Source organism: Sinohyriopsis cumingii, chromosome 13 (genome assembly GCF_028554795.1).
Source record: "Sinohyriopsis cumingii isolate HCF-2022 chromosome 13, ASM2855479v2, whole genome shotgun sequence".
NCBI classification, from domain to species: Eukaryota; Metazoa; Mollusca; class Bivalvia; order Unionida; family Unionidae; genus Sinohyriopsis; species Sinohyriopsis cumingii.
The window spans coordinates 45,631,271-45,703,359 of record NC_142973.1 but is presented as its reverse complement, the minus strand read 5'-3'; positions in this window follow the sequence as shown (position 1 = coordinate 45,703,359).

The window sequence follows — 72,089 nt, the reverse complement described above, 5'->3', positions numbered from 1 at the left end:
ACTCTCTGACCGTTGAGGGCTTCAGGAATTTTGTCTTAGTTGTCCTACCCTATCCGAGGCTCTATAATTATGTAATATCCTACAGTTTTGAGGTGGTTTGATCCGTTTCAAGATGTCCATGGAAGACGACCCACGTTCCGGAAGACCGCTGTCTTCAATAGGTGAGTGTGAAATGGCTGCTGTGAAGGAGTCAATTGATGAAGATGTTCAATACACTGTGGAAGATATTTCTGATATCGCGTGCATTAAGTCGTCACTTGTTTATAGTATACTGAAGAATCATTTGAAGTTCCTAAAGGTCTCTTCAAGGTGGGCTGACAGCAGATTAAGAAAGAGACTCTGGTCGAAATCACCAAACAGCTACTACTCCCGAAATAAGAATAAGAGCGTCCAACGTGATTATATTTTGATTTACTTTTTTGAACCCCACACAAGAGAAAACAAATCAAGTTTTGATTTGTGAAAACGAGCAGAGACCATAAATCGTTCGACATTATCGGACTGTCCGGCTAGTTTTATACGTAATATTTTTTGTACCTGGTTGTCCAGCTACCTGTGTCAGACTCTGCTAATGTCACTGTATATTTTCATGTGTTCATAGTGCCGTAGAAATCTATCCAACCACCTGTCCGCCCACCAGTTTCCATCTACTCCATGACAACGCACCGGTATATAATTCCGCAGACGTCACAGACTTCTTGAAAAAAGCACGCCATCCAGACTTTGCCACGTCCTCCATATAGCATTGATGTGACGCCAAGGTATTTTTGACTGAATCAAAGATGTTTCGAAGGGCAGACAATTTGAACGTAGCCATGTCGTTGGAAGTGCAGTTTTCCAGCGTATGAGGAACATACCAAAAGGTGAATATGCCTTGTGATGTGTGATGTGATTGGATTTTTAACGTAACTTTAAAAAAAAATTCAGTCATATCGCGACGATGTCTGCAATGTGGCAGTTTACAGTGATCTCTAGCAATGAGGCATCATGCCGCAGACATGTAGCATGATGTCCCACCCAGTCACATTATCCTGACACCAAGCCGACCAGTCCTAACACTAACCTCTTAATGCTGAGCGCCAAGCGAGGTTGCTGTTAGTACCATTTTTGTAAGTCTTTGGTATGACTCGGCCGGGGATCGAACCCACGACCCCCACATCCGAGGCGGACGCTCTAACCACTAAGCCACCAGAGCGGTTCAAAAGGTGAATATACAATGGCATTTAATAATTGGATAATCAGGTTGATAAAGTGTGTTGACGTGCATGGGAAATACTTTGAGGAAATGCACTGACGTCCTGTTCATTAATAAGGAACTTTGTTATACAAGACACTAACATTCAGAACATTTTAAATAAACTTTATACGTACACAGTCTTGTTAATCAAAATTCAAAAACTACCCATGCATTTTTTTTCTCCACCTATATATAAGCGGTATCGAAGCTGTTTTTGGTTATCACAAGAATGGAATGTTTAATCTGAACCCTTCTTCTTAGGCGTCCTCATGAACAGTTTTGCAAACGAAAATGTTGGGGCGATCATTCATTCGGTTAGGAAAAGAAATCTGCTTTTATCATTAATATTATATTGGAAAGCAAGACGCTTTGCGTGTTTGAATATTCTTTCTAAAAAAAATACAAATTTTCAAGACTAATGCGAAATAAATAAATTAGCCTAGGTTGTGTTCTTCCACAAATGTTGTGTATGCTGAGACAAAACCCCAACTGTGACAGTGCTCTCTATTTGCTTTCTCCTTTAAAGGAGACATTTATGGTGAACTGGATCTCTTGTGTATGTTGTGAAAATCTTTAACAGAGAAACAATTAAGGGATATATTTGTGAAGAATTTCATGTGACGTGGATCTCTTAATGAGACGGCATGACAAAGCCTCAATCGATAATTTTTATTTTTTTTATTTTGAGAAAAAAAACATAGAGCGTCTATACTCTTGGTCAAATATATCAAAAGAGAACTCGAAACAAATCCAAAATGCGGCAGCAAGAAATGTGACTGCAACAAAATTATTATCTGCTGAAAACCTACACCGAGAATTAAGATTTGAAAGTCTTCAATCAAGACGACCAAAAAAAAAAAATTCTGCTCGTGTATAAAACGACAACTGGTTCGAGCCCCCCTTATCTCGTATCTCTGATTTAACCAGCTATTACTGTAATGACTTAATTACTGTACACAATTTCCACTTTGTACACCTAGAGCAAGTCTTTATTACAACTCGTTTCTTCCTTCGAACATTCGAGAATGGAATACATTATCTATTGAGACTCGTCGAATTGGCTCCATTTACGGCTTAAAAAGCACATGAAATACTCCCTTCACTTACGTTCACAGACACTTTCATTGGGGTAGAAACATGCCTTAAATTGACAAATTGCAGTTCACTTCAATTTTTATTTACCAAGAATATTATTGGATCACCAGTTTGTTGATGTGGATAAGTAGAAAGTAAACAACATAAACTTATCTTGCCTTTATTACCAAGAAGAATGCCTGGAATTCTTCCTTAAAATCACTGTGTGGTAATGTAAGTTTTAATAATTGTACTCGTGGCAATACAATGCTTCCGTTCATAAATCTGTTGAAGATTCAAAAAGATTTACTTAAGAGTACATGTTATTATCATGCACGCACTTTTCCACAGGCCATGAGCAGATGCAAGTTGCATTTTCCTCTATTTTTCGGAATGATTCGCCATTGATTCGCAACGACTCGCTATAGAAAGAAGCATTGTTCACTTTTTATCATGCTTATTTTTTGTTCCTTTTCATTTGTGTATTAGTTCATTTCTGTCCCTTTACATTATCTCTATTTTCTCAGTTTTTTACACAACGTTTGACACATTTTAATTGACAATTTCTCATTTTAACTTCTTTCTCTGTCCTCGTCTTTGACCTACTTCCTTGCTGTTCATCCTCGCGCTTTATATACCCTGGATACATGATAATGTTTAACGGCGAGTCTCTTCACGTTGACTATTAAAAAATGTTGTTTTTTTGTGTCATCTAAACTTAATGTCATCCGCTCTATATACATATTCTTATATATTTACAAGTTTTTGTGTCGTAAAAAGAGAAGAACATTATAAGCCATTGACTTTCGTTCTAATCCTTTACCTTCTGTATTGTACCTCTTGCAATCTCCAATTACAAATTTATGAAACAAATTTTGTTTAAACAAAACTAAATGTGTCAATGCATAAGGTCTTTTGGATTAGGTTTGCGCAAATAATGTTAACTTCACAAAGGCATGCATGCAAAAAAAATCACCATATTTATCTAGTTGTTAAAGTTTTCGAACTTTATCTTTGTTTGACAGTACTTAGCCACATTATTGCTGAGGTGCTGTAAACACTACTATATACGTGCATCTGGTTGATGTAAATCAGTTTACTTGGTTTATAGCTAATTATTAAATATAGCGTGTAGCTAGTTATCAAATATAGCTTGTTGCTAATTATCAGTGATAGTTTGTCGCTAATTATCAAAGGTAGCTTATTGCTAGTTATCAACGATAGCTTGCTGCTAATTATCAACACTAGCTTGTTGCTAATTATCACGATAGCTTGTTGCTAATTATCAACGATAGCTTGTTGTTAAATATCAACGATAGCTTGTCGCTAATTATCAATGTTAGCTTACTGCTAATAATCAACGATAACTTGTTGCTAAATATCAACGATAGCTTGCTGCTAATTATCAACACTAGCTTACTGCTAATTATCAACGATAGCTTGTTGATAAATATCAACGATAGCTTGTCGCTAATTATCAATGATAGCTTATTGCTAATTATCAACGATAGCTTGTTGCTAAGTATCAACGATAGCTTGTTGCTAAATATCAACGATGGCTTGTAGCTAATTATCAAAGATAGCTTGTCGCTAATTATCAACGATAGCTTGTCGCTAACTATCAACGATAGCTTATTGATGTCAAAGACCTTTCTGAATTTTTCGCATTTCACGCTAGTTTCTTTTGAGACAGAAATATATAAGCGAGTATTCTTTCTCAATAAAGCGGGGTTCTATTTTTTTTACATTTTATTTTGATATAAACCAAATTCGTGTTACGGTATATAAATATTACGTAATAATCAATGCAGAAACGGTACACATATCTAATCCTTTGGAGATTTGACGTGCACATCGAGAGTCAATTATTATGGTTCAATTTAACCCTTGCGTTTTGTTTTTTTGTTTACTTTGGATGCACTTTAGAGTAGACCATTACCACTTGAAGTTGTATTTACCATTTTGCGTTGAGTCAACCGCCTATGTCAAAAAGTTATGGGTCTATAGTGTTGTCTACATGAACTGATCAAATATACAGGCTATTGACATTTAGTTTTTACTTATCTTTTTTTCACAGTGCACACTGATCGTCGCTTTCATATAGTGAATTTTGGACTGATCCTTCCTTTAAAATAAGGGTCCCAAAATTGCTGGCCCCCCCCCCCAAGGCATTTTAATATCCAACTATTTGATTATATGTGCGTGTCTATAAAATTGTACTATTCATTTATTAACAATCTGTGAAACCTAATATCAGTTATCATATTTGACTAATCATAATTTTCCAAACTGATGATCTGATCATTTTAAAACAAAATCGACGATGTTTGCACTGGCGCAGAGATCGACAGCTACGTTCTTCAGTTGGGGAATTGAGTTCATGCAAATATAAAAGACATTTATATTGCTGGCAAAAGTAAATTCCATGATCACGATAATAACTTGACGACATAAACTTCCCTGTACATATTGAGCTCTTTCGTACTATGAACTGGTTTAGACAGTAAAATGCTTTTTTTATTTGTCACAAACATTTCCTTCAGATAGATTACAAATATGACTATTTTAATATATTCATTACGTCAAAAGCAACTTGTATGTATAGATCAGGTAAAGGTTTTTTTTATTTTAAAAACCTCCATTGTTCCCTATCGAGTCATAATTTGTATATGTTGCACGACAAGCCCCCAAAAACATAAACACATGGCGTGCCTTAATATTCCTAAAATAAAACGAAAAGAAAACTTGAGCTGCCGATATCTTATATGGGGAAGCCCCGCTCGCGATCTTGAGTTTACAAAGTGCATTTTGTTCAAATGACTAATCTGAGATTCATGTTTACAATGCGGGTATCCAGTGAGATCGTTGTAAGGTCTGTCCAAGTTTTTCTAACACCAAAACATACAACGAGGATGGAGTTTGGAACAACCAAAGCAACGCATGAAACATACCTTGTTAAACTGCAGTCGTAAGCATAATTGATCTATTGATAAAAAATATAAGATTGTGCTTTTTTTATCCGTCAAAAACCTCATGCGAACTTTACGCATGGAAAATCAACCGCTCCGGTGGCCTAATGGTTAGAGCGTCCGCCTCGGATGCGGGAGTTCGTTGGTTCGATCCTCGGCCGAGTCATACCAAAGACTTACAAAAATGGTACTAACAGCTGCCTCGCTTGGCGCTCAGCATTGAGAGGTTAATGTTAGGACTGGTCAGCCTGGTATCAGGATAATGTGATTGGGTGGGACATCATGCTACATGTCTGCGGCATGATGCCCCAGTGCTAGACATCACTATAAACTGCCACACTGCAGACATCGCAGCGATATGACTGAACAACTGTTAAAGCTACGTTAAAAATCCGAATCACACACACACAGCGCATGGAACGCTTCCTCAAGAGATGAATAGTTACAACGCTTCTTAATTGATAAAACGAAGATGTATTCTATTTTTTTAGTGACTTGAATCGTGGGTTGTCGTGTCATTGTAAGAAAAACACATCTCAGCAGACAAAATGAAGCATTCATTCATTGTTTTATTCAAATTAAAATGAAGGAACACTCTTAAGGGATGCTCGTTCCCTTGACGATGTGTTCATTCTTTACGCGTACCCGCGAGAATTATTGCAAATGCGTTATGTGTGAGAAACTGCATGTGCGTATGTGAGTATGCAAAAATATTTGTACGCTGTAAGGAACTGGTGTTTTGCAGTTTGTTCATATGGGGTCCAATATTAAAACTGTTTTATCGCCAAATAATTTACAACATTTAATCTCTGTACTGATTAACATCGTATTGTACTTCAACGGCATGGTGTAAATATAAAGTGCACCTGTGTAAAATGTACTGGGCGATTTAAAAGAATTTTTATTCCGTCCGCTATCGCCCACACATTGAATTTCGGAACACATGAACTAGGTTAATACATACATTTCGAGGAGAAAGGCACATATACCGACTGTTAATCAGGGAATTCCTGCAGTGATCATACATATATTCGTACGTCTATATGTATCGATATCTATGTGTCTACAATCATAAGTGAAATCATGACATTTATGGATAGGTACGGTATATAATAGATTATAAGTCGAGTAAAATTGCAAAGATCCTAATCTGCCGTAGCATAATGCGCCTGCAGATCTAGGTTTATATAGTTTGGTCTACTGATTATTCATATCAAACTGCACAGACCCGTATCTGCTGGGACATTTTAGTTTGCAATTGGATTCGTTATATAAGCGAATATATACGGTATGCAAAAATACTCTGAATTTTTGGTTTGATTCAGGCGCACGTTATACGGCCAGGTAAAATTAATTCATTGTTTTAATGTAAATCTTGTAGAGCTTTGTACCACGATATGTTATGTACCGCGGTAAACCGGTGTACTGGTAATAACGCACACCTCTAATATATTGTATGAAATTGATTGTGATGTTAATCACTTGATGTCATTACATATTTAAATACAGAGAGAGAGAGAGAGAACATTTGACGGCACATATTTTTAGCATATTAGATTTTATATTATTTTATGTGGCATGTTTTGGCTTCTATTTATCAATTCTCAAATTCGTGCTTTGATCACCGTGGCATACTTCACCACCTTAAACATTATTTATGTTCTGACATAGAAACAAGTGACCGACCTTCACCTTATAATGCAAATGACATTGCTGGATTGTCATGCAGAGAGCTATGGCAGAAACTTCGTTTATACTTATTCGCGCCACAGTCAAACTTTTACTGCTTATCATAGGTAAATACTAAATGTTTCATTAAATAAACTAAAAATCTTAAAAGTCTCTCTCTCTCTCTCTCTCTCTCTCTCACACACACACACACACACACACACACATATATATATATATATATATATATATATATATATATATATATATATATATATATATATATATATATATATATATATATATATATATATATATATATATATATATATATATATATATATATATATATATATAGGTATAGTATGTACGCTGTATCAATGATATATCACGAGATGTATAAATGTTTCATTAAAAGGAAACGCGGCTTGCCGAGTTTCCTAGTAATAAAAAATTTATACAACGAGTGGTATATCATTGATACAGCGTACATACTATCATATATATTATCTATATCACATACAAATACAGTGCCGGATTAAACCCTGTGGAGGCCCTTAGGCAGTCGAAATCTTGCCCCCCTCCCCCATCGCAAATTATCTCCTAATACCTTTTTAAGTTTACCAACCAACAATTTTAATAAAACAATTTTATTGCACAAAACAAATATTAAAAATTATTAATGTTATTAAACAAATTAACATTTTATGTTATTAAACAAAAATGATTAAATATATATTGTCGCGGGGCCCCTAAAATGCGTGGGGCCCATAGGCAGGTGCCTACTCTGCCTATCTGGTAATCCAGCACTGTACAATTACACATATTAGCCGTTTGAATGGAGTTACAATATGCTCCGGGTAGCTGTGTATTGACCGAGTGAATGAACTCCTCACATACCTGCGAGTGTGTCCGCTACAAAATGTTGTTCTACGATTTTTCTTGTTCTTCACAATCATATATGCCAATTGATAGGTTGATTGTTTTCTTTTTGAGTTTCTATTTTTATTCACACTTATTAAATCAATATAAGACACACTCATGATTTAAACATGAAATATGTTTTTTATGAAGAAAGTAGGGCACTACAAACACGGTTAGCCTCTTGTACACTGAACCTGAACTGTCAGGTATTCACGTACTGGCGTTGGAAATTAGCGTGAAATAGAAACTAAGCGAAATGACGAACCAGCAAGAGGTAATTAAAATATTTTAATATATTGAAAGTTCCTATGTATGGAGCAGAGAGACCTGGAGAACCACCAAGTCGACCGTAAAGAGAGTTCAAACCTTCATCAACAGCTGCCTAAGAAGAATTCTCCAGATCCGCTGTCCAGACACCATCAGCAACACCAACTGTGGCAGAGAACCTCCCAGCTTCCGGTAGAGGACGAGATCAAGAAGAGAAGGTGGGGTTGGATAGGACACACCCTACTTAATCCGCCAACCAACATTACCAGACAGGCATTGAAATGGAACCCTCAAGGCAAGCGGAGAAGGTGACGACCAATAAACAGCTGGCGACGCGACCTTGAGGCGGACATCACTAAGATGAGCCACACCTGGAGTCAGCTTGAAGGGATGGCACAGTACAGAAGCCTCTGGCGATCTTTTGTGCGCGGCCTATACTCCGGCAGGGGTGACGGGCAAAACTAACTAACTATTCTGCTTTAATTAACATTTCTAAAGACTATAGAATTATCTCTCTCTCTCTCTCTCTCTCTCTCTCTCTCTCTCTCTCTCTCTCTCTCTGACACATACACACACGGTTTGACTAAACTTTACCATCATTGATAAGTCCTGAGACATCGTCGTATGACGCAAGTGAAAATCCCCAACGCTCGTATTTTCATGAATCTTCGCCCGTATCTAGCTACGATCATCCAGAGAGAGAGAGAGAGAGAGTGACGGGGACGACCATTTGGACATTGCTATATTTACTAATTAATAATCGAGTTTTAGAAATTATAATATGTTTAAGAAACAACAGCAACAAAGCATTCAGTACGCTAGAGTATGTGTGCCCCGTAACCGACCAATTTAACATGTAGGTCTAGTGTCGACTGGCGATAGCAATTACGTATGATTGATATTATGAACACTGTAGATATATCCCAAGGAAAGCGTAAACATACCGTTACGACGAACCAGATTAATGTAGTTTACTCGGTACAAGTTCAGTTTTAATGTTTCGTCCAGCGCCATATGTTTTTCTCTGTCGCTCCAGAGTTTTGCTCTTTTTTGTCTCTTGCGCACGAGAGGGCAGAGGGGAATAGAAAAAGAAGAAATTTCTGCGATGAGACTGTGTACCATTTTAATTTAATTTATTATCATTATTTTCAAATGTCATTTATGATTAATGAATGAGTAGAAATTCATATGGATCTATAGGCATGCAGTTGAAATAATGTTTATATATTACTATTATTGCGCCAATGTTTGGATCACAATTTGATATACCTATAGTATTGATATATCAAATTGCTTTATACCAACACTTTAAATGCCATGTTACTTTTAATGTATGTGGTATATATATATATATATATATATATATATATATATATATATATATATATATATATATATATATATATATATATATATATATATATATATATATATATATATATAATGAGTAATAAAATGGTTATTTTTTCGTGATGGACTAGTATGCCACGCAAGGAAGAAAAAGAAAAGAATCTAATATACAACTAGCAGACCAAGAGCAATTGGCAACTTCAGCCTATATATATCAATCTCCGTTACTTCTGTACTACTGTCAGGAAGACCCCTGGTCAATCTTAATTTCGAATATTTTGCAACCAATAACTTACTTGTACTTAATTCACTTCGCATGGAGTAGCGCGTATGGCCCGCACCAGTAATTTTGCTACCAATAACTAACTTGTACTTATTTCACTTCGCACGGAGTAGTGCGTATGGCCCGCACCAGAGGTCGCCACCATGATCTGTCTGATGCACATCTCTTCAGGTGTCCCGAGGTCCAATTTTGTTCTTTCATCTCCTTCTCCGCTGTCCTCCTCTAGGTCTCGGATAATTTTGCTACCAAAACATGACCAATTAATCAACTTTTTTGTGAAACACATGTTCTGCAGCTGAGGTATATGGAAAAGACAGGATGAACGGTTTAACAGTTGCGAACTAGCTGAAAATATTGTGCAATTTAAAAACAATGGAAGAAGCACAACACATATATAGAAGTATTAAAGGAGCGTGAATACGTTTTTGAAAGATGATGATTTTTACAGATTGGAAATGGATTCGAAATACATCTCCAAAAGCCTTAGGAAACAGATACAGTGTCGAAAGCGTCTTGGAGATTTTGATTAAATAAATAAAGGGTAAAGAAAATCGCACAAATGATGCAGTATGCAGTGATGGAGACATTTAAACTTATGTCAAGTTTCATATAAAGAAGAGCAAGTAATCATGTCAACACGTGTCCTTTACACTTTTTACAATGCATTTTTTTTCCTGGAAAATTGTTTTTTTCTGTGTAGATTTTTAATACGCACCAATAACGCACATCTGTCACCAAGAATGACCACAAAATTAAACAGAATTCGTTGCTATGGGAATTATATTCCATGTGGCTGAAGGAAAATCTGTTGCCCTTTTCATTGTATGAAAATATGCAAATTGTAATGATATCATTTTCGCTGATTTTTAACTTGATATGTAGTTCTAAAATTGAACTGAATCTTTACAACAAAAAAAAACCGACAAAGTCCACACTGTGTTGTTGAACATGAAATCCAGTCAGTGGCAAAATGACACAACTGTAAACAAAACGCAGAATACACTGGTTTTAAAGGGTGTAAAATGTGCGGGAAAAAAAAAAGGAGAACGAAAAAAATTGAGCAGAGAAATAAAAAAAGTGAAATGTTCATGTGAAGAAAAAAAACCAGTAAACAGAGGCTTTATGTGTTTGGCAAAAAAAGGCAATTTTTATGATTTACTTAATGACATGTAGATATAATAAATAAATCTTCATGTGAAAATAAGACTTTTAACAGACATAATCTTTATTGCTAGGTAAAATATAGGTGATAGATACGACTTTTAACATTAATTATTTATAAATTGCAGACCATTTATATTCTAAAATTAAAACAATCATTGAAAACAATATCCTGTTTTCAACAGATAGACAGTATTATTTGATCTTACATTTGAATTTGGTCCAGCGAATAAGAAACAATTTTTCATAGAAATTGCAAAATCTCATTCTTCAACTGCAACTCCTCAAAGAAAACCAGCTCCAGCTCCTAGAATGCATTTTAGATACAAAAAATAAATTAATAAAATAATTTTAAAAAAATTAAACAAAAAATTAAAAGAGAAATATGGCACCATATCCATGCCCAGCTACTACGTTGAACTATATTATTGATGCTAATATTATTAAGGTTTTTAATACTTGAACATATGTGGACGACATACATACCAAATTATTTACCTACAAACTATTGAATACATTTGATAAGTATATTTAAAATTGAATAGTGAAAGTTCCTTGAACAGATGCGGAGTGAAATGTAATATGAAATTCCTTCAAAATCAAATAAATTAGATAATGTGAACGGCAGCGTGTAGCTGCTGAATTTCGTTACTGATTTTTTTTAGGAAAGCATTATTCCAAACGCAGTGAAATCATTGTATAAATATTTTGTTTTCTTTTAGATTAAATCCAGGTGATTATAGAATACTGTAACAAACAAGTACACAAATACGATACAGTTTACTTCCATCTACAACTATTTCTGAACATTCCACCAGATCATAATTGGAGATACTTTAAGGGAAAGAATAAGCAAGATAATATATATTTATATATTACTGGATAACAAATAAAGACTTACCTAAGTTAAAAATACTTGAAACAATAATTGGGTCTCCCTCACACATGTAAAGGATGCCTTGCCGAAGACAACTTGTGCCTGATCACCAATTATCACCAGAGTCTGAAGAACAGAAATTGAAAGCGGACATAGTTAAAAGACCATATAGGATATAAACGCTTAACATTTAACTGACAAGGAGGTGGAAAGGTAAGATTAAAAAGACTTTAAATATTCGTTAGCGCTAGAGTTGCTACAATTTCCAAGTCACTGTCAGATGTTACAATTCGTCAGTGCTCGAGTTGCTGCAATTTCCAAGTCACTGTCAGATGTCACAATTCGTCAGTGCTCGAGTTACTACAATTTCCAAGTCACTGTCAGATGTCACAATTCATCATTGCTAGAGTTGCTATAATTTGTAATTGAAACATCTGACAGTGACTTGGAAATTACTATGATTAAATTATATAATACGTCTGTAATGCAATAAAACCGTCTATTATGCAGTAAAGCCGTCTATCTTTGAATAAAGCCGGCTATCATGGAATGAAGCCGTCTAAAATGCAGTAAAACCATATATTATGCAATAAAGCCGTCTATCTTGCAAAAAAGCTGACCATCACAAAATAAAGCCGTCTATCATGGAATAAAACCGTCTATCGTGCAAAAAAGCCGTCTATCATGCAGAAAAACTGTTTATCATGCAATAAAACTGTCTATCATGCAGTAAAGCCGTCTATCATGGAATAAAGCTGTTTATCATGCAATAAAGCCGTCTATCATGCAGTAAAACTGCCTATCATGCAATAAAACTATCATGCAGAAAAACCGTCTAGCATGCAATAAAGCTGTCTATTATGCAATAAAGCCGTCTATCATGGAATAAAACCATCTATCATGCAATAAAGCCGTCTATCATGCAATAAAGCCGAGGCTATAAAACAGTAGATATTGCGATCAAACTATACCCTATTGCAATAGACGGAATCCAAGAAAAAAAATTCGATTTTATTTTACCAATCGAATTGATTTCAGAAATAGCGAACTACTAGTTTTTTCGCAAATAGATTTTGTTGTTATTGGTATTGCACTATTTTAAACATCTTAAAAACAAATAATTTAACTGCATCAAGACAAGAATAAAACAAGGTACTGTTTTAATTCCTGATGGCTTTTGCAACTTCGAAATAAACATGAGTAAAGTGAAATAGAAAATGACTGCAAGTGGTGAAAACGAAGAAAGTATAGATGTTGAATGTCTGAACACAAATCAAAAGTTAAAATCTACCCGAGTAATAATTGCAATTGTATTTAAAAAATCATGTTATAAATGATAGAGATTTCAATTGTGATGAAGTAAGATTTTGAAACTTTCAATTACAATAATCTAAAACCAGGAGAAGTTTTTTTCAGAGACATATGAATTAAAGAAGAAGGAGATAATATATAGATACATAAGGGAGGGAAGACCCTAAACTGTATATTTTAAATTGGATGCTCAGTTTTCCTCTAATTTTATCATACGAAATTGCCTCTTCGTGTATTGAACGAAGGATTAAATCTGTGCTCTCTACAGTAGACATAGGGATAAAACTTTGATATTAAAAGGACACTACATTTGAAAGAATATAAGAAAGCTTATGGTTTATTGTTCTACACTGCAAAGCAAAATATTCCGAGACTGCGCTTTTGTTTTTATTGACTTTGAAAAAGAACACGACTCATTTCTATTTGTGTTAATTAATAAAGTTCATAATTTAATTATTTTTGAAGACTCAAGACTAAATTGAATACAAGTTTCTTTTTAATTGAAAGATCAAATCTTGTGTAATATTCATGGTCAAGTCTTTACTTGGTTTCGTGTCGAAAGAGGGTGCAAACAGGGGGAACCACTCCCTCCATATGCTGTTTTCAGTGTGCAGAGAACTTGGCTCATATGCTAAGACAAAATACATATATTAATGGTATGCGTTTCATTTGAGTTTCTCGCCTTCCTTATTGTGTCTCATAAGTACTATTGCTAAGTCTAGCTGTACGTCTAATTACCACAATTTTTAAAATAATGCTCTATTCAGTTGTGGTTCTATGTCTGTACGCTTTACCCAGATTTGTGAGCGCAGCTCACCTTTTCCGCTACTGATTTTCCAAATACAAAGTTTTCAAGCTGTTTTAGGTATAAACAGTTTTTTTATCACTTCCGTTGAGTTTCGAATCTCAGGCCGTTGGAGCTGAAGTCTCATGTGTTACGCCTATGTCAAACGGAATCATTTACTAAGACTGTACAATTAAATTAAGTTTGACCTGTGTACTATGTGAAATTTGCTTGCCCGTATTCTAGTAGAGTACATGTAAGTAATACGATACTAGGGTATAGCTGGGCTAGTAATAATTCCTTTTTTCTTCTTCTGAATTGGTGATATTTCAGTGCAACAATTATAGCAATTTGCATCTCCGTTTATTGTAGTAGTATGTTTTAAAATACCATGACAGACGGGATACAGTACAGAACATTAATTTATTATTGGAGTTTTGTTAAGTCATCTATAATAAAAACAATTGAGACAAAGTCTTTCTATGAGTGTAATTTACGCTGTTAAATAGAATTAATTATGCGCGTCATCTCTCATTCATTTTCTACAAGCTGAAATTCAACAAACCCTTGTCAAGTTAGGTTGCAGAGATCGAAGTCATGAGGCCGGTCAGTTAAGAGACTGTAACCACTCTAAACTATGTTATGGAAAATAAAATATCGAACTTTTCTGAGGTACCATTTTCTTGAAGCTGCATTCTAAATTTGCTTAAAATTCACGGTAAAGTTACCTTGCGGAAAACGTTGCTGACATACGAACGGACACAAAAGTGATTAATACAGGGATCCGCTGACTTCTTCATCCGGGGCCCATGTAATCACTCCTATAAACGCTTTTATGTTCAAAGGTAAACTATTTCTCTATATATTTTCGTGCAAGTGAAGTGTCCGAAAATATACACACGTCAGCATGTATTTATTTTTATGTCGTGTGTAAACGTAAAGTCCAATTGAAGGGTTTTAAATTATTTTACAGCATCATGAATCAAAACGCACTGCATCGTCATATCAAGTAAAATGCACAAGCATATGGTCGATCAAGTGCGTTTGTTTTGGTCACTGTAATTTTTTAGCTTTCAAAGGTTTATAAAGCCTGAGACAATTTTATTGAAAACAACAACAAACCTAAGAGCACATTGGTATTTGTCATTCAATTCGAAACAGGAAGAAGTGTATATAAATTACTGTTGTATCCAAAAACGGTCGTCATTCTTCGTGCAACCATGTTGTTAGTTTGCACGTTCACGGTTATATTAGTACACGTGTACCGATGAGAAAACCATACGATTAAAACTCTGGATCTGCTTATCAATAAGTATATCGGACAGGCACCGATACGATGCCATATTCTATTGATCTTAGATCGGACAGGCACCGATACGATGCCATATTCTATTGATCTTTAGATTCGTCAAGCAAATTACTGCGCTGAAAGCGAACATGTCATTTTGAAGAAATAATTTCTAATGATAACATTTTGTCTCACAGTCTGCAGAAAAGAAGACAGTGAATTACAAAGGTCAGCAAAACGTTAACTTGGTTCTAGGTGCATCTCAGTCATCTGTTATGTAGGCAATTTTTTCATATTGGGTCTTACATCTGGTAAAATAGGAACTCAATAAATAAGTTACAACCATAGAAATTAAGTAACTAAGAAATTAAGTAACCATGGAAATTGTGCGAAACATATTTCATTTTGCTTTTCTTGGTTTTTAAGACTTTTCTTCCGGGCAGTCAAAAACGTAATAATTTGTCGTCATTGTTCATAAAAAAGTATTACTTGATTGGTATATCTTTACTGAGAGAGAGAGAGAGAGAGAGAGAGAGAGAGAGAGAGAGAGAGAGAATAACAACAACTTCATTATTCAGGATTCTAACATATTGTAGTTTTTATTTGCCATCATTTTTATTTATACCCCGTAACAGGGGCGTACCTAAAGTATTTGGAAATTCAGGTGGATCCTTCCTTTGGCACCCCCACAAATAATTTTAAAATGTAAGCGCACAGAAAAACATATTATGTTTGCAAGCAGATATTTAAACAGTACAGTGCTGTCATAAGCAAATTGGAAATAACTTCTACTTTTGCTAACTTTTCATTTCGTTTGAAAACTTGTACTTGTTGTTCAACTCTTCCGATTGCACACACCCCACCCTTTCTAGTTCACACCCTGGGAGAACCGCCACCCACCCCCTCGCACCCTCCTAGTACGCCACTGCGCCGTAACACATTGTTAGTACTTTAACCTTGTCAGTGCAAGCATCTCAAGGTCATTTTTCGTTTTGTACTGAACGTAGGGATCACTTGCGAAATATAACGGAAAATAAAGTTGAAATTATCGTACACATTTTAAGGTTGGTCACGTTGAAGCATAAGTGCAAACTCTTGTATGTACATTTTGAATCTTATGATCTGATTCAATAATTTATGTTTTTGTTAACATTACTACTGACATATGCGTCTTCCATAATTTTTTAACCAATACAGACCAATTATTAGCACCATTACCCCGTCCACTTCATGACAGGATGTAATAATAATAATAATAATAATAATAATAATAATAATAATAATAATAATGATAATAAAAGTAATAATAATAATAATAATAGTAATAATACTGATAATAATAGTAATACTACTACTACTACTACTAATAATAATAGTAATAATAGTAATATTAATAATAATAATAATGATAATAATAATAATAATAATAGTAATAATACTAATACTAATAGTAATAATAGTAATATCAATAATAATAATAATAATAATAATAATAGTGATAATAATAATAATAATATTAATAATAATAATAATAATGACACCCATTTGGATGACCAATCTTCCATGAGGCTTTCTATAGACTAAATTTTTTATCATCACTCTATTCAAGACGATAAATTACATTAACTGGATGTTAAGCATGCTAAATAAATTTGTAAGGAAATGAAGGATTGTGCTTTAAGCTGCATTGACAAAAAAAAAAAAACGAGTAATATTCATCAAAATGACTTTTTGTATAGATGCTGGGTAAGTTGCTTTTAAAAAAACCTTAGCTGCTTCAGCTGTGCATATAAAATGTGGGAAGGGAATTTCAGTGTGACTTCTTATAATTTCTTAAATCTAGTTGTGGGATAAGATCATTGTTTATGACGGGTTTCAATGTAAAAATATGTACATTCCCCACATAATTTAAAACTTTTGGAGGATAATGAATAGCTAGGACTTTCTAAGAATAATCTCTTTTGAAGCTCAATTCTCTGCTGACCTGAAAACCGTCTTAAGGAAAACGTGCCTTTGACTCAATAATAACTCTCATTGCTCGCTTTTGACTGTAATAACTCTCACTGCTCGCTTTTGACTCTGCAATTACTAATTATGTTCTAATTTAGGTGTGGAAGATATAGGCATTAAAGAATATTTTTTTATCTTCTCGGAATCATTAGATATTATTCTGTTCAAGTCATTGCAAGGAGTTTAACTTTCTTTATATATATATATATATATATATATATATATATATATATATATATATATATATATATATATATATATATATATATATATATATATATATATATATATATATATATATATATATATATATATATATATATATATATATATATATATATTCATCTTTTTCGATTTCGAATGCATGCAAGACAATGGCATTCACATTAATAATTTCTGCGTGGCTCAATGAGCGTGCGAGAAGTGCATCCAAGAACCGATCTTTAGTCATTGCTCTTACGGCAGCAAGATTCTTGGAGGACGTGAAAAAATCTTTCGGGGACCGAATACGCTAGCCGATTTAGGTCAATGGCTCTTTGACCCCATCGACGAGACGTGGAGCCAAGAGGACATCGAACGTGACATAGATTGTCATTGCCATGCCACGGTAATGGTTCACAATTTCTCGGGATACGATGGACAGTTTCTTTTGAGATACTATACGGAACAAAGTACCGAACGTCTTAAAGTGACTTTGAATGGAGCCAAAATAATTTCCATGCAAGTGGGTCAAGTACAGTTTAAAGATTCGATGAGTTACTTGGCCATGCGATTGAGTTGAATGCCTAAAACGTTTGGAATGACAGAAATGGCCAAAGGCTATTTCCGCACTTTTTCAATACCGAAGCCAATCAACACGCCTTTCGACCCCATATGTACGAGGCTCACTACTACGACCCCGACATTACTTGTGTGACAAGGAAGACAAATGGATCCAGCACGCCCGAAACGGAGGAGGCGAAAAAATGATCGGAAGATATTCAGTGGATGGCTGGGACATAGAAAACCCTCTGATCGTGTACGAGTTTAACGGGTGCTTATTTCACGGATGTTCCCTCTGCTACCCTCAACGTGACACTAAAAATCAGTTTTTACAACGTACCATGGAAGACTTGTACCAGGCCACTTGTCAGCATCGCTTGAAGTTAGAACAGCAAGGATTCCGTGTGGTTGAAATGTGGGAACACGAGTACAATCACCGTTTGAAAACCGATCCCGAGTTTAAACACACACTGGAAAGTTAGAAGTTGGTGGACCCTCTGAACCCACGGGACAATTTGTACGGAGGGAGGAATAATGCCACCTGTTTGCTGTACCAAGCCTACGAGGAGAAAGGAAAAGAAATCAAATACTTGGACGTGTGCTTGCTGTATCCTTACGTGTGCTAATATTGTCACTTTCCCGCAGGGCACCCACAATTGCTCTCCGAACAGAACGACGAGGACAACATTCGACAGTACGAAGGATTGATCAAGTGCAAAGTCTTGCCTCCCACAGACTTGTACCATCCCATTTTACCTCACCATTTCCAAGGAAAACTGATATTTCCCTTGTGTCGTACTTGTACCAAAACCTACAACCAAGACCGACCTCGTCTGGACGCACCTTGACGGGAACGTGGGTCAGCAAAGAATTGTTTAAATCTCTGGACCTGGGATACCAACTGTTAGAAGTGTACGAAATTTACCACTTTCGCAAGACAGAACAGTACCACAAGGGTGACCAAACTCAGAAAGGCATTTTCTCAGACTACGTGGATGCCTTTTAGAAACTGAAGCAAGAATCTAGCGGCTATCCTTCCTGGTGCCACTCTCCCGAAGACCTAAATAAATTCAAAGACAAATACTGAGAGTAGGAAGGCATTGCTTTAGACCAAGTAAAGAAAAACGAAGGAAGGCGATCGTCTACCAAAGTGATGTTAAATTGCTTGTGGGGCAAAATGGCACAAAGACCGTGTTTACCTAAGACAGAGTATTTGACAGAACCTTCCCGCTACTTCCAGATGATTCTCGACAAAACCAAATACATGAAACGCGTGGACGTCGTTGGTGAGGACTTAGTCTTAGTCAATTACAAGCAAGAACCTGACTTTGTAGAAGCCAACGAATTTGGAAATGTCATCATTGCGGCTTACGCGACAGCCCATGCTCGCTTAAAATTGTGCGAAGGTTTAGAACAGTATGGAGATCGTGTCCTGTACTTTGCCACGGACAGTTGTATCTATATCGATCGCCTGTGTCATTGTTACCCTAAAATCGAAAGAGACCGTTTAGGAGCTTGGATGGACAATCACCCCGACGACAAGATTCTTAGTTTTACTAGTTTTGGTCCCTAAAATTACGGTTACGAATACCGGAACAAACAAGGAGAAATGCACACCGAGTGTAAAGTGAATGGATTGATTCTCAGTTATCACACCAGTCGAGTGCTGAACATAGGCGTGCTGAAGGAAGCTTTGCAGCCTGGAGAGGATGGAAACTGTAAAGAAACCATCTACGAACCGCACAAGATTGTACGTTTAGCCAGTCAGCCTTTGGAAAAAGTCTATCAAATCGTGTACCAGAAGAGAGTTCGGCTTCCAAATCACTTCACTTTACAGTACGGTCACGTCGATATTAGTCAGCATATAAAAAGGGAAAACGACCAAGACCGATAGTTTATTGTAACTACAAACACCAAGCGACAAAGATGAATAATTTTAAACAGACATCATTCAAGTTCGGTGATTCTCAAGTAGAGTCCGATGCTGTGTCTTACGATGAGAGCGCTGCCGCACGCTGTGACCTCACCGATGCAGTAAAACATCATGGGAACTTTGCTATGGCTACTAATACTACTACTAATACTACTACTACCGCTACACCTATCGTGGAAAATGATATTGTGCGTATCAAACCTGACGGATGAGAAAGCGATGCCACTCGTTACAGAACACCTTATCACTTTGCTAGTTTTCATTTTCAATGTCATCCTCCACGTGAAACCATTCAGGTACTACCTTACGGATGTCATGCAACCCTTAGTAAAGTTCTGCGGATTTCACCGTACACTCATCGAAATGAGCCTGTGAAAGACGAATATTCATTCCCTGTGCGTTTGCCTGAATACTGCAACTTTGAAAGTCGATTCCGAACGTTCCAAGGAAAATGGCCTAAATATCTAAGAGGACTTACCCCCGAAGAATTAGCCAGAGCCGGATTTATCTACTTGGGCACAGGGGATAAATTCAAGTGCTTCAGCTGCGGTGTGTCACTTTACGAGTGGGAGCAGAAACATTTGGCTTACCTGGAACATGCTTGATGGTCTCCGGATTGTCACTACCTACCTATAGTGGAACCTAGTCATTGTCTATTGAAGTGGCAAACCATGTCTTTTAAGAAACCAGCTTGGCTAGGAGACAAACGTTGGATAACACATAGACAAGTATTTAAACCTCATTTAAAAATATAATATTCTAGGATTACCAAACTAACAGCAAGAAAAGATGTACAAGGAAGTTTGGCAAGGACTTACCATTACTTTCGCAAGGAGAAGAGTTATATAAACTAATACTGACTGACATGCTCATGGATACTTTACAAGAGAATATTCGTGGTTTGCCTGTGGAATTGAGAAAACGCATTTACCGAGAACTGGTCAAAATACATGTGAAACGCAAAGAACAATTGCATTCGTTACGTCACCGATATTTATAACAATGGCACCTGAATGTTATAAGAAGACTGATTAAGATGAAAGTGTTCCAGTAGTCAGACATTGTTAAACTGGACGTGGGAAAGAAGGATTGGTTTGTTGTGACTCGTTCTTTTTACTACAAGGTAGACATACTGCAGCGAATTCAAGAGGAAGAGCTAGAGGATTACCAAAATATTTTACATCAAGAAATCTTGGATCAAGAGGAAACTTCTGAACTGTGTCTTGTGATGTGCACGTTAGTGACTAAACCATTTAGATGCGCCACTGGAGTACGATCATCTCTTTGCAGAAAGTACACTTATCGCCTCCGACAAAATAGGTATAAAAACAGGCTAATATGCCACGACCTTTATCAAAGGTGATACAACAGATTCAGTGGAAGGAAATCAATGACAGTGGAGGATTACCAACACATATTATGAGAACTGTGTCAATTGAATTGGGGCCGTCGTGTGGTGTGTGTCTTAGTGACTTCCTGGGATTTCGTTTACTAGCCGATTCTTTGTGAGCTCTTTAAGAAAAGTACTTGGTCAAATAATTCATAAAAGTGGTCCTTTTAAATGAGCACTAGAGACTCATTTAATTAAACGCGTTTTCATCTGGATAATTCTCGACCTCCACGGGGGAAAAAAAGATTCGTCAACTTTTAGGTACTGAAGATGTGTGCGAAGTTGTGTGTATAGCTTATGACTTACACCCTCACTGGACAGATGTACTTGACTGGAAAAGCTTTTATTATTTTTGTCTTTTGTGTTGTTCCATTAGAAAAAAGTTAACGTGTCCTGAAAAAGTCTAAAAACTCTTTTCTTGTCTGTTCTCGTGTCACAAGTGACATTCCTACACAACTATGGCTACCTCTACTGTCCCTGCTTTCTCTTCCTCCACTTTCAAAGACATCAAAGAACACTTAGATCGTGCCAGTTGGGAGGCCTTGTATCTTCGCCATCCCTTTAACATGTTAATTGTTGGACCTAGTGGTTCAGGCAAAACCGAATTTGTCAAACGTTTGATCGAACATAAACATCATTTGATCGATCATCCACCTCAACCGATCGTGTGGTGTTACAAAGAGTAGCAGTCGGCATACAGCCTTTTGCGAGAAAGTCAAGGCGATTCCATCGTGTTTGTCGAAGAAATTAAAATGTGATTTACGCGCAAAGAGCATCATCGTAATGCCAGTGTCGTTTTCATCTTCCAAAATTTGTTTCAGCAAGGTAAAGCCCATCGCACCATCAGTCACAATGCTCAGTACGTGGTCTTGTTTAAAAGCCCTAGAGATAAATCGCAATTGCAAGTCTTAGCCAAAGTTAAGAACGCCATGGCTGACTGATGCGTACGACGATTCCACTCAAACCCCACACGCTTAATTACACGTGGATTTAAAACCCACGCACTCCCGATTATTTGCGATTTCGTACCTATCTGTTTCACCACTGGTGCCAGGACGTAGGATCTTTCGTGTACACGTTCCTATCGTCGACATAACAACAACAACAACAACAACAACAACAACAAATCTATAAAACCTCTTTACCTTGGGTCTGTTTTGTACAGCGTCAACATGATGTCTCTTCAGTCTCATCTTGATGTCAAATTAATTCGTGCCATATACGGCATCAGTCGTGAAAAAAATCCACAAATACGTGATTGTGTCTTAGAAGTCAGTCTCAAAGAAATCTTACGATGGTTTACGGTGACAGCACGTCAATTACTGCAAGGCGTCATTCACATTCCACATCAAACCTAACGCTTTTTTGACCGAAACAAAGTACCCTTGACGCAACCGGCCGATCACCGCATCGACACTCAAACCCAAAAGCAAATGATTTTTAAACCTGGAGGTAGCGGTTCTCTAGGAGGTGTTATCATTTGCTCCCTCTTAAAATGGGATCCCAATACCCCCAAAGTCCTCACCAAGAAAATAGGCCACTCCCAAATAAGCCAAACCAACCCCGAAGAAGAAAAAGAGCAACGGTGTCAAGACCAGGTCACAGCCCCAGAAAAAGAAAAGTCCACAGAAAACGAAAAGCCCTACGAAAACAGCTTCTACCCGCAAGAGAGACTCTTCGATCTGCAGCGATGGTGACCGCGTTTCCAGTAGCCTCACTTCTCGGCTACTGGCGATGACAGCCAAACCCATTTAGACACCCATTCTTCCTCATTTGATGAAACAATGGAAACCCGCGTCTCCAAAAACATCTGCAGCAGTAACACACTCCTCCTCTTTAGCTGCAGTGGATGCTGCTCACAAAGTACCTGCCCCCAAAATCGAAGTCCAAGAGAGATCGGGCATGTTACAGAGTTTACTGGATTTGTCGAAGCAAGAACTATTCCAATTTAGTCCATTGCGAACTCCTCTACGACGCGTGATGCCTGACATCAAATTGGTAGGACATAAAGACAATCAGTGGCGACTCATTCCAGTGTAAAAAAAGACTTGTGACAAAAGAATGAGCCTCAGTATTTTAGTGCTCCTGAACATCCAAAGATGTCCTTTCAAAGAAGCTCACACCGTCACAATCATTTTTCATCTGTCCTAAAAGGAAAAGGAAAAAGAAAAGGCCAGTCTCGTCATCCGAAAAAAACTCTTAGCCAAGGATAAACGTTACCTCCTGAAAAGACGCATTCGTCCAAAGAAAAAGTAGAGCAACCAAAAGGGAGGATTTTTTATTTTCAAACCTTCTTAGACAAATAATATAAAAAGATGCATGTCAAGTCATGGACTTCAGTATATTTTTGCTCCTGAAACAAAAGTATGTTTCCTCAAAGAAGTGCACACCACACTCTGGTTAGAAAAGTAAAGAAAAGGAAAGGATGTCTGCCTCGTCGTTTAACCAAACATGGGGACGTGTTGTACGTCCTGTCAAAAGAAAAAGAAATTAGATCAACGCAGAGCACTCACACATATAATGTTTGGACATTTTGTTAAAGGAATACCTAGTGCCAAGATGGAAGGAATCCTGGGAGGTGTTTTTTCCGCGTGTCAACGATAAAGGAAGATCAAGAATATAAAAGGGATCTCTGGATTGAAAAGATCTCAGACGTGACCATTGAAATCCGATATAAGAACGAAAACCAGCTTTAGTGCCTTACAAACGATGGATGGAATATCATAATTGGCAAGAACAACGGACCCCGCATTTGCCTCCCAATCCTCATTTGACCGAGATGTCCCAATTTCAACACGAATTGCAGTCGTTTATGGATCGCAACGATTTGTCCGAAACAGAAAAGTCGCAAAAGTACGGTCAACTCTTGCAACGACTGTAACTCTTTCACCAGAAAGCCGTAGATGAAACATCTCTGCCCACTCCTTTTTTAAGGCTTTGATGAAAAGTCTATCACCACTACCACCAACAACCCCAGCGGTCAAGAGAGACACAGCCCCACGAATGTCTGAGGAAGAAGAGGTACGAGAATTCTTTCAACCACCGTCAGCAGCTCCCATTCCTAGTAAAATTTCAGCGTCCTTGATGACTTCTTCCCCCACTCCCCAACGAGAAGAACTTAAAGTTCGGGTTAAAAAGATGATGTCCAGTCCTTCTTCGACAGAAGAAAAAAAAAAAAGAAGGGAAACCAGAAGTGAAAAAGAAAAGAAGACCAAAACCATCCCATTACCACCTCCACAACCACCACTACCCTCGATTTCAACTCCCGTGGCACAAGGGACACGTAAAGCCGTTTCCAAGCCACCATCTCTCCCCATCGAAAGTAGTAACACCGATTGGTTGGTGACTTATTGAAAAAAGAGAAGGCATTTGGCAGCATTTACTTCGACCCATCCCATCCTGCAGGATACAGAGGAGTTCAGAAATTGATTCGCGCTGCCGAAACCAGTCTGAAAAGTCTCCGTTTACCTCAAGTGCAACAATGGTTGCAAGAACAAGCCACGTACACTTAACACAAACCCATTCGACGAATATTTTCCAGAAGTCGCACCCGAGTGGAGGGCATCGATTATCAACGGTAAGCCGATTTAGCTGACGTATCTCATTTGGCCACCTACAATCGTGGCTACAAATATTTGTTTTGTGTCATCGACGTCTTTTCTAAATTTGACTGGGTCGTGCCTCTGACCGAGAATCCCGAAACCAAAGCCAGCATCGTGGAACGTTTTCAACGCACCTTGAAATAACGCATGTGGAAATATTTTGCGCATCAACACATTCTCAAGTACATCTGCGTCTTACTGCACTTGTTTCAAGCTTACAAATAGTCTTCCCGTTGAAGTATCTGACGTGCCTCCCAAGAAGTGACTCCTGACAACGAAGTGATCATTTTTGAGCGTCTGTTTGGTACGTACCCGACGGTGGCTGTCCCTAAGAAAGGTGGAGTATTGGCAGCAGGAGATTGAGTACGCATTGGCAAAACCAAACGCATTTTCGACCACTAAAAAGGCAGAATACGCACCGTGAGGTTGAAACGAACATTAGTATGGTCACCATCAGAGAACACGGACACCAACAAAAAAACGCAACAACAACGGAACCAACGATGGAATCAGAGTTGGAAATCTCGTCTTCCTCAGATGAGAGAGATATTGAAGAGCAAACGAATATGGAGACAGAAGGCGAAAAGGAGGATGAAATAGACCCGGAGATGTTAGAAGAGTAATTTGACCCAAAGAGACAAAGGCTTTTATTCATAGGACTGGGAGAAACGCTAGAGTGCACAAAGAAGGCAGGCAATTTCAACAATGCCGTCAAATGCCTGGCTTGGAGAACTCTGAAAACCAGGAAGCCAAGACCCCAGCAAGTCAGTATGGAGTCAGACTCATCACCCAGTTCTATCATCAGGCGTGGCAACAACATCCCCTTTCCAGTCTGGTAGAAACTGCTGACTATTTGTCAGAATTACACGGATACGAGGCATTCCCTGTACAGACCAGCGAAGAAACACGAAGCGCGGCAGAATGCAGAAAAAAAGAAGACCGCCGTAGAACTTTCAAGCTGCCTTTATAAAAACAGCCATTTTAAGGGCTATCAAAATGCCTCATTATTTCAGGGATTCCATTTTGGCTTGTAATCCCAATTCGATTAAACCACAAACATTAGCATGATCCATTATACAAAGTTAAAAATTGAAACTGATACCTGATATTGGCAAAACTTTTATTTTGTCACTTGAATTATATACGTAAGAGTAGGATACTACATTATGTACACTATGTACTAGATAAGTCAGTTAGTTAGGCGATAGGAAAATATTTTTTACCTAATATTGCGTGAATCTAATTACAACTGTGGCTAACACAGAATTGGTTATAGGCAATAACAACAATTATAAAACTCGAAAGAATTTGATCTAAAGTAGGCCATGGCGTTTTATGTATGTTCCGGCGACGTTAGGACCTCTCATCCGAGTCCCTCTCTTCCCTGCCTGCTCGGACATTTAAAGACGATTGTGTTGGCCTATACCCACTCGTCTGTAATCAGGTGTCCCGATGGGCGTGTACACAAAGGACCGGGGTGACGTCATAAGATCAGTGCCCAATCCTGTAAAACGTCTTATCCTGTTATACCTTCCAACACAGACATTTACTTATTTAACTTGAGTGCGTGCTGGGTCTAACCCCACTCAAGATAGCCTTACATATAGGTCGAAAATGACATATTGTCCCACGACATGTTGGCTAATCAATCAGCACTCAGATGAGTGCATTAATGCGTTTGGCGAAGTGTCAATATTTCTTCTCCCTCGATAAAATCTATTACTCCCAAACGGGAAATAAACCGGTCGTACATGCCCGTAAGGGCAAAAACGACCTTAATCTAATCGACCGACCGACCAACCAGTCGGACTATCTATTCATTCTTCATTCCATTTATTCAGGATATGAACACGGAGAAAGCAGAACCGGCTTACCAGGAGCGGTGTCCGGGCGGGAAAAGCAGAAAAACGTGTGTTCAGAACACAGAACAAAGAATGTGTCCATAGCACAGAATAAGTACAAAAAGAACAATTATTATTCCGCTTGAGTACGACCTTTCATCAGATGCTGCTGATAAGAAGTCACCGAAACAGACACAAAGAGACGGGAGGAAGCAGTCAACACGTGGCAGCTCACAAAAATGTAGGTCAGCCAGTGATACGACGCACCACCAGAACCATGTCTGCAAAACGGTGGAGAACAATATTAACTGTACTAAAGAAAGAAGTGAGGGGACGGCAGTACACCTGGTAGTCTGTTAAAAAGAAAGGAAACGTAATTCCAGTGACGCCACCGAAGACTCAAGCTATATAAGTTCTCTTATACCGGAGCAGCTAACCAACTTTCCGGAAGATACCTGTTCCATAATGTCATTCAGTTCGACTTCGCTGATTGGTATTTATTAGTTTATTGTATTGTATGTACACTCTGTACACAAAATTCCAACTTTAGTAACGAATCATTTTTGACATTTTTAACTAATTTTATTTGATTAATTGCACAGGTGGCTTACACATTATTGGTATTTTTACTGTTCACTAAATAACTGTACTTGATTTGATTAGTACGGGCTGTCGTTTCATGGCTCTGTATCGCTTGCGCCTGTTTCCGGGTACCTCTCCTCCCTTGCTTCTACCGGACTCATGTACCACGACGGAGATGTGAAACCATTTCCACCCATCTAAGCCTGGGTGTCCCGATGTGACGTCATAGTGGCGACCAATCGTTGCTGGCGTTACATACTGCTTTGGCTGACACCCTGCTCAGTTGATGGCAGACTGAATTAATGATTTTTATACATGGGTGCTTGTGTTGGGTCTATTCCCACTCGTGTACAACCTTACATTCAGGTCGTTAGAGACTTAAATAGTCCTACGACCTGCGGCCTAATTAAACAGTGTTCTGTGAACACATGAATGCCAGGAAGATGAGGCACTTTATCCTTCCCCCATGAGTAATTAAATGGCCTGATCTGCAGGCATGAAACCGCCGTACATGCCCTAGTTGGGCGAAAACGACGTTAATTTAATTAGTCAGTCAGTCTGACCATCCATTGTTGACTCATCTTCATATGAAGATGTGTTCAAGACTAGCCAAGATGAACGAAGCTTATGTGAATTTACATCATGTCAGGCAAAGCCTGATACCGAAGCCTGAAAATATAGAGAACGTCAGAATGTTGGAAGTAACCGAAGACCTAATAGAAGAGCTCTTCAGAGAGGAAAACAAGAAAGAAAAAGAAGAATGGACGGAGAAGTACAGGAACCAGACAGAGGTTTTGTTGACTGCCATGTAGACACGAAAGAGTTCTCCTCTTTCCAAAGAGGCAGACCTTATCCTCTGGGAAAGCCTGTCGCCAGACGGGGACGAAATCTTATACGATTAAAGATTGTCATAACTCCCCGTCCGCAAAAAACAGCCCTTTTCAGGGCTACCCAAATACTCTAGAAAAGATATACTAATTCAATTGCCAGTGGTATGTTAGTATGTTAAAAAAATAGAAGTGTATCTATAAGCACTTCACTTATGTGACTTTGTTCGAAGTGTGTCTATAAGCACTTTGTTTCTCTAGCTTGTCAAAATAATCTGCACGTGTTTGTGTTTGTAGTTAGTGTTTGTAATTAAAAAGTGAGTAAGTATTTATTTTAGGTCCGCGCTTTCCATGTGGTGGATGGTAATATGGGTCTTGTACGTTTTGGTATTGGGGATGCTTGACAAATATAAAGGGAGCGCTCGTCAGTCTGGCTACCCATCGTTGATTCATCAACTCGAAAAAAATGAGCAGCAGACTAATCAAGCTTCTGGAACTCCAAATGCACCTGGAATATGTCAAACCCCTTTTACATGAGCTGGCTATGGAGGCCATAGCGGAAAGTGCCAGAATAGAAGAAAAGGAGGGGAAAAAGAAGGAAGAAATGAAGGAAAGGATCCTGCCTCACCTGATGCTGCGACCTTTATTTGATGTGAAGCCAATGGTCAGTACACATACACAGGCAATAGCAGCACCACAACCAGAAGCAGCACCACATCCACAACCACAACAACCAGTGCAGTGTCCACAGGAGGTAAGGAGGCCAGTTCATCCCCGAGTGTGGCACAGAAGACAGAGGGAACAACAGCAACAAGTGTTCACTATCCCTCAAACAGAAGAGTGGGATAGTGAAGCAAATAAATCTCCCTCTGCGCTCCGAACCACACACATCAATTGGGAGCAGGACTGGAGCAGACGATGCGTGTGTTGGGCTAGACCGGGGAGGTGCCGACATTAAGAGGTGCATCTGGAGTTCTAAAAACATTCCTTTTCAGGGCTAAGCAAAAGTTTAGGAAAGAGATTATTCAAACTGCCAATTGGCATGAGTGTGGAGTAGTGTGATTATAAACACTCATTCCTTTACTGATGTGAGTGTGTGTGTGTGTGTGTGTGTGTGTGTGTGAGCTCGCGTTCGTTTGTGTGGATAGTAAGTGTGTGTATGTATGCGTGCGCGTACGTTTGTATGAATAGTATATTTGGTTTTGTTTTTGCTCCTTCACGTGTAGGGATAGTATATTTATGGGGTGTTGTTTTTTCCTCCTCTTCCCTCAGTGTGGATAGTATATTTGTTTTTGTTTTTTCCTCTTCCCGTGTGTGGATAGTATATATGTGGGTTTTTTCACCTCTTCTCTCTGTGTGGATAGTATATTTGGGTTTGTTTTTTCTTCTTCCCATGTGTGGATAGTAGATAATATTTGAAATGGGTGTAAGGGATGTTTTCCTTCACGTCTGTGTTTGACAAATATAAAGTCAAAGCGTTCGTCGTTCACGCCAAGTCTGCAGCAAACAGAGAAGCGAGCAACACAAAATATTTATCAATGGAGCTAGCGACGGATATTATACCAACTCTAGTACTGAGTGCACTTCAAGGAATTGGCCTTGCAGTAGCCACAGGATCGAGTATAAGAGCAAAGCAAAACGTACAACTTTGCTCTTAGTATGGGAAAACGACATAAAAGTTATGAAGAGGCCCATGAGTCGTAACAGAAGACGGCGGAAACAGGTGCAGCAACAGCAGACCCAGTTATAACGCCACTCCAGCAGTATGACTCACCAAGTGACCAAACCCAGAAGCCTACCTCTCCTACAAATTCAACGAAAGGAGCCAGGATAGAGGAAAAGGCTGCCCAAAAAACAACAGACCACGTTCCGGACGAAACATCACAACATCATGCTGAGAAAATTGCACTAACAAAGCAATTTGCTTCAATACTTCTCAGCACATTAGAGGCACAATTGCAAGCACTTGCCCGTGAAGAATAAACTTCCACTTCCATTCTAGCAGCAGACTTAGAGGTATCCTCCTCTAGCGATGAGGAGGATGAAGGAGCCCAGGGAAATGGATATGCATACATACATACATACATATATATATATATATATATATATATATATATATATATATATATATATATATATATATATATATATATATATATATATATATATATATATATATATATATATATATATATATATATATATATATATATATATATATATATATATTAGATATTGGAAAAGTTAAAGTGTCATCATTCGTTTAAACTTATCTTTTTCAATCTGACTTCAGATATTGTCTTGTCTGAAAGGTTGATCGGAAATTTTGATTAAAACTCGTTTAGCTTTCAGTTTCTACTTTCAAGCAGTTTGAAATAATCTGCCCATATGACAACAAAGTCTCATCTTTCAGCATTGTTTGGAGTAACATGAACCGAATAGAGAAAAGGCATATTCTGTTTTGGAAACTAGAACCCAACAAAAGTTAAATTCATAGGTAATCTAGCTTTGTAAAACTACTGCTTATTTATAGGTCGACATAGGTATTCTAGCTCTTGTAAAACATTTGTTTATTTATAGGTCGAGTTAGGTATTCTAGCTTTGTAAAACAACTGCTTATTTAAGGGTCGACATAGGTATTCCAGCTTTGTAAAACAACTGCTTATTTATAGGTTGACATAGGTATTCTAGCTTTGTAAAACAACTGCTTACACTGGACAACAAATTTTTACAAAAGTCATGTTACTGAAATAAAATTAGTCAATTCTTATCAATTTTTATGTGCTGAACACGAATATGACAGTCAAATTGCAAAATTGGCTCTAGTTTTTTTGTAATCTGCAAGAAATTAATGTTTACATAACGAAATGCATTCCAATAGTAAAAGGTCAACTGTAATAGCCTACCTATAAAAAATCAAGTCATTGACTACATCTTAGATTTCTTCGCCTGTCTCTTGTACAGCTGTTCGGGAGCATCTCTGAGGAGTGTCCAGCAGTAGTCAGCCAGCATTGTAGTGGACCATTTTCCCTGGTATCTTTGTTCCATTGTTGCGATATCTTGATGAAAACGTTCGCCGTGTTCATCACTAACAATACCACAGTTGCTAGGAAAGAAATCCAAATGGGAATGAAGGAAGTGAATCTTTAGAGACATATTGCAGCCAAGTTTCTTATACTTCATCAACATGTCTTCTACTAGTTCCTTATAGTTTTCTGCCCTAACATTTCCGAGGAAGTTTGTAGAAACTAGGCGAAAAGCATTCCATGCTTGTTTCGCGTCACCTTCCAGCAAGTTGTTGAACCGGTCATCTTTGAAAAGCTCTCGAATCTGAGGACCCACAAAAACTCCCTCTTTAATCTTTGCTTCGCTGAGTCGAGGGAATTTTTCATGCAGGTATCGGAATGCTGGCAAAGTCCGGTCAATGGCTTTCACGAAGTTCTTCATCAAACCTAGTTTGATGTGAAGGGGTGGTAGCAAGATTTTCTGAGCCTCAACCAGAGCTGGGTGTTGGATATTCTTCTCTCCAATGGCTACATTCTGCCTGTGAGTCCATTCCTTCCTCATGTAGTGCATTTCCCTTGCTCGGCTATCCCACTCGCATAAGAAACACATGTATTTTGTATATCCTTGCTGCAGTCCCATTAAAAGGGCAACTACCTTCAAATCACCACAGAGGTGCCAGCTGTACTTGTTATACTCAATGGAATTCAGTAGCTGCCTTAAGTTATCGTATGTCTCTTTCATGTGGACAGCATACGCTACTGGAATAGATGGAAGAATGTTTCCATTGTGCAAAAGCACAGCCTTGAGACTCAGTTTCGAAGAGTCCACAAATAGTCTCCATTCTTGTGGGTCATGAGTGATTTTTAAAGCATTCATGAGGCCCTCAATATCGGAACAGAATATCAGATTACTTTCCTTTCTGAAGAAAGGCTCCAATTGCTGGTGGCGCTTTCGATATGCAGTAATTGTGACATCTTCTTCTAGAAGATTCCATTGTTGGAGTCTTGATCCTAGCAATTCTGCCTTGTTCTTTGATAAGTCCAAATCACGAATCAGGTCATTTAGTTCTTCCTGTGTTATTCTGTGTGGGGTTGATGATGCACCACAGTGAAAATCTGGATCACTGCATGCTGATGGACCAGGAGAAGAACAGGTCGACTCACCTTTGTCTTCGTCAGATGAATCAAGAGAATATTCTGCTGGAGGTTCTGGAATAGGAAGTCCCTCACCATGTGGAACTGGTCTCAATGCAGACGGAATGTTTGGGTAGACTATTCTCGACTTCTTTCGCTTCGTTATTCCGCCGGAAAGAGGAGGAACCAAGCAGAAGTAACAGTCATTTAGGTGGTTGCTTGGCTCTCTCCACACCATTGGGACTGCAAACGGCATTGATGACCTTTTGCAATTCAACCACTGTGAAAGCTGTGTTGTACATGTAGCACAGCATATATGCGGAGCCCAAGGCTTGTCTAGGTCACCAACCTTGCATCCGAAGTAAAGATGATATGCCTTCTTCACTTGAGAATTGATACTTTTCTTCTGGTTGGCAAATGTCACTTCCCCACAAATATAGCAAAAATTGTCCGCGGTATTAACACACTTTCGAGGCATTACTGTTCTTTATTGTACGTAAATGGATAAAATAATAAGTTTTATGTAACAGTAGCTTGAACTGTCTCGCACAACGTCTAAAATATTTTAAATGCTGAACCTATCTGATTGGGCTTTATATAGTACACTGCTTACGTCAGCTTCAGCAGCCGCCTGGCATTAGTATAATAGGCCTACACATGTATAGTACACTGCTGACGTCAACTTACTTCAGCAGCCGCATGGCATTAGTATTGCACTGCATCAGAAAATGATGCAATCAACTGTGGATGATGTGAGCATGATGGTATTATGCAATGTTACATCATTATTCCGGATGTTGCTGCAGTCCTACTGGAGAAATTTACACAGTGAAACATAGAAAATGAGGTATATGAATATCTTCAAAACGAGAGCCAATACAAATTTTTCACGGTTATATTCGTGTTCGGCACACCAAAATACTACAGATTAGGGCCTTTTCAAGTCAGTAATGATTTCACTGTTGACCAGTGTTATTTAAGGGTCGACTGAGGTATTCTAGCTCTTATAAAACAATTGCTTATTTAAGGGTCGACATAGGTATTTCAGTTTTGTAAAACAACCGCTTATTTAAAGGTCGAGACAGGTATTCCAGCTTTTGTCAAACAATTGCTTATTTATAGGCCGAGATAGGTATTCAAGATTTGTACAACAGTTGCTTATTTAAAGTCGAGTTCAAAAATAGATCGATAGAGATAGCTAGAGGTTGGTACCATGTATGACAAGACCTATGATTTGTGAAGAGGAGGATATTTCGTATCTATTAGTTGTTATATATATATATATATATATATATATATATATATATATATATATATATATATATATATATATATATATATATATATATATATATATATATATATATATATATATATATATATATATATATATATATATATATATTTCAGATGTGAAATTCAGATACCTTCAATGTCTATGCACAAAGAGTTTAACTCTTTCACTAGTTGTCGAGAAGGTAGATTTCTTTCAATGATACGAAAAATTAGGACAGGCAATACTGACACTTACATTTCGTTCCGGAGGAAACTCTCTGTCAAGGTAAATATAGCTTTGGTACAAAATTGATAGTCCAGACGTTGTTTTAATTACATTAAATATATATTGAATATTGGGAACTTGATCCATCAAGAGGGATATTAAATGATACTTGCCTGTGTTAATAATAGCTGAACAGATGTATTTTTGTGTATTTGACTGTTGTTGTTAAGCACCCAGACGATGGAAGAAACAAATACTAATGAAACTGAACAAAACATAACCGCAAAGTGAACGATATTGATCTAAACGAGCGAAAGAGAATGAAAATAAACAACAAAGAGTAAGTAATACATAATACTGTATTCCACAGTAAATTATATTTCAATAGTTCAGTATTGTTGAAAGGAAATTGCCAGTGTAATTTGAACAAGGGAGTTGAAAACTCATTCTGAAATAAAGTAGCATGGTCTGTTTTGTTTTAATGTATATAAACAATAACGGGAAATCTATTCTACGTGTCCTACTCTGTTTAATGTATCTAAACAATAATGTGAAAACTGTTAAACTTGCCCTACTTTGTTTTAATATATCTAAACAATAATGGGAAAACTGTCAAACCTTATCTACTTTGTTTTAATGTAGCTAAACAATAATATGAAAACAGTTAAACTTGCCCTACGTTGTTTTACTGTATCTAAACAATAATGTGAAAAACTGTTCAACATGCCATGCCTTGTTTTAATGTATCTAAACAATAATGTGAGAAACCGTTCAACATGCCTTACATTGTTTTAATGTATCTAAACAATAATGTGAAAACTGTTCAACTTGCCCTACTTTGTTTAAATTTATCTAAACAGTAATATGAAAACTGTTAAACTTATCCTACTTTGTTTTATTGTATCTACACAAGAATGTGAAAAACTGTTCAACTTGCCCTACTTTTTTAATGTATCTAAACAATGATTTGAAAACTGTTCAACTTGTCTTACATTGTTTCAATGTATCGAAACTATAATGTGAAAACTGTTACACTTGCCCTACTTTGTTTAAATTTATCTAAACAGTAATATGAAAACTGTTCAACTTGCCCTCCTTTTTATAATGTGTCTAAACAATGATGTGGAAAACTGTTCCACTTGCCCTACTTTATTTTAATTTATCTAAACAATAACGTGAAAAGCTGTTCTACATGCCCTACGTTGTTTTAATGTATCTAAACAATAATGCGAAAGACTGTCCAATTTGCCCTACTTTGTTTTAATGTATCTAAACAATAACATGGAATTTGTTCACCTTGCCTTACCTTGTTTTAATGTGTCTAAACAATATTATAAAAACTGTTAAACTTGCCCTACTTTTTAATGTCTCTAAACAATAATGTAAAAAATTGTTCAACATGCCTTACGTTGTTTTAATGTATCTAACCAATAATGTGAAACTGTTTAACTTGTCCTACCTTGTTTTAATGTATCTAACCAATAATGTGAAAACTGTTCAACTTGCCCTACCTTGTTTTAATGTATCTAAATAATAATCACAAACTGTTAAACTTGCCCTACTTTGTTTTTATGTATGTAAACAATAATGGAAAAACTGTTGAACTTGCCCTATTTTGTTTTAATGTATCTGAACAGTAGTGTAAAAACTGTTAAACTTGCCCTACTTTGTTATAATGTGTCTAAACAACAATATGAAAACCGTTAAACTTGCCATACTTTGCTTAATTGTTTCTAAATAATAATGTAAAAACTGTTCATCTTGCCCTACTTTGTTTTAATGTGTCTAACCAATAATATGAAAAACTGTAAACTTGCCTTACGTTATTTTAATGTGTCTAGCCAATAATATGAAAACTATTCAACTTCTCCTACTTTGTTTTAATGTGTCTAACCAATAATATGAAAAACTTTTCAACTTGCCCTACTTTATTTTAATGTGTCTAACCAATAATATGAGAAACTGTTCAACTTGACCTACTTTATTTTACTGTGTCTAACCAATAATGTGAAAATCTGTTCAACTTGCCTTACGTTATTTTAATGTGTCTAACAAATAATATGAAAACTGTTCAACTTGCCTTACTTTATTTTAATGTATCTAACCAATAATATAATATAAAAAACTTTTCAACTTGCCCTATGTTATTTTAATGTATCTAAACAATAATACGAAAACTGTTAAACTTGCCCTACTTTGTTTTAATTTATTTAAAGAATAATGTAAAACTGTTAAACTTGCCCTACATTGTTTTAATTTATCTAAACAATATTATGAAAACTGTTCAACTTGCCTTACTTTTTTAAATGTGTCTAAACAATAATGTGGAAAACTGATCAACTTGCCCTACTTTGTTTCAATGTATCTAAACAATAACATGAAATTTTTTCACCTTGCCTAACTTTGTTTCAATGTGTCTAAACAATAATATGAAAGCTGTGAAATTTCCCCTACTTTGTTTTACTGTATCTAAACAATAATGTGAAAACTGTTCAACTTACCTTACATTGTTTCAATGTATCTAAACAATAATGTGAAAACTGTTCAGCTTGCCCTACTTTATTTTAATGTGTCTAACCAATGATATAAACAACGTTTCAACTTGCCCTACTTTGTTTTAATGCGTCTAACCAATACTATTAACAGAGTTAAATTGAGGAATGCATACACAATTCCAGATCTTGAATTATGATGGCCATATTCTAACATAGATGCCTAAAGTCACTGTCAAATGATTGCTTCTATTTAGTATGTTTCCAGTTTTATATTAACTCAAAATAAAAGGAAGTTTATTACTAATGGCAAATTTTTCTTGACTACATTTGATGTTCTTCAGAAGAGTACGTACTATAATTTGGTGCAATACGTCATCAATTGTCCACTTTAGAAATATTGATAACCAAAGATGTATATGGTATTGTTATAACTTGTAGACTGTACACCATGAACAGTCATGAAGAATGCAAATGTTTATATTACGTTCAGACCGACAAGCTGCACGCCCACAGAAGACACTTCAAATTCAGAAATCATCTTAGAATCTTTCAAAACGGGTTTGAACAGGATTTTCTATCGAATTCCACCGTATGTTGTAAAGTAAATATTTTGATCATTATGTAGAAAGACCAATAAATGCCAACCATTCCATCCTAGTTTGCATATAAGATAAACGCGCCGCTTGGAGTGCTGATAAATTATATATAAGGTTTTAATGACGCAACTGCTGGTAATAATGACGACAACGGAAAATATATGAAATATAATAATATTAGCTACCATTGGTATGCACGTAAGCCGATAGCCACTATCTTATCTAGCCTGTTTTCACGTCAAGTCGGTATCTTCATATAGAGCGGTAGAATTATGAGGCGACAGAGGTCTTAATGCATATGCACTTTAACGCAGACAGTGCCAATTCTCAATTTAAAAAAAATAATATAGAAGCTGATGTATCAGCAGTTTAGTATAGCTATTAAACGTGTATATCGAAAAATACTGCATCGTTACATTGATTCGAAAGAAACGAAAACCTTCTAACTATTAACTATTAATATACATGTAATTATTATGATGAACTGATTCAGAAATTGGATAGGTTCCTTTTTGGATGGGGCGCTGAATACGGTCAAGTTAACCAATAAGATTTAAGCGAAAGCTGATTTCGACTGTAACATGGACAGGGGAAGGGTTTAGGGTAGGGGTGCTAATTCCCTGTTTTAGAAAATGCCCGAAACGGTTAAATTTGTTGCTAACATAATTGTGATTTGTAACTGCCATCGTCTGTCTACTCATAATTTTGTAGGTCGGTCATGTTTGAAATGGAGCCCCTTGCAAAGATTGGGCTACTTTGTGTTTCCAAGATTTCATATGCTGTCGTTTCACATTTGAAAGATAACACATCTGAACTCAATCCAGATCAGGGGACAATTTGTCACGTGGATGCCAGTTTAGACGAATTTACTAATCCTGTCTTACTTGTGAAAATATATGACAAATGTTTCTCTTCTTGCAAAATAAACTCGTCGTGAAGTATTAATGTATGCAATACTTGGAAATGCATGGCATAAAAGTCACTCACCTTACGCTATTAAAGAAATATGTAAATGAAATTGCATTAAATTGAGAAAAGCCATTTTTATGTTTTAACGAGAAAAAAATTACGAACAAAATTGTGGCTTCTGTATGTGTTTTCATGATTTAAAGGCCCTAGTTTTATTTTTCTAAATTAACTTTTCGTATTAAGTCGCTAAAACTAAACTTTCAGTAAATTCACTGAAGATGCATAAGGAGAAATGCAATCGTTAACGTGCATGATATATGCTATTTATTTGCTCCGATAAGTACTGTATATTAAAGTATTCGAAGAGTTAATTACATGGCTGCACATTACGGGCTAAATAGTGTCAAATAAAATATTTACAATTTAAAAAAAAATTAAAGCTACCCCCCCCCCCTTAAAATAATTTACTCAATATCTCAGAATTGATGCAAATTATAACAAGTATAAAAAGGTATTAATTATAATGGCCGAATCTAATCAACGATAAGTGCAAATATTTATAAACAATTAGGACAAGGTGAAGGCTGTACAAAACCGTACCATTCATGCCAAGTAGTCTGCGTCAAATAATTTAATAATATCAACCAAAGATTTCTGGTGACGTTATCACTCAAGCCTATGACGACAGTGTGACAATAAATCACCGTAATTACTTTGATGTATGCAGAATGTCATATTTGACTAAACGATATTGACTCTTATCGACTCTAACCGAATGTTTTTACATTTATCCCGAAACAACGGTGACGGCATTAATGTAAATATTGACACTCGTCCTCAGATTACCTCTCGAACCAGTAATAATAATTACACATTTAATTAAATAATAATACAATTACTGAAATTAATTTAAATGCGATGTTTTAATATGCAGAGACCAAACTAAAAAGATTTACCGCCATATAATCTCCATCAGGGCATTAATTAAGAACAACTGTTTCTTTGGTATCGTTTTTTGTTCCGTGCTTCTCGTAATTATATTTGTATTGGATGTACGTTATAACCATGGACGTCATTTCAACTTTTTTCGGGGCGGGGGGGGGGGGGGGGGGGCAAAACTTGACTTGGGGGGGGGGGAGAAAAACTTAATTCATGCAAATATCAACCCGCTGGCTTAGGCTGAATAACAGATTAGAGAGACAGTAATAGCAGAAACGTCATTTAAATTATTATTTTGGGGGGGTGGGGGCAAAACTTGACAGGCTTGTTTATTTTCGTATATAGGCTATAGAAATTTGACAGCACATGCAAATTCGGGGTGTGTGTGCAAAACCCCCCTGCCCCCCCCCCCCCCCATGACGTCCCTGGTTATAACCGTTCTTGCAGTTTCATGAATATTGCTAGGATTTCAATAACGATGCGAATTACTTTTTAAAGAAGTTGTTATTTCTCGCAATAAGTTATTTTTATTATTTGAGACACACTTTTTGTTTGTTTTGCGCATGTGTTTGTGTGTGTGTGTGTGTGTGTGTGTGTGTGTGACCTTTACTCTGTTACAAGTAACCCAAACATATTTAATCATTTCGATTCATTTCAATGTGGTTCACTAACATCATTCAAGGGAAAATTTCTGTTAAATTCCATTTTTATTCATTTACTGTGTTTGTAGTTTTCACAAAGTATCTCTATCAAAATTTAAGAATCCTCTGATATACACATATCTTTCTACCACAAATTCCATAGGATTCTACTTCTTTTGGAAAAATGTTCACAAGCGGTATAATTTCAATGCGAGGTGGTCGCGTGTTTTACCATGTTGCAAAGATCTGAACAAGAATAACGTAATGACCGTAATGCCACTTTAACCAAAGTAAGGATCTGAGAGGAGAAATGAATAAATTACTTTTCATTTTATGTAAAGCAACCATATACTAATAACCTGAAACGTGTTTTACCAAAAAATGAAGTTCACGAACAATTAAATAACTTGTTCGTTCATGAACTACGATTATCAGAATGTAACATACTTGATGTCTGTGTGGTTAGTATTTACTTCTCAACTTTATACCTTTGGTGATTGTTTGTTTCATTATGGTCTGCTTGTGTTAGGAAGATATTTTAAACTGACTATTTACTAGGTGCAGGTTTCATAAATAATGTACAGTATTCACTATACTTTATTTTAGCAAAATGTCCCCTTCGTAATTTCCTAATGTGCGAATAGATGCGATATTTGCACGTAGATATAATTTTTGTTTATTAGGTGTTTGGGTCGTGCTTGTTTGTACGTGGCATGAAATACCAATCTAATGCTTAGAAAGGCGTACTACTAAATGATAAGAATGTAAAGTGAGGTAAACCACGTAAGAGTGAAATCAGAGTCCTTTGAATGTGTGGTCCTTTGTTTGATTAGAAGAAAATTACATATAGTTTTGATGCACTTGAACATGAGAGAGACAGAGACCTCAACCCATCCTCACGCTGGTGCGTTACAATAATAACCAATTTTAACAAACCAGTTTTTCTTTTTTTCCCGATTGTGGGGGTTGGGTCGATTGGCAGAGATTCCCTATTGACTGCTCTATATACCGTACTTACTTTTTTTTACTACTATATCAAATACTCGCTCTCTTATTATAAACCGAGCAAACTTTAACGGCACATATCGCATTGGCAGTCAGCGAAAAGTGCATATAACTCTAACCATCGACTGATAAAAATAAATTTTATGTTAAGCCAAACTTCGATTAGGATGAATCTGAATAGGTCATGGTCAGATATAAACTTGTTATCAGCGTGACTTGCATTTAAAACTAGGTTAGAAAACTGAGAAGGACAAACTCGAGAAATACACTTTTCATATTAAGAGCTGCGGGTTTCTCTGCGTACTTACGAAATATTTTAATCTAATTATATATATATATATATATATATATATATATATATATATATATATATATATATATATATATATATATATATATATATATATATATATATATATATATATATATATATATATATATATATATATATATATATATATATATGTGTGTGTGTGTGTGTGTGTCTGTCTGTCTGTCTGAAAATGCGGATTGGACACTTTTATATGCATATAATATAGTTTTCTTTCAACATGAAAAGAAAAAAAGTGTATATCAAAGTGTGAACACTGAAGGTAAAATGACGTTTTATGTTGTCATTTTCCTTGAGGTGTTAAATTATTCAGAAATATCGACGATAATGGGTCCAACCGTCGTCTGCATTTTATATGTTAAATGTATGAATCTTTTCTTGCCATTTCTTTTGTTTTAATAATCGGATTGTAAGGAATTAAGGCACGAACCTGTGAGATATTATTCTTTGCGTCCAGGGAATGTATCTTAAGTTTATCTTAAGAGGCCTGAAGCTGATATAACATGCAAAGATCACAGGGTAAAATGAAAGCACAACACACTTTAATAGTACATATCGCGTAGGCAGACAGAGAGAAAGGTGCATATACATTTTATATCGAGCCAAACTTCGATAAAGATGAACCTGAATAGGTCAAAGTCAGATAAAAACTTGCTATCAGCGTGACCTGCATTTACCCCCACTCCCAAATGTGTGACACAGGTTTAGAATGAATGAACAATTTCTTGGAACAATTTTAAAGATTATTTTTTATGTAGGTGGATTTTATCTTTTCTTCGTATAAGTAAAGTGTATTTAGACGCTGGCTCATGTTGCATCACTGGAATTAATGACCTAAAAATTTCATGAGTATTCTTATCTACGTCATGGTATTTTCCGTATCATAATGCGTTAGTAGTGAAGGGGGATATTATAGCGTCAATGGGACTTATCATTAAAAATACCCCTGGGAACATATAGCGTCAAGGGAAATTTAACATGGAGAAAAATCGTGGGAACATATAGCGTCAAGGGAAATTAACATGGAGAAAAATCGTGGGACTGTTGAGCGTCAAGGGGTTTGAACATGGGAATAGGGGACTGTATAGCGTCAAAGGAATTTAAACAGGGTGGGACTGTATAGCGTCAAGGGAAATGGAACATGGGATTTTTTTTTTAAAAATTTTAAAAAAAAATAAGAAAGGGGTAGGCAATTCAAAGGCTATCTCTTTTCGAGAAATATGGCTGGCCCTGAAAAGGGCCTTTGGGTTTTTCTTCTTCTTCTTTTAACTTCTTAACTTCTTCCACCATCCTCTTATTTTGTCCATCATTCCTTTCTTCTTTTTCTTTTCTGTTTCCGGCAGCCAGTCCGGGTGGCCCATGGCCCGGAACTTCTCTTGGATTTTCATCCAGTTTGTGTTCAGTTTATCGAATTCATCCCTTTTTTTCTATTTTCTTCTTCTTTTCTTTCATTATACCACTTTTCTTTGATCTTCTTGACCTCTTTGGTCAGCACATTCCTCATTAGTTCTTCAGCTTTCTTAAGTTTTTCTAACCCCCACTTCGCGAAACACCAATCTGTCCATTCTACAATGTCTTCTAGAAAGAACCTTGCACTCGTCACATGATCTATCGCTTCTTTTAACTTACCCACTTTGACATACGGTGGGTTAATTAAACCTCTGATTCTCTTCTCCTCATCCTCTATCATTTCTTTTACAATATTTACGGATAAGTGGAGGCTGGTTACTTGTCTTGAGACGAAGTCTTTTGTCACTGCATACCTCCATTCCTGTTCAACCCTTTCTACTACACTCAATCCATCCACCATCCAATACCAACTTCCCATAAGATCGTTGTATAAAGCTGAAGCTGCTGGCATCTTCTTGTTTGCTTATTCCGTAGAATGGGTTCCAATGGCCAACACTGTTAGTTTTATAGTGAAAGCGCGTACGTGATGGAAAACATCCCCTAAAAACATAAAATTGATCTTACCTAGATCATGACCTAACAACGCGCGGACGTGAAGGAAAACATCCCCCTACTTTTTCATTTCATATAATATAACCCCAACTATACTCTTCACATACGCTAAGAAACCCATAATCTACTATTCACACAAACATACCTGAGCTCTTACAAACACAAACACACAATCACACAAACACATACCCTCACATTTTTTAAAAAAAGAGTTAGTGTTTATATTCACACTACTCTACCTACACACATTGGCAAATTAGTAGTTATTTCTTTTCTAGATTATTGGGTAGCCCTGAAAAGGGCTGGTTTTTTTTGAACTCCTGATGCACCTATCTAATGGTTGCACCGTCCTGGCCTGGCGCCACACACGCATCTTCTTCCCCAGTCTTCTTTCACCTTTCTTCTGGGGAGCGCAGAGGGAGGATGATTCGCTTCAACACCCCAATCCTCTGTCTCGGGAATATTGAACGACATCCTCTCTTCTCTTTTCTTTTCCTCTTCTTCCCTCTCTCTTCTCTCCTCCTCTTCCTTCTTTACTCTTGCTTCTTCTACTATAGCCTCCGCTGATAGTTCGTTTACTATGCGCCTGGCATATTCCAGGTGCATCTGGAGTTCTAACAGTTTCACTATTCTGCTAGTCATTCTTCTGGCTGTGTTGATCAATCAACAAGGGTAGCTAGACTGCCCAGCGAGTTTCAATTTATAGTGAAAGCGCGGACGTGATGGAAAACATCCCCTAATAACATAAAATTGATCTTACCTAGATCATGACCAAAAAACAACAACGCGCGGACCTAAAAGAAACACTCACTCACTTTTTTATGCTACCCATCACTATTGTAAAATTTTTTATAAATCACTTCAATAGACTATCACATAAGCAAAGCAATCCAATCTAACCCCAAATATACACCTCAAACACCAAAAAGACATCATTTTAATCTACTATCCACACCAACCTACTTTATCACTTACAAACACACAAACACACAATCCTATACACAAACACATACCCTCACATTTTTTGAAAAAGAGTTAGTGTTTATTTTCACACTACTCTACCTACACACATTGGCAAATTGATGGTTATTTCTTTTCTAGAGTATTGGGTAGCCCTGAAAAGGGCTGGTTTTTTTTGTTTGCTATGGCATTCTTTTTTAGTTTCTAAGAATGCGATGTCCTCTGAGGATAGACTTTCTGGCGATAGGTCTGCTTCTTCGGAAAGAGAAGAAGAACTCTTTGGTGTCGATACGACAATCGACAAAGCCTCTGTCAGCTTCAGGTTGTTGCTGTTGTTGCTGCTGCTGTTGCTGCTGTTGCTGCTGTCTCTGAAGTCTGTACTTCTCTGTCCATTCTTCTTTTTCCCTGTTCATTTCTTCTCTGAAGAGCTCTTCTATCAGGTCTTCAGTGATTTTTAACATTCTCACATTCTCTATTTCTTCTGGCTTCGGTATCAGACTGTGTCTGACCCTATGCAAATTCACGTAGGCTTCGTTGAGCTTAGCTAGTTTGGAACACATCTTCTTAGGAGGATGAGTCGACAATGGATGGTTAGACTGGGAACAATCACGGTTCTTAAAGTCAAAGCGCGGACGTGAAGGAAAACATCCCCCACACGGTTTTCGAGTCGCAACGTTCAGTGAGTGTCATGAGAGGGATAGTAAGAAATGAAAGAGCATCAATCCAACATTCTTATAGCTAAACAAACCACAAAGGCATTTTTTTCCAAACACAACATTTTTTATTCAAAAATCACTTAACACTAAACAACAACTCTAACATTTTTTAACAATAATCCAACACTATAACATCAAACAATTTTTTTCAAATCACAAACATTTTTTTCTCAATCTACAATCTACTTTAAACAGGGTTGACAACGTTGTGAATGAAATTGTGATTTCCACTGTTGGAAATCATTAGGCCACTGATGGACACTACGTTTCCTAGCTTGAGATAAGCATAATGGTCACAAAACCATCGATCTACTTTCACATCGTTTCTAGCAGAAGAACGAGGATCGAAATGAGTCACTAAATGTTCTAAGGAATAGCCCAGGCTGCGATGATGCAGAAAATACACACAGTACTGTCCACACACCAAGGAATCTGTTCCTTGTAATTTCACGTTATTGAATCGGGTGGTTTGAGCATTTCTTCTCATAAAGTCGATGATATCGTCTTCCAAAGGAGGCAATCCGTACGAATCGAAATATTCCACACATCCTTCTTGAGGAAAGTAGACGGCTACCCAGTGGGTTCCTGGGAGATGACTGTCGTCCGTGTTGATCACGTAAGCTTGATGGTCTTTAGGTTTGCGATGAGGGAGTTCATCTTTAGCACAGACGACAGGATTCCAAGAAGCCGTATACGAACTGTGGTTCAAAAGGTAATAAAGTTCCCAGGTATCCATTTGTTTTGTTTTCTTCTTGACAGGTAATAATACGTCGTCAATTCGATCCTGACTTTTTGCTTGAAAATGTCTGACGAATAAACGGTTATTCGTTCTGTTTCCTCACTCTGATTCAGGAGAGTTTCGATACGATGGATCTCTTGAGTGGTTAATGCTGGACAAGAATGTTCACGCAAGTCTTTATACCACTGGTGCAACACGTCTTTGTTCGAGATGAGACTCCAAGCTTCGTCCAGATACTCGTCCAATTTTTCTTCTTGACTTAACATTAGGCATTTATCGTGTTGAATTTGACTGGGATGATCGTTTTGACATCCATAGCAATTTTTCTTGATCAATTCCGTTATTTTGTCGACCAAGTGTTTGGCAAAACAGGAGACTAAATGGGCTTCTTGTTCTGGCCATCTCGACTTCATCATGATCACTTCTTCTTCTTTTTCCACGGCCTCCTCACATTCCATCTTTAAAGTTTCTTCACTAGGTAAAGAGGGATAACAGTCTTCCATGGTTTCTAATAGTCTAGAATGACTTCTCTCAAACTGTTGATTTCTATGGTATTATCGAAATCTGCATACAGGATGACGTTCACTGTGTTATCTGCGGGTAGTGGACTCGCAAACTGAATTTCCACACGAATCTGGCCAGATTTTATAGGGTGGAAATGTCCCTCGTCGCTGCCTTGGTCTGGAGTGAAATCGAAAGCCCACAAAGTGTAGCCTCCTTCATAATCGTCGTACGTAATGCCATGACTGGTGTTGGTTCCTAACTGTCCGGTGGCTTCGTACAGGGACAAGTACGATCTCAAGTAATTCTTCTGGGCAAAGTTAGGCTCGAAAGGTCGGGCACACAAGGTCTTGCCATCGCGACTGACCTCGATCTTGGACACATTGTAATGCTTAAACTCAAAAGGATTTTCGTTGTAGGCTCCGTTGAAGGCTGTATTCTTGACGATACCAACGATCAAACGCTTGGGTAACTGTCCTTGGAACAGATGATCTTCGATCATGGATCGCTGTCCAGCAGGAATGGTGAAGGTTTTCACTTCTACGCGTCGGATCGGGTACTTGGCGGTCGTTCTGCTCAACGTCTGACTGATGTCGTTTCCCACTTTAGGCAACACTTCCACACGACGCACGTAAAGTCTGGCTTCTTGAATGACGGTTTTGTAAGTGGCATCAGCAACACCAGACATCAAATGGAAAGCGGCACTGCTGCGATTCAGTCTCAGGCGGACATCCACCCCGTTCAGCAAATATTTCTCTTGTAACCACATGTCCAAATGCAAACGATCCATCAGTTCTAAACTTCGCCCTTCCTTAATTTTAGTTCTACGTGTGTTAAACCCCACATTGTGAGGATTGGTATCTTCTGTCAGGGCTGTGTCGTTAAACGTGTTTGCACCGGCCGTGTCAGGTTTCCATACCACGCAAGCATCCAGATGAGTATTCTTGGCTTCTTTTCCGTACGTCAAGAGATTTTCCAAGTAGGCACGATACGAGTAAGTATCCATGCTGCTGCTGACTAGTTTGTTATTCAAGTACAAGTCCACTTCACTGAACAAGGAATGCATGAAATTGTTAACAGGAGCTACCCTATCATTGGCTCCAGGATTGCTGTTGTCCGTTTTGCTCACTTTGACTTTCAAATACAGGTAACTGCTATTTAGATCGATGTAATCTTCGGGCTGTCCTTTGATTTCAAACTCGATGGGAGCTGATTCCGTCAATGAGGAGACGGGGTGAAATTCCACCCATTGGGATTCTTGCATCGTCATCATGGTGGGGGGCATGGCAAACATATCCAGTTCCGTCTTCGAACAGGCGCAAGATTCTCGGTGCATCATTTTTTTGTCTCTTTCTCAATAATCGAAAACGTCTAAGTCTCGAACGGTTCTTCTTTTCTTGGCCTTTCTAGCTTGAAGTCTGGTGAAAGGGTGTTTTCTTCGTCGTCTCTTTCTGCCTTGTCCTTGCTGAATGCCTGACTCGGTAGCGTGCAGGGCATTTATAGGTGTGTCTCGTCGGCCCAAAAGGTCTTTGCCCGTTTGCAGCAAGACATTTTTGCCTGCCCTCATGAAGGCTTCTTTAGGGTTTTGTTTGTCGATGATGACATTTTGGAGAAATTCTTTGCCTTGTGTCAGTGCCGCATCTTTCAAGGCGTGCAATCCGCGTGTCACCATCGGTTTCAACACCGGGGCCACCGAACGAAAGGCCGATTTTAACATATCTCCTAAACCTTGTCCTCGCTGTCGAGCCACCCCTTGGTACACTGGATACATGACTTGCTTACGAGTCGTGAGAGAACCGTTTTCGAAAATGGAGTTTCACCGTGACTTTTCCTTTGGTGAATGGAATATTTTGTCCCAAATCTCCTTTTATAGTAATGTTGACCGTGTCCAAATACGACTTGCTGACCGGCAAATAGTGAGGATGGACAAATTCGCGGTGAACGTGGTAAGTGTTTCCACCTTCCTCGTCAGCGTTTGCGGCAGAATCCACTTTGAAAGGAATGACACGCAGTAACGGCACGGAGGTTTGTCCCACCACGTTGTATTCCACCACATCGGAGTACACGAACATCAAATTCAGTCCTTGGTTCAGTTCTACTGGGGTATGAAAATACTGGCCAAAAGACTCGTTGTTGTAAATGACTGATAATTCCTTTTTTTCTTGTTCTATTTTCTTCCTCATCTTCATGTTACCGCCCAACATGTCAAACAATTCATCACAGAAATAGAAACCCATGATTTTATCCCCCTCAGGAAATTTCATCAGGAAGCGACGAGCTGTTTTGTGGTATTCTAGGGTGACACTTTTGTTCTTGACAATGTCAAAAGCTTTCCCAAACACACCATTAAACCTGGTGGCTATGGTGTTGACCAAATGTTGGCCACTAAAATAATAACCTGGGGGAATGAACAAGTGATAGTCGGTCCACTTTGGATTTTTTGTGTTAGGGATTTTATGCTTATATTTGCTATTGGTATCCATCCATTGTTGCAATGGCTCGTCATAAACTTCCACCGTAAAAGTATTTTGATTGGGAAGGACATTGAGGACTTGGGTCGGGTGAATCATTTCTACTAAAGCCACTTCCCAATGGGCTTCGTGATCTAAGGGGATGGCCTGAGGTAATTTGGCCGTGTAACAGCACAACGTGTTGTTGGGAAACACCTCCATGGAACTGTCACTGGGTAAGGTTAAGTAAAATTGGTTTTGGTGACTCATAATTCCAGAGTTCTGTGGCTTTCCGAGGGAATATTAGTGGATGTCAGAGGTGTGTCTCCGCCCAAAATGGGGTTCTGGTTGTGGTTGTTGTTGGAGTGGTGACTGGCACTGGCACTGGACACAACGTTCCCGTTCGAGGAGAATTTCAGGGAGGGATTGGGAAGCAGGTAACCGATGCAACTGCTCAATAAAATGGTCCACAATTGTTTGTCTCCTTGTTGCAAACTCAAATTGGCAATGGCTGCCCCGATGACACAATACACCACGAAGATTTGGCAGAAAAAGACGATTTGCGTTTTAGGCACACGTTCTCCACACCACACCCACAAAGGTTGTTTTTGTAAATCTTGCACAGAAGAACTAGGGGAAGAAGGAATGGTCGACGTAGCTGCGTCTGATGTGTGAAAGGGCATGATGGTCACTTCTTCTTTTTATAGTCGATGACTTGCGAAGCGTCGATCCAAGAATCGAAACTGGGCGGATATCCTTTCCAACGTACTTTGACTTCTTTGACACGTCGTTTGCCCACTTTACGGGTTCTGCGTTCGAGAATGCTTTCGATGTCGTACACGTCGTCTTCTTTTTTGGTGACACGTTGTAACTCGGGCAAATAAAACGTTCCTTTGAGCACTTCTCCGTTCATGTCTTCCAATTTATAGACGGCAGGATGACGGCCATGTACTCGTCCAGTGACGCGAAACAGTTCGGTCGTCCAGTTAGGTAAGTAACCTTTGTCGAAAGTGCGTTTGGTTTTGCCAATGCGCACCCAATCTCCTACGGTCAACTCTCCACTTTTCTTGGGGACAGCCCTCGTCGGGGACGTACCAAACAGGCGCTCAAACACCAACACTTCGTTCTCCGGGGTCACGTCTTGCGGGGCACGTCCGATGCTTCTATGGTAAGATTGGTTGTACGCTTGCACCAGGTGCGGTAAGATGTCGATGTACTTCAGAGTGTGGTGATGCGTAAAATATTTCCACATGCGTTCTTTCAAAGTGCGTTGAAAACGTTCCACGATGCTGGCTTTGGTTTCGGGATTCTCGGTGGTAAAAAAATGAATGTCACGTTTCTTTAATTCTTTTTGGAAAGCTTGGTTCAGAAATTCGGTACCTTTGTCCGTTTGCCATCGAAGAGGGTGACGACCGCTTTGTTTCAACACCCGTTGCAGGGCTCGCACTAACTCGCTGCTCGATTTGGAAGTCAAGGGCACGACCCAAGCAAATTTGGAAAAGACGTCGATGACACAAAACAAATATTTGTAGCCACGATTGTAGCTGGCCAAATGAGAGACACCGGCTAAATCGGCTTGCCATTGATGATCGATGCCTTCCACTCGGGTGCGACTTCTGGCAAACTTGCGTCGAATGGGTTTGTGTAAAGTGTAGGTAGCTTGTTCTTGTAACCATCGTTGCACTTGAGGTAAACGGAGAGTTTTCAGTCGCGTTTTGGCAGCACGATACAATTTTTGAACTCCTGCGTAACCTGCAGGATGGGAGGGATCGTAGTAAATGCTAGCTAAGACTTTTTCCATTTTTTGTGTTGATTGGTGTCTTAATAAGGCACCCACTCTTAGAAGAGGCTACTCTTTTTCTCTTGGGGTATTTTCTTGGATTGCAATGCTTTGCGTGTGCGGCCAGCAATAGGTGTCGAAGAGGAGGAGGAGGATGTCTGAGCAGGGGATATCGGTTCTTGTTTCACTTCTGTCTTCACTTCTGTCTTCACTTTGTTTTTCTCTTGTGAGGAAGAAGGGGTGGCCATCATCTTTTTAATCCATCCAATTCTGGAGGTAGGTGGTGTTGTTAACCTGCGTACTTTTTCTGGTGGAGTTTGAAACCCTTCCTCTTCTTCTTTTTCTGTCTTGGTCACGGGTACTGGTGGTACTGGTACTGGTACTGGTGATGGTGCTGGACTTTTCATCAAGGTCTTAAAATCTTTCAAAGTGGGTAGAGCTGTTTCGTCTAAAGCTTTCTGGTGAAAGAGTTGTAGTCGTTGCAAGAGTTGACCGTACTTTTGCGATTTTTCTGTTTCGGACAAATCTTGGCGATCCATCAAGGACTGCAATTCGTGTTGTAACTGGGACATCTCGCTCAAATTGGGATTGGGAGGTAAATGCGGGGTGCGTTGTTCTTGCCGCCGATGGTATTCCATCCATCGTTTGTAAGGCACTAAAGCTAGTTTTCGTCCTTCCATGGGGTTGTCAGCGGTCGATTCTGAGATCTTGGGACTTCCGAAGGCCTTTTTATCTTGCTCCCACTAGCCCCCCCAACATGGTTCCCAAGACTCCTTTCAGTATGGGGCCTAACAAGAGAGGTAAAATGCCTCCACGTTGCACTAACATCTTCTTTTTTTGACGAATGGGAATTTTCTTTTGAACCATTTGGCGAAGAACGTGACGATGTTTGCTTAAGCATTGTTTCTGGTGTTTGGACAAAGGGATCGTGCCTTTCAAAACGTTCAAACAACATTCGCACACGGTATCGATGACCTCTTTGGAGGCCGTTTGAATGAGTTTTTTTCGTAGGGGTGGAGAAGCTTTGGACAGGACAGATAACAGGTCCCCATGTTTGGCTAAACGTGGTGGCAGTCCTTTCCTTTTCTTTCCTTGGGGTTTTCTGGAGGGTGACATCTTTGAGTCTTTAGGAGCACCGAAAAAACACTGATACCCTACTCGGTCACAGGCCTTTTTTTATACTGGAACGCGTCGCCATTGATTGTCTTTACGTCGTATCAGTTTGAGGACAGGCATGACACGTCGTGCAGGGGTACGTAACGGACTAAATCGAGCCAGTTCTTGCTTGGACAAATCCAGTAAACTTTGTAACATGCCCGATCTTTCATGGACTTTGATTTTGGGAGAAGGTACTTTGTGAGCAGCAGCCACTGCCGCTAAATTGGAGGGTCCTGCCACTGGGGAAGTTCTTTTGGGGGTCATCAACGGAGAAGTTCTTGGTGTGATCAACGTCTCCAAGTACTCTTCAGTTCCTGGTGACATCAACGGAGAAGTGGACAAACGTGAGGCTGCCGGAGACGCAGTCACTGCCGTGGCAGGTCGTGGTTTGCGAGTGTAAGGTTGCGTCCTGGCCGAAGTGCCTCTCTTGCGACTAGTTTTCTTCTTCTGTGGACTTTTCTTTTTCTGGGGACTTTTTCTCTGTTTCTTTTTCTGGGGGCTTCTTTTCTTTTTCCGGGGTGGTGGTGGTGTCTGGTCAGAGGAGGGTCCTGCCACTGGAGAAGTTATTCTTCTTGGGGACCTGGTCTTTTTCTTTTTCTTCTTGGGGCTTCGTTGGACTTTTATCTTGGGGATAACTTTGGGGGCATTAGGATCCCATCTTAAGAGTGAGCGAATGATGACCCTCCTAGAGTACCGCTCCCTCCAGGTTTCAAAATGATTTGTTTTTTGGTTTGAGTATCGATGCGGGGATCGGCCAGTTGGACCAAAGCAACTTTGTTTCGATCGAAAAAGCGTTTGGTTTGATGAGGAATCTGAATGATTCCTTGGAGTAATTGACGTGCCGTCACCGTGAACCATCGTAAGACTTCTTTGAGACTAGCTTCTAAGACACGAGCTCGTGTTTGTGGATCTTTTTCTCGACTGATGCCATACAAGGCACGAATCAATTTGACGGGAAGATGCGACTGAAGGGACGTCATGTTCACACTGTGTGAGACAGACGAAAAAGGGTCTGAGGTTTTTATAGATTTTTTTTCATGGGGAGTGAAATGAAGTCGAGGACGGAGACGTGTACAGGACAGGCCCTCCGTCTTGGCACCAGTGGTGAAACAAGTGGGTACGAAATCGCAAATCCTCGGGGGTCGTAGGTTTCAAATCGACGAGTAAATAGGCGTGTGGCGTTTGAGTGGCATCGTCGTACGCCTGAGTCAGCCAAGGCGTTCCTAACTGTTTGGCTAAGACTTGCACTTGCGATTTATCTCGAGGGCTTTTAAACAAGACCACGTAATGCGCATTGAGACTGATGGTGCGACGGGCTTTACTTTGTTGAAACAAATTTTGGGTGATGTAAACGACACTGGCATTACGGTGATGCCCTTTGCGCGTGAACCACAATTTAATTTCTTCTTCGTCTTCTCCTAACATGTCGTCGAAAATGACCAAATGGGTTTGACGGGAGTCAGAGACGATGCCGTCGTCTTCTTTAGGAATGCCTTCCACAAACACGATGGAATCTCCTTGACTTTCTCGCAAGAGGCTGTACGCCGATTGCCACTCTTTGTAACACCACACGATCCGTTGAGGGGGCCGATCGATCAAATGATGTTTATGTTCAATCAAACGTTTGACGAATTCGGTTTTGCCTGAACCGCTAGGTCCAGCAATGAGCATGTTAAAGGGATGGCGAAGATACAAAGCCTCCCAACTGGCACGATCTAAGTGTTCGTCGATGACTTTGACAGTAGAGGAAGAGGGAGCAGAGACAGTAGAGGTAGCCATGGTGTGAGAAATGTCACTTGTGACACGAAAAACAAACAAGACAAGAGTTTATATACTTTTTCAGAACACGTTTATTGAATGTTTTTTTTCAAACATGAATACGAAAGACAAAAATACATAAAAGCCAAAGGCTTAAGTACAAGGATAAAAGGCACATGATAACGATGAATGTGGAATAAACACAAGTGTCTGTACAACAACCACATCTTTTGGGTAATGTTCTAACCAGTTCAACAGGGGGTAAGGTCACACAAGTGTCCTCCCGAAAGGGTCTTTCAGGCCTGTCCACGACAGTCCTCTCCTGGGTGACGGGTTCTTCGGCACCGTCACTAACACGGGTTGAAAAGTAACTTTTTTCCTTGAACAACTCTCGTGCATACTGGGCCACTTCTTGGGTCCAAGCCTCAAAACCCCATTCTTTCCAGGCACGGACATCTGTCCAATGGGGATGTAAGTCACAAGCTACACACACATCGTCATACACGTCTTGGGTAGCTAAAAGTTGACGAATCTTTTTTTCCTGTTGAGGTCGAGAAGTATCCAGATGAAAACGCAAGGCTTTGAGCAAAAGGAGTTTTTCGTGACCATTTAAGGCCATTGAGGTGGTAAGTACTGATCGTAAAGAGTCCACAAAGAATCGGCTGGTAAACGAAATCCCAGAAAACAAGTCACTAAGACACACACCACTTGTCGTCCCAAATTGAATGGATACAATTCTTGTAATAATTGATGGTAATGATCCACGGTTTGAATATGGTCATTGAGTTCCTTCCACGGAATCTGTTGGATGACATGTGACATAAACCGTGGCATGGCAGCCTGTTTTTATATTCTCTTTTTTTTGGATGCAATACACGTACTTTCTAGCCAGAGATCTTCGTTCTCCAGTAGGGAATCTAAATCTTGCATACTGTAACCGAAACGTCAGAGTTCGTTTAGGTGTTTCCTCTTCCGCTAAGCAGATTCCACGTAAAATATGTTTGTAATCCTTTAACTTGTCTTCCTCAATGCGTTGCACTAGGTGAATCTCGAAGTAACCATAATCATGAACATGTCGATCATTAGCGACCTCAAAGTTTTGAACAATGTCTGACCATTGAAAGAATTTCTGACGAATCAGTTCTCTTATACCATTCAGGCACCAGTGGTTAAAGATCTGGTGACGTATCGGATGCAATTGTTCTTTACGTTTGACTTGTATTTTGACCAGCTCTCGGTAAATGCGTTCTCTCAACTCCACAGGCAAAGCACGAATGTTCTCTTGTAAAGTATCCATGAATAGGTCATACTAAATCCTCTTTGGTCTGACACAAGAAATGTACTGTTTGCACAAACATGGTTTTAATTCATTGTCGAATCTAAATCGTTTCACCACTAATCTACACATTACAATTCGTTCAGAAGTTTCCTCTTTCACCAAGTTGACATTGCGTGAAAGATGTTGGTAATTCGTTAACTCTTCCTCTGGAATTCGATGCAGTACGTTTACAATGTAGTAGATAGAATCGTCAATACCAAACCATTCCTTTTTATAACCAGGAGGTCGTTGATCAATGTCTGTCCAATGGAACACTTTCAACTCAATCAGTCCTTGTATAGCCTGAAGGTACCAGTGGTTCAAACACCGGTGACGTAACGATTGCAATTGTTCTTTACGTTTGACTTGTATTTTGACCAGCTCTCGGTAAATGCGTTCTCTCAACTCCACAGGCAAAGCACGAATGTTCTCTTGTAAAGTATCCATGAACAGATTATTATGGTAAGAAGTTACTTCAATGTCTCGGTCCCACTAAGGGTAAGTAATGACAATTCGGTGACCATCGAGCATGTTCTACGTAGGCCGAATCTTGCGGTTCCCAGTGGTGAAGTGACACACCGCAACTGAAGCACTTGACTTTATCTCCTTCGCCCAAGTAGAAAAATCCGGCTCTGGCTAATTCTTCGGGGGTCGGTCCTCCCAGATACTTTGGCCATTTTCCTTTGAACGATTGAAGACGATTTTCAAAGTCGCAGTATTCCGACAAACGCACAGGAAACGAATATTCGTCTTTCACAGGTTCGTTTCTATGAGGGTTGAGTGACATGGGTAGGAGTTTGTTCAGGGCTGGATGACATCCGTAGGGAGGTAAACGTGAAGGTCGACATTTCCCTTTAAACCCGGTAAAATGTCTAAGAGGACGAGCAGCATCGCTTTCGCATCCCTCAGGTTTGACACGCACAGCATCACTTTCCATGATAGGGGCAGTGAGAACAAAGTTACCATGATGCTTTACGGCATCGCTCAGGTCACAAGGTACAGCATCGTATCTATTTCAAGACTCACAATCGCACTCGTCTGCAAACTCCGTTACGCAATTACAATGGTAACCACATGGACAATCGCAGTTTCCTTCCAGACATTTTCCGTCGCAATGTCTGGGTCTTATCCATCCAATATTAGTCACACTAGAGGAAGATACAACTTTTTTACAATCCCCAAACTGGAACGATGTCTCTTTCAAAGTATTCATCTTGTTCGCTCGGTCTTGGTAGTCACAATGAACTATCGATCTTGACCATAGCCCTTTTTTATACTAGTCGCAATGCAGTCTCCAGCTTGTACATCTTTCCTTTTTTACGTTTTTTATGTCTTGTTTCGGAAGGTACCGTCTCTAAGGTACCGTCAACATTGTACCGTAGTGTGATGGGTGGAAAGGCCATAGAAAGGTAAGGGCAGTGCGGAGACCATCGAGTATGTTCCAGAATAGCTGAATCTTTATGGATACATAGATCCATTCGTAACTTCAGTCCGCAAGCGAAACACTGTACCTCGTATCCCAATCCTGACTCAGGTCCCAAGTAGACAAATCCTGTTCTAGCTAAAACATGCGAAGAAGGTAATCCTTCCCTATCCGTAGGCCATTTCTGAAACGTGTCCAATCGACGGGCACAATCACAATAGTCAGGTAAGAAGACTGGAAAATGGTAGGGTTTGAACTTGGAGTTCTCATCGGGTTTCTCACTCGATTCTTGCTGTGGCGAAGTCATCTTTCTAGTGGGTGGCTATCCTCTTACAACCAATGTTTTATACCAACGTGTCCATACGGTAAGGTGAAATGATTGTGAAGTCGAACTCGCTTCTGGTACACGATTTGATAGACTTTTTCCAAGGGTCGACTGACAATGTGGTGAGTAGGTAAACGTACAATTTTGTTCGGTTGATAGGTGGTCACTTTAAAGTTTCCATCCTCTCCCGATTGCAAGGCTTCTTTCAATACCCCAAAGTTGACCACACGACTGGTACGATAATTCAGAGTCAGTCCTTTCACTTTGCACGTCGTGTGCACTTCTCCTTGTTTGTCCCGGTATTCGTAGCCGTAATTTTTGGGACCGCCACTGACGAAACTTAGAATCTTGTCGTCGGGATGCTCGTCTGTCCAGGCTCCTAAACGGTCTCCTTCGATGTTAGGGTGATGTTGAATCGGGTGATGGATGTAAATGCAACTGTCCGTGTCAAAGTACAGGACGCGTTCCCCTAACAGTTCTAAAGCTTCGTACAATTTTAAGCGAGCATGGGCTGTCACGTAAGCCGCAATGATGACATTTCCAAAAGGGTCGTCTTGTACAAAGTCCAGATCTTCTTCGTAATTGACCAAGATCAAATTCTCTCGAACGACGTCCACGTGTTTCATGTATTTGGTTTTGTCGTGAATCATCTGGAAGTAGCGGGAAGGTTCTGTCAAATATTCCGTCTTGGGTAAACACGGTCGTTGTGCCATTTTACCCCACAAGCAATTTAACATCACTTTGGCAAACGATCGCCTGCCTTCGTTTTTCTCGATGTGGTCTAAAGTGATGCCTTCTTGTTCGTAGTATTTCTCTTTGAATTTTATTTGGTCTTCGGGAGTGTGACACCAGGAAGGATAGCCGCTGGCTTCTTGCTTCAGTTTCAAAAAGGCATCCACGTAGTCTGCGAAAATGCCTTTCTGTGTGGGGTCACCCTTGCGGTATTGTTGTGTCTTGGGAAAGTGGCAAATTTCGTACACTTCTAACAGTTGGTATCCCATGTCCAGAGCTTTGAACAATTCCACGCTGACCCAGGTTCCCATCAAGGCACGTTCTTCCTGTCTGTGATGGCAAGGTTGGTCTTGGTTGCACGTTTCGGCACAAGTACGGCACAAGGGAAACATCAGTTTGCCTTGACAATGGTGAGGTAAGACGGGATGGTATAGGTTCGTGGGAGGCAAAACTTTGCACTTGATCAAGCCTTCGTATTGTCGAATGTTTACCAGGTCGATGTGTTCCGTCAGCAATTGCGGGTGCCCTACAGGAAAGCGACAATATTTGCACACGTAGGGATACAGCGAACACACGTCCAAGTATTTGATTTCTTCTCCTTTCTCTTCGTCGGCTTGGTACAGCAAACAGGTGGCATTGGTCCTTCCTCCGTACAAACTATCCCTCGGGTTCAGCGGGTCCATGAACTGGTAACTTTCCACGAGGCGTTTAAACTCGGGATCAGTTTTCAAGCGGTGATCGTATTCGTGTTCCCACATTTCCACCACTTGGTATCCTTCCTGTTCCAACTTTAGGCGTCGCTGACAAGTCTCCTGGTACAAGTCTTCCATGGTTCGTTGCAAAAACTGATTTTTAGTGCTACGATCAGGGTAACAGACGGGACATCCGTGAAATAAGCAACCGTTAAACTCGTACACGATCTTGGGGTTTTCTAAGTCCCAGCCATCGACCGAATATGTTCCGATGGTCTTTTCACCCCCTCCGTTGCGGGCATGCTGAATCCACTTGTCTTCCTTGTCGCACAAGTAATGTAACCAACGTAGGGCTTTGACCGAGTATTGACGTTTGACATAGTGGGTCGTTTGAGGACTGATGACAGCCACGATGTTTTCAGGCATGAATCGTTGTCGATACACTAAGGAACACGCTTTGGCAATGGTGCAAGCTTCTTTCAAAGGATCGACCCCTCCGTGTTCCATGAACAGTTCTCGAAATTTTCCACAGCAACGCCGTAAAATGTCCACGTCGGAACGACAATACTTTAGCATTTCTTCCTGAAAGTCGAAAGGGTCCGAGGCGTGAGCCTGGTACCAAGCGTAGAAAGCTTCTCGTTGTTCGGTACGCATGTTGTCGGGGTCGTAATAGTGAGCCTCGGGTAAATGGGGTAGAACGGCGTGTTGATTGGCTTCCGTATTGAAAAAGTGTGGAAAATAACCTTTAGCATTTCTGTCATTCCAAACGTTTTAGGCATTCGACTCAAAGGCATGGCCAAATAGCTCATCGAATCTTTAAACTGCATTTGTCCCACTTGCATGAAAATGATTTTGGCTCCGTTCAAAGTCACTTTAGGACGTTCGGTGCCTTGTTCCGTATAGTACCTCAAAAGAAACTGTCCATCGTATCCGGAGAAATTGTGAGCCATCACCGTGGCATGACGATGACAATCTCCGTAACGTTCGATGTCCTCTTGGCTCCACGTCTTGTCGACGGGGTCTAAGACCCATTGGGCAAAATCGGCTAGCGTGTTCGGTCCCCGAAAGATTTTTTCACGTCCTCCAGGAATCTTGCTGCAGTGAGGGCAATGACTGAAGATAGGTTCTTGAATGCACTTCTCGCACGCTCGATGAGCCACGCAGAAATTAGGAATGTGAATGCCGGTTTCTTGCATGCATTCGAAATCGAAAAAGATGAAATTGCCTTTCTTCTTGTGACCGTCCTCTTTCTCTGGTGGGGGTTGGTATTTTTGCACGTAACATTGGTGTTCCAAGTCCACGATGTGGTGACAAATGTGACATTTTTTCTTTCCTGAACATACGTGTGCCTTGGTATTATTGGTACGTATGACTTGTTCACACGTAGGGCACAATCTCAGAAGTTGACAAGCACATTTCTTCTGTGAACCTTGCGTCTTCAGATGTTGTTGGTAACAGGTAGGGCTAACAAACGTGCGCAGACAAGTTGAACAAGGCACTGGTTCTTCGCTCAGACAGGGTGAAGAGGCCAAACATCCTGAGCATTTCGATCCACAATGCTTGTGTTGCTCTCGATTATTATAACCATGGTCACATTTCTCACAGTAATAACCGTATCCCAGGAATCCGGTGATAGTGGTAATGGTATCGAAATGGTCATCGTGATAATAAACATGAATGTATTTTCCGTCCTTAAAGTCTTGCCCTCGAAACAACAAAGACCCGCGCACTTCTTGAGGGTGCACTTTCAAGGTGTAACGTGGAGCTAGGGCATCTTGCAATTTTTGCATCTCAGGAATGCCACAGGGTGTGTCTTTGGACAGTCCGGCTTGTTGTAACAGAAGTTCTGCTTCGTTTCGTTGTTTGGCTCGGTCGGATTGTTGAATAGTTTTCCAGGTTCTTTGCCATTCTACCGTGTCGTTCTTGTTGGCATAGGTTCGTCCCACCACGATGGCACGGGCTAAACACATCTGGTCATGAGGGTTGTGAATTTGGACAAGGCTACGCTTAATGCTGCGAAGGTCGTTCACCAATAACATCTTTTTGCGTCCGGTCCCTTGAGGAGGAGAGACGTGGGTCATGTCCAATGTGGCTTTTCCATCGGTGATGTCAAACTGGTCATTAGATTGTTGCACGTGTTGAATCTTGTCCATGACTTTGGAAGCGGTCAATTCTGCAGGGGTGCTAAACTCGATCCAAACAAGGGATTTCAAACCGTCGTGTTGTATGGAAAGTCTCAAGCGATCGTCTTCTTTGGGTTGACATTGTTGCTTGAGTGCAGTGAGCAAAGAATCCCACACCCCAGTGATAAACACTTCTGCTTTCTCTAACGGCACTTCAGCCTTGAAATCTTTAAACTTCACCGTGTATTTGTAAGCCGTAGTTCTAAATTTTCTAGAGGAGCGCTTTTCCGTCTCTCGAATGGAATAGTACTTTTCAGGGTTAACTAAGGGTGGTGAAATTGGTTTAGAGGGTTCTGATTCTGGTTCACTCATGTCCTCTTCAAAATCACTGGCATGAATTTGTGCCAAGATTTCAGCCCTGGTACGAGGCGATAGATCACGTTTCTGCCTCTTACTTCTTTCTTCTTCTTTCTTCTCGAATGAATTAGATCGTTTCATCTTGAAAACAAAAAGTCAAATGACTCAAGTTCAAACATCATGAACTACTTCATAGTCATAGCATACCAGTGTATATAAAAGGGTGTGTGTCTTGTCCTTTCACTATTCATTTCACTCTCAAGCCGAGCACAACGATGGAAGAGACTAACCAGATGGAACGTTTCGTCAGAGCTTTGCGAGGGGTCATTAGAAAATTCTCTTCAGACCAGCCTACGGACTACTCTCCTTCCTTTAGAGATAAAAGTCAAGATACTTGCTATATCTGTCAGAAGAAAGGGCATTGGTCTTCAGAGTGTCCAGACCGTCAAAAAAGAACAAAAACAGGGACTAAAAAAGACAAAAGTCAAGATACCTGTTATTATTGTAAAGAAAAAGGACATTGGTCTCCAAATTGCCCAAAAAAGAAACAAGAGGAGTCAGAAGAAAAGAGGGATTCTTCAGAAGAAGAGAGGGATTCTTCGGATGAAGAGAGGAATTCTTCAGAAGAAGAGGAAGAAAAAAGACAATTCTATTTACAAGAGGCAAAGAAACAGGAGAAGAAGAAAAGAAGAAGGGAAGAAAATGAGGAAAAGACGGTGAAGAAATTAAAAAAACAGAGAGACTAAACAAGGAGAAAGAAGAAGTCAATGAACTTTTTTATTAAAGTGTTGTGTTGTGAATTGTGAATTGGATTGTAAAAAAATGGATAAAAGAATAAATGAATGATATAAGGTAAGAGTCTTTTAGTTTTGATTTTAAAATAAGAACGTACACTCACGCACTCATACACAGACACGTACTATAAAGGTAAAATGGGTGGGTTTGTTTTTTTTTTGAGTTATTGGCAAATTGAAATTGTATTTCTTTTCGAGAAATGTGGGTGGCCCTGAAAAGGGCCTTTTTTTCTCTTTATGGTGTAGGGGTGAGTTTAAGCAATCAACTTTAACTGCCTTATGCCTTTGCCACGGCCAAGGCCTACTTCTGAACTGCGTAATGTTGATGATGATTGGGTTGAAATCACTAAGGGTGGTACGGTAGGCTTAGTCACAGGGTTGACGTGTTTAGCTCGGGAAGGTCGTATTCTCTTCGGTCGTGATAAAGAAGTCTGATACATTTGTTTCAGACTTCTTAACTCCGCTAAAATGTCCAACAGTACCGTGACCGTTTGATTTTCACCCTCTTGTTTCTTTGCTGCTACTTCTTCTTGCTGTTGTTGCTGTTGTTTTTTTCTTACCTCTTCTTCTTGTTGCTGTTGCTGTAGGAGAAAAGCCTGTTCCGCTTCCTTTTGTCGTTGTATAAATTTCTCCAATTCTTCTTTCTGTCTCTGTCTAAAATTCTCCACTTGCGGTAATGAAGAAGGTAACGAAGGTTCCGGAACAAATTCTTGCGAGGAGAGAAAATCCACAAAATCCAAATTCACCTCTTCTGAAAGTAAGTCCGGGTTCCCTTGGGCGGTCTCCCCTGCTGGTGCACCCCATTGGATCGTTTTCTGAGTTTCCGTCATGTTGAATCACTGTCGCATAGATTGACTGCACACAAGCGCTAGCGAATCTATATAGACTACGTGACGTCACAGACTGCTCTCTTCGGATTGGATGCGGGCTGACTGAATTTTGTAACGCGTGTTCGGATTGGTGAATGAACTCAATCCGTTTCAATCCTACCTGTACCTATAAATAAGCGCAGTTCAGTGCATTGATTCACCTGTTCTCGTCGCTTCAAGATGTGGACCACAGTTGAGTCATCCACCCTTGTGTCTTCCATGATGTTTCGGACAGACTTGCTCATGTATGTCCGATCCAAGTGGACCGTTGTCCACAGGACAAACACCAGCCTGTGGATACGTAGGATCTACGTTGAAAGACAAGGATGCCTGAAAAGAGTGCTGGTTTACGGGCCAACAGTGAGACGCAGCCTAAGGACAAGAAGAAGACCAATACGGTGCCCTTTATGTTAATGAATACATTAACATAAACCCAAAGGCCCTTTTCAGGGCCAGCCATATTTCTCGAAAAGAGATAGCCTTTGAATTGCCTACCCCTTTCTTATTTTTTTTTTAAATTTTTAAAAAAAAAAAATCCCATGTTCCATTTCCCTTGACGCTATACAGTCCCACCCTGTTTAAATTCCTTTGACGCTATACAGTCCCCTATTCCCATGTTCAAATCCCCTTGACGCTCAACAGTCCCACGATTTTTCTCCATGTTAATTTCCCTTGACGCTATATCTTCCCACGATTTTTCTCCATGTTAAATTTCCCTTGACGCTATATGTTCCCAGGGGTATTTTTAATGATAAGTCCCATTGACGCTATAATATCCCCCTTCACTACTTGCGTTTGTAAATTTTATGAATGAATCGTCAAAACTGTTAATTACGGCATCACGTTGTTTTAATATTTTTTTTGTTTAGGTTTCTTTTCTTGATTTGTAAATTTTCTTTTTGCAGTTTCTTTTTTCATTAGACATAGAGAAAATTTTGAATGATTCATTATACCAGATAGTAAATGACCCTCCCCACCCACTTACCCGGAGCCATTCTTATTGGAGACAGAATAAGTGTGACTATCCATCATATACTTAGATTAGAAAACCTAAATAACTTGATGATTACAAGCATAAAGTAAAAAATAAAGAGAATGATCAAAATAAGACGAATAACCGAATAACGTTTACGTTACATAAACAACCAAAAGAGGGGTCCCGAGTGGCCGAGTGGTCTAAAGCGCTTACGGATCACTGCCATCTCACCTCTGTCTGCATGGGTTCGAGTCTAGGATTCGACCAATGTGGGTATGTGAGAAAGCTTGCCAGTAGCTTCTCGTGGGTCGGTGGTTCTTCCCGGGGTTTTCCCGTGTTCTTCCTCCACCAATTATACTGGCCGCCATGCATAGCCTTTCGTGTGCTGAAAAATGGAGTTAAACCCCACAACAACAACAACAGTAATTTTCCAGAATATTTCAGATGTTTGTCGCATGTAAGTAAGTTTTCCAAAAAATTAGGACTTTCTGAGAAAAAAAAACAGTTATATCTACAATCCCAGTTATATTTACCGGTATTGATATTTGGTTTAAATTAATTTCTAGTAAAAAGTCACAATTTGAAAGAAATTTAAACTTCGTTTGAAATCAGATTACTGTTACCCCTTTCACAGTTAAATTGACCTCACATAGAATGAGTGTACTATGTGATTTCGGCTTATAGGAGACTATGCATTTCTTCTTATTAGCATATAAACTTATGACAATGTGCCTCTCTGTTCGTCTGTGTTTATGATTTGCAAATGAACGAAGTCACGCCAAACATTTTCCACGCGTTTAATTTCCGTCGTCTATTAGCGCCAGCAAATGGCCCAGACTATATACTATCTGAACCCCTCATTATACAGATACCCTTTCCTATCGCCATCCACCACCCTAAAGTATGGACAAAATGCTATTTTCTACACCAAACGACACATGATACGAGTTTTACATTGCTTGTCTGAGTTATGAACAAATTGAATTTCGCTGATTTCTTTTTTTAGTTTATAAAATAATTTTAGTCTTCTTTTTATTGCTGTTCATATAATATATGTAATATTTAGGTACCAATCCTTGATGATTTTTGATGTCCTGTGGGACCAGAGACACCATATATCACCATTAAAGTTATCATATCAATTTTGTCTGTGGACAAACGTGCGTGCTATTACGCCAGATGTAAATTGTTTCGCATAAATTACTATTGTAACTTCTAGTTGATGATGGGATCCGATGCCATAGTTTTGCCCGTCACCCCTGCCGGGGTATAGGCCGCCCACAAAAGATCGCCAGAGGCTTCTGTCCTGTGCCATCTGCTCAAGCTGACTCCAGGTGTAACCCATCTTAGTGATGTCCGCCTCAAGGTCACGTCGCCAGGTGTTTCTTGGTCGTCCCCTTCTCCGCTTGCCCTGAGGGTTCCATTTCAATGCCTGTCTGGTAATGTTGGTTGGCGGATTACGTAGGGTGTGTCCTATCCAACCCCACCTTCTCTTCTTGATCTCGTTCTCTACCGGAAGGTGGGAGGTTCTCTGCCACAGGTTGGTGTTGCAGATTTTGTCTGGCCAGCGGATCTGGAGAATTCTTCTTAGGCAACTGTTGATGAAGGTCTGAACTCTCTTTACGGTCGACTTGGTGGTTATCCAGGTCTCTGCTCCATACAGTAGGACTGACATCATGTTTGAGTTGAACAGTCTGATCTTGGTAGTTAAGGAAATTTCTTTGGAGCTTCAGATGTTCTTGAGCTGTATGAAAGCTGCTCTCGCCTTTCCGATCCTTGCCTTGACATCTGCGTCTGTGCCACCCTGCTGGTTGATAATGTTGCCCAGGTAAGTGAAGGACTCCACCTCTTCCAGGGGACTTCCCTGCAGTGTGACTGGGTTGTTACTGACATAATTGATCTTGAGGATCTTGGTCTTGTCTTTGTGGATGTTGAGGCCAATCTGTGCTGATGTGGCTGCCAGTACATCGGTCTTGTCCTGCATTTGCTGCTGACTATGGGACAAGAGTGACAGGTCATCGGCAAAGTCCAGGTCCTCAAGTTGACTCCACAATGTCCACTGGATCCCCTTTCTCCGCCCATTGGTCGACATCTTCATAATCCAGTCGATGGTGAGAAGGAAGAGAAAGGGCGACAGCAAACAGCCTTGCCTCACACCAGTCTGCACTAGGAAGCTGTCTGTTTGCTGTCCTGCATGAATGACTCTGCAGGACATTCCGTTGTAGGTATTTTTGATCAGATTCACCAGCTTGGTTGGGATGCCGTAGTGGCGAAGAAGTTTCCAGAGTGTCTCTCGGTCCACGCTGTCGAGTGCCTTCTCATAATCGACAAAGTTGATTTAGAGTGAAGAATTCCACTCTAACGATTGCTCGACTATGATGCGAAGAGTAGCTATTTGGTCCGTACACGATCTGTCATGCTGGAAGCTCGCATGCTCATCTCGTAACTGTGGGTCAACGGCTTCCCTGGTACTGATAAGAGTGTGATTCCTCTGTAGTTGGAGCAGTTCCGATGACATAGCTTGTTTGCTAATTTTAGATGGCAAATATACATATTTTCCTAAATCACACACACACACACGGAGTTTTCGTTTTGTGGATAATGAGCATATTGCGCAAATAAGTTTGAATGCCCTTGCAAAGTAAATATCTAGGATTGTCGTCTTCCTCTAAAATGATATAAATCACGCTCACACAAATAAGAAAAGAATAAATAACTGTCGCTGTACAATCTGATATAATTTATTCACAACTGCATCAAGTTAAAAATAACATCGTATTGGCATGACATTAGGTCATGACACGTTTGCTTTAAAAAATCTTAGTAAATGTTGCGTTTTTAGTTGTGGGCTAAACGCCTTTAGTAACCGTTACAAGAAGCTCTCTGTGAAAGGGTGTGTGATTGTCCAATTTTGTCGATAAGAAACAAAATTATGTCATGCAAACTTTTCACACACTAGGCTTGTCTTTAAGTTATGTATTGATTCTTATATATTGGTTTGTAAGCATTCCTATTTGAATATGCAATTTCATAAAAATCATGACTGTATATAATCAGGTTTTGGGTGTTCAGAAATTTTAAGATACATATGCTAACAATAAAAACAAGATTTTAAACTGTGTTTTGTATATTTCATCTGGATTGTTTGAGGGCTTTTCTCAATGGTTATATGTTATGTGTGTATGCATTTTGTAGCTGACCTTAGTCCAAAATCAAGTTAATGGTCTACTTGACCAGTGACATTTATTTTGTGCTAGCATAATACATAGGTAATATTTCTCTATAATAATGGAATAAATGTTTCGATTATTATTAATGGTAAACATGTTTTTCTTCAGTTTGAGTCACAAATAGTCTTGATTCTGACCTTAAAAAAGACATTTTCCATTAAGTTGAGTATTTCCAGAAAATGGTAAGTGCGACCTAGGTCAAGTGGACGGGTGTATAAACTTGTTTACTTAAGGATTATTCTTTCCTGCCTTAATATTGGAAGCGGAATCAGACTCACTGTTGTGTACTTCTCGTTGCTGAAAAAAGAGCTACTAAGTTGGAAGTGAAATGGCATTTCTGGTCGCTGAAAAAAGAGCTACTATGTCGGAAGTGAAATGGCATTTCTCGTTGCTGAAAAAAAGAGCTACTAAGTCGGAAGTGAAATGGCATTTCTCGTCGCTGAAAAAAGAGCTACTAAGTCGGAAGTGAAATGGCATTTCTCGTTGCTGAAAAAAGAGCTACTAAGTCTGAAGTGAAATGACATTTCTCGTCGCTGAAAAAAGAGCTACTAAGTCGGAAGTGAAATGGCATTTCTCGTTGCTGAAAAAAAGAGCTACTAAGTCGGAAGTGAAATGGCATTTCTCGCTGCTTAAATAAGGATGATAAGAACAATGTGAAACGGAAGGAGTCAAACAAAATATGTCCACACGCGCATGCCTGTGCCAAGAATATTTGATGATTTCAGAGAATGTGTTATAGTTATTGTCTTGTTGTTATAGTTATTGTCTTGTGGGTTTTTGTATTGTTTTTAAATGTAAAGCTAAGATTTGTCTGGGGTTTGAAATGAAATTCTGTCCCCTAAGGAGTCTAATACAATCATGGCAATGTACGACATTCATCTCATGTGTAGAAATAATGTCTTGGATGCATTTTCTATTTCTAACTCTGTAACGTTTGATTAAAGTTTTTAATTTTTTAAAAAAATGCGACTCTGATTTTCACAATGCGTATTCTAAACTATTTGGACAAGTAATTGAGTACATGTTTCCAAAATCATTTTTGCTTCAGATAATATTTCTAAACAGATATGGCCCATTATTAAAAGTAGTTGACAACAATTTCAAAAGACAAACTTTCCTATACCTAAAAACTTCACTAGTCATTAAACGGCGATGAAGTGACGGGGGAAGCCATTATTTTCACTTAGTAAAATGATACGTTTAAACATTTTAACATTGGCTAAGCTGTTATATGTTGTTATAGTCGGCTCCATGCTGATTCTAAATAGGCACCTTAACCAGTCAAGCACCATGACAGGTCGTTTCTGAATCTAACTTTGGCATGCACCATTATTACTTAGAATATATTGCTAGAAATATACTAAATAATGAAGATTGATAAACAACAAAAGGACTACAATGTCTTTTTCCTATTATCTTCTGTAATAATATTTCATGATGCTATATTGATTATAATCGTTCGTTGTGTTTTTGTTTGTTTGTTTTTGGTTTTCACAAGCAATTAGTATTTTCTTTATTTTATGACAATATTTAATGACACTATTTTTGGTTCTGGGTGGCCAACGCGTCAGTTATTTCATTGTTTCCAGTTTGCATGCCATTTCGGTTATGAGTGCTCCCAGACATGTTCTTATAATTTAAACTTTATGATATTTGTAATAATGTGTAATTATTGGATTTTCGTGTGATTGCTTTAATTTTGCTAGAAACTCCTCTCGCCAGATGAAATGCCAGTTTTCATCCAGTGACTAATAAATCTGCGATCCTAATATGTGCTGGATTAAAGTCAAGTTCGTGAAATTTGTCGAATATTTGCAATCTAACGCTCGGCGAGCTATAGTTTAATATATGATAATTGGCAGCCTTACAGAGGAATACATGTGCTTAACGCATTTACATTACGTTATTAAATAACTAAAACATGACATGTGTGTTTTCGGGGTGGGGTGAGGGTCTTCTTTAAATCCGAATTTTTTCTGAACGTTTTATTCGGCCCGAATATGTTTTACAACCTTCCGTTCGGCCTAAGAGTTGACATACGTAACACATGTTAAACATTAAAGCATCATAAATATAGTGATATTTGTCATTTTCACCATTAATTTGTGACAGATAGAACCGTTTTGTACAAGAAGTGTAATTTTTTAAACGATTTTGTCATGATAATGAAAACACATTGTTATTACCATTAAAGTCATAACAATATTCCTCGTGCATTTTCGTACAGTACGTGCTGGTGGAAACTACAGACGTACCAGTACAGTGAATAAGTACCATGTTAAGTACCAGCGGAAAATATACCTCGGAAAACCGGTATACCAGTAATACCACACACCACTACACAGTACATGTAGCCTAGTAGGTGCCTCTAGGAAGAGTAAGAACTACAAAACTTTATTTCGCTTATTTTTCTCGCTTTTCGCCACTTTTCACAATGCACTTCTTTTAGGCTTACACTTAAAAAGGGATCAGTAATTATCTTTCTGACCATTAGTACTTCTTCGGCGTTCATGTTTGTTGACACACCTATTGTGAACTTTGGTATTCATGCTTGTTGGCAGACCTACTGTGAACTTCAGCATTCATGCTTCTTGGCACACCTATTGTGAACTTCAGGATCCATGCTTGTTGTCAGATCTATTGTGAATTTCTGCATCCCTGCTTGTTGGTAGACCTGTTGTGAAATTCAGCATTCAAGCTTGTTGGTAGACCAATTGGGAACTTCTGCATCATTGCTTGTTGGCAGACCTATTGAGAATTTCAACATTCAAGCTTCTTGGCAGACCTACTGTAAAATTTTGCATCGTTGTTTGTTGGCAGACCTATTGTGAATTTCAGCATTCAAGCTTGTTGACAGACCTATTATTAATTTCCGCATTTATGCTTGTTGGCAGAGCTATTGTGAACTTCAGCATTCATGCTTGTTGACAGACCTATTGTTAATTTCCGCATTTTTGGTTATTGGCAGAGCTATTGTGAATTTCAGCATTCATGCATGTTGGCAGACCTATTGTGAACTTCAGCATCCATGCTTTTTGGCAGACTGATTGTGAATTTCAGCATGCATGCTTGTTGGCAGACCTATTGTGAACTTCATCATCCGTGCTTGTCGGCAGACTGATTGTGAATTTTCAGCATTCATGCTTTTTGGCGGACCTATTGTGAACTTCTGCATCCATGCTTGTTGGCAGACCTATTGTGAATTTCAGCATTCATGCTTGTTGGCAGACCTATTGTGAACTTCAGCATCCATGCTTGTTGCCAGACCTATTGTGAATTTCATCATCTTAGTTTGTTGTCAGACCTATTGTGAATTTCAGCATCTATGCTTGTTTGCAGACCTATTGTGAACTTTAGCATCCATGCTTGTTAACAGACTTATCGGAAAAATTAGGAGCGAGACTGTACTTTTCATCCATCCTCTTTCCCTTCCCTTTCTTCGAGTATATAGGCTACATAAATTTTACAGCACATGCAAATCCGGGTGGGTGGGGCAAAAGCTTGTTGGTAGACCTATTGTGAACTCCAGCATCCATGCTTGTTGGATGACCTATTGTGAATTTCATCATCCATTCTTGCTGACAGACCTATTGTGAACTTCATCATCCATGCTTGTTGGCAGACCTATTGTGAACTTCAGCACCCATGTTTGTTGGCAGACCTATTGTGAACTTCATCATCCATGCTTGTTGGCAGACCTATTGTGAACTTCATCATCCATGTTTGTTGGCAGACCTATTGTGAACTTCATCATCCATGCTTGTTGGCAAACCTATTGTGAACTTCATCATCCATGCTTGTTGGCAGACCTATTGTGAATTTCATCATCCATGCTTGTTGGCAGACCTTTTGTGAACTTCATCATCCAATGCTTGTTAGCAGACTGATTGTGAATTTCAGCATCCATGTTTGTTGGCAGACCTATTGTGAACTTCATCATCCATGCTTGTTGGCAAACCTATTGTGAACTTCATCATCCATGCTTGTTGGCAGACCTATTGTGAACTTCATCATCCAATGCTTGTTAGCAGACTGATTGTGAATTTCAGCATCCATGTTTGTTGGCAGACCTATTGGACATCTTCAGAAAGCTAGTATTGCCATCAGTAAGAGCTGAGATTATTAATGAATGTTAAATAGCGTTAATAATGTCGTTTCTTTCGTTTGAGATTTTCTCTCTTTTTAATTTGTCAACATTTAGAACTAGGAACTGTATAATTACAGTATTGGTGGTTAAGTTTTTTGCTGTTCATTTTATCAGAAATATATGAAAAGCCAACTCTGTATGTATGAACAAAGATTTGACAAGTTTGCTTTTCACTCATGCTTTTTCCATTGTCATTTTCAGATCTGTTCACATTTTGCTATTAATGTGTTGTTAGACTAAGTACGAATTCTCGTTGGAATTCTCTAATTTCAGAAAACTACAATTATGTCTGTCTCTTCTGCGAAACTTTATTCTCTTTCAAGTCGTTTTTGGTCCTTTTAAATAGTGTAAAATGGCAGATGTAAGAGATGTTGAATTTGACAAATCTGCATAAGATGACGAAGATGTTGATGAATAAACACAAGATCAGATAAAAGTTTCTAGTACATACAATTTAGCTCTGGATTTTGAAGAGATGCGAAAACGTCCATTAGAAATATACAGTTAATATCCAGATTAAGTGACCTGTATGCTCAGTGAAGATTTGGAGTATGCCAAAAATCTCGACAATACAAGCAAAGATGAATAATGCCTTAGTAAAAATGTTTTGGCTTGGTTTATAAATTACTTAAATCAACTTAATTGTAAGTTAATGTACATTTACTGATTGTCTGCTGTTTTTAAGGAAAAAAGTTTTGTTCGTCCTTGACCTGTTTATCATTATCTTGTTTACAAGTCACTTGCTTACCATTTTTCTAACACCCCACCCCCACTCGCAGCTTCCCACTTCCCCACGTACAAATTAAATGGCCGGTCCCTTAATGAGTAACAAAACCTTATACCGTATATCAGCTAGGAAAAAGATGGCACACTATTAATTCAGTTCGGGGCCCCGAGTGGGGGCCGAGAGGTCTAAAGCGTTCACCGTTACGGATCACTGCCATCTCACCTCTGTCTGCGTCAGTTCGAGTCTCAGGCTCAGCTAACTTTGGTACGTGAGAAAGACTGCCAGTAGCTTCTCATGGGTCGGTGGTTCTTCCCTGGGTTTTCCAGGGTTCTTCCTCCACCAATTATACTGGCCGCCATGTATAGCCTATATTGTACTGAAAAATGTCGTTAAACCCTACAACAACAACAACAACAACTAATTCAGTTCCTAAAACAAACCTACACCATAATATGGAAAAAATTAAATATTATTTAATTCATAAATGTTCAGAATCAAACATGTATTTTACAAAATATTAAAAGGAAACTATGAAGCATGTGTGCTTCTCTTATGAGGAAACCATAAATGCACTTGAAACTGTATCATTCATTCCGTGCCAAAAGCATAACTCTCATTTTAGTTCTGTGATTCCTAAGCCGAATAGTTAAAGAACATGATATTTTCTCAGTAGAAACTTTTCTCCGTCTCGTACCGCTCCGGTGACCTAGTGGTTAGAGCGTCCGCCTCGGAAGCGGGAGGTCGTGGGTTCGATCTTCGGCCGATTCATACCAAAGACTTATAAAAAAATGGTACTAACAGCTGCCTCGCTTGGCGCTCAGCATTAAGAAGTTAGTGTTAGGACTGATCGGCCTGGTGTTAGGATAATGTGACTGCGTGGGACATCATGCTGCATGTCTGCAGCATGATGCCCCAGTGCTAGATATCACTCTAAACTGCCACACTGCAGACATTGTAGCGATATGACTGAAAAATTGTTAAAGCTACGTTAAAAAATCCAGATCACATCTCCGTCTCGTGTAAGGTAATGATAGGATCAGCTTTAAAAAGATAATTTTACTTTTTTCTATTTCTCATTATCAACTAAACATGGCCTTCCAAATAATTATCTTCTCTGTGTTTATTTTCAAACATTTCCAGACTTTTTCTGATCTTTTTGTATATAATTAGGTCTAGTATTTGAGTGTATTTTAGAGGGATTGCGAAAGACGAAATAACTGACAAAAACGTACGGACAATAGCTCTGACAACAACTCTGACAGGCAGGAAGGTGCTGATTGCCGTTATCCATGATGATATGAAATGTAATAGAATTAACTGCAACCTTATAATTGTATGCATTATACATGCTTTATAAATTTATGCACAATAAACAAATTTCAACTGTGGTATTTGGACTGTTCCTCCTTGATATATTTTATTCCACATTTTTAATTTTCTTTTAATGTTTAATATAAATTAGATCATCCTCTGTCATGTCTCTCCTTTGCATGTCATTCTTTTCATATTTTTCAATGGCATTATGAGTTTTAACCAGGCCCGGCCCTTGGGCAAGGCGAACCAAGCAACCGCCTTGGGCCCAGCGCTTTCAGGAAATCAACTCCGCAATGCGATTTTCTTTTTGCTTGGGGATCCGCGATCATCGCTTGCTGCTTT